Source organism: Gossypium arboreum, chromosome 11 (assembly GCF_025698485.1).
Source record: "Gossypium arboreum isolate Shixiya-1 chromosome 11, ASM2569848v2, whole genome shotgun sequence".
Classification (NCBI taxonomy): Eukaryota; Viridiplantae; Streptophyta; class Magnoliopsida; order Malvales; family Malvaceae; genus Gossypium; species Gossypium arboreum.
This window is the reverse complement of record NC_069080.1, coordinates 89,400,948-89,473,036: the sequence shown is the minus strand read 5'-3', so window position 1 is coordinate 89,473,036 and position 72,089 is coordinate 89,400,948. Positions and strand designations below refer to the sequence as shown.

Genomic DNA, 72,089 nt, shown 5'->3' with positions numbered 1-72,089 from the left:
GTGGCCATTAGGACATGGCCGTGCTAAAGGCCTGTATGGTTCACACGGCCTAAGCACGATGGTACACGCCCGTGTACAGAGCCCGTATGAATTAAATTCTAAATTCGAACTTGCAGGGGTTTTCACATGGCCTGACACACGCCCGTGTCCATGGCCCGTGTCCCTCACACGGCCATGACACGCCCGTGTCTAGAAACCTTGACATTCTATTTCTGAAATTAGCATTTAATTAGCAACACACGGCTAAGGCACACACCCGTGGCCAGAGGCCGTATCCTCCACACGACTGAGACACACGGTCGTGTCTCACCCATGTGTTTACTACCATGCATACTGACTTGAAATTTTTACATATAGGGGACACACGGCCTGACAACACACACACGGCTTAGACACACGCCCGTGTGGACAAAAGTAAGGCTATTTACCAAGCCTCTTTGCTACCCTTACTTACATTAACCTACATAAGATCAATCAAACCAATACAAGCATAACATATATATAACCAAATCGACCACAACCATTAGAAACTTGCATCAAATGCATATAATAAAAATTAACATTAGCCAACTTTAATGGCCTATACAAAATAAATATCACATCCATCATATGAGCTAACACTTGTGGCTAAACTAACAAGACACTAAACTGAAGATTCGAGTCCCTATACATGCCAAAAATCAAAACATTTGAACTAGTTCAGGTGATATTGTGATCAATGCCTCCGACGCCTCTTGATCCCCGATACTAGCTTCACGGCACTATAAGAAGATGGAAATGAAATGTGTAAGCATAAAGCTTAGTAAGCTCACATGCATATAATAAACAACATGACTCAATAGTTAAAATAAAACAAAGTTTCATAAGCTTAACCTTCTTATACATACTCTTACCACAAGTACTTAACATATTAAAATCTTTACTCAAGAGTTTTACATGCATACCTGTACTAACTCATAACACAATTGCATAATTCCCATCATTGACTTAGTCGTTGAATAACTACTGACTTACCCGTTAAACACTAGGAATATCATTGGATACTTAGAAAACATACGCATAACACACCGTATGTGGCCACATGTTACCTTATTTAACACATCACATATTGCTCGTTGTCGAGCTAATCACAGGCCTACTCGCACAAGCTGACAATCAAGACGTAACTATACGGGCTGCTCACACAAGCTGACAGGTACCCGCAACACATGCCGGGCTACCCAGCCACCGGTAGAACGTCCTTGACTAACGCCCGGATTTATATAATCACACATCACATATACTAATGAGTTCATAACCACATAGTTTCGAGTGACATGTCACATTGTATCCTAATCTATTCCTAAAGTTCAAACAGGACTTTTCTCGTAGAATAACCTTCGACAAACTCGATCACTTAGGCAATCACATATTTCATGATAAAAGAGTTAACACATAATCTCGCATAATGTCAAAATATTGTAACTTACCATCAAGGGTGGAAATTAAAATTCATGCAACATTTAAGCATTTATACATTATTCTCATTTTATTATTTACGTGTGAACTTACCTTGGTACAAAATTTGTAAAAATAAGTCTAGTCCTCTTACACTTTGTCTTTTCCCCGATCAACGTCCGTTCCTCGTTTTTCTTAATCTAAAATGATAAAAATTTCACTAGTTCAACCATCACATTAATTAAGACATTATATAGACCACATTTTGGCAAAATGACCATTTTGCCCCTAGCTTTCTCAAAATTATAATTTTACCCCTAGGTTCGTAAATCGCTTTTCATCAAATTTTTCCATTAATTAAGCCTAGCCGAATTTGTTTTATACTAGAAATAGCCCACAATTCCAATTATTTCACTCATTTACAACCTATTTTATAAACTTTACAAAATGATCTCTTTAGGTGTTTTCATGAAAACTACTTCACAAAAATTGTCTAGTTAACCACCATAACTCATTTTCTTCCATAATATTTCAGCAAAATTCTCAAAAGCTTTCATGAAAAAACCTTATCCTTTCAATATTTTTGCAAAATAGTCCCCTCAATAGCTAAATTAAGCTTTAGGGGCTCCAAAAACATAAAAATTATCAAGTAAGGTTATCTAAATCACTTACTTTCAAAGATGAAGAGTGGCTGCAATCTCAAGCTTCCAAAAACCCTCAATTTTCTGATATTTTCAGTGGGAAAGGAAATGAGAAGAAGATGATATCTTTTTCTCTTTCTTTTATTTTTATTTTAATCAATTAAGTCACCAAACACACCTAATATTGACTTTTGACCTCTCTTGTCCCCTCTATGGCCGGCCACTCTCCTAAAAAGGGTCTATTTGCCCTTTAAAGACCCCCAATTATGGTTCTCTAGCTATTTGATGTATCTATCAAGTAAAATATAACTTTTACCCTTTATGCGATTTAGTCCTTTTTCGTGATTAAGCTTACAATCATTAAAATTTGTTCATCAAACTTTCATGCACTCATAAAATCATACTATAACACATAAAATAATATTAAACCAATAAAAATAATTTCTCGATCGCGGATTTATGGTCTCGAAACCACTGTTCCGATTAGCCCCAAAATCGGGCTGTTACACTTGAGGTCAAATTTGCATAAAATTCCTGAACTAGCTCTTCATCTGCACTAGGTCTTTTCTCACAAAAACTTCCTAATTTAAAGCTTCAGCAACTTGTCGAATACTCACCATGAAATTAGTATAGTTGCTTTCTTTCAATTTAAAACCTTTCTTTGGAAGCATTTGTTGATTTTTGAAGATGCTGTCGTATCTTGCTTTGGCTTCTTCACAATAGAATTTATTTTGTGATTCTTCAATTTGGACAGAGGCACGAGTTCTTTTGCGAGGAATGATTGAACCTGAATATTACAAAAGACGGAAACAAATAGAAATTTCCCAAAATTTAATTAGAAATAAAAGATTAACAATTTAATAAATTGAAAAATTAATCAATTAAAAAAATTAAAATTTTGGGAAGATATTTCATACTACCTTTGTACAAAAAATAAGAACTTAAGAAAATAATGAGAGTGTAAAGCAAATAGTGTTGGGTTAGGGTTGGTTGGAGGGTGATTGATTGGTGACTTGATGGTTGCAGTAAGTTGCGACGATGGCGTGGTACAAAGGGAGTAAGGGATAGCGTGAGTGGTGTGTGCGATGCAAGGGCATGAGTTGGCTATTGAGCAAGGAGCTAAGCCGTGCAAGGGAGCAACTGTATGTGGTTCGTTAGCTGCTAGTTGGTACAAAGGGCACACGGTTGCTGCTAGTTGAAAAGGTGGCTGACGGTTGTATATGGTTGGAAGGTATGGTGTGCAACGGTGGAAAAAGAGAAGAAAGGTGGAGTTGAAAGTGATGTGAATAGGGAAGAAAGGTGGTGCTATTTAAAGTGAAAGAAAGGAGTTTAACTCAAATTCTAAAGAAAATAATAATAAAATAGTATTACTCCTAATGCTATATAAAGACAATAATAATTCATATATATTAAAAATATATTAAAATATTATTTGATGGTATCTTATTTATTTAAAACAAAACTCTTATGTAAAATAATAAACAATTCTAATCCTATAAAGGTTAATAATAATTAATATATAATTATATATTAATTTTATTATCCTATTTACTAAAAATAAAAATTGAAAACATTTATTTTAGCTATTTTAAAATATTTACAAAAAAAGACAACTAATTTCAATATTTACAAAAAATGACACCAATTATTGCGAATAATTCAATTAAGTACCTTGACTTTAAAGATAATTTGAAATTGTGTAGAAAACTAAAACTTGGATCAAAATCAACCCTTTTATTCAACAAATTAAAAATTTATTTTGTCACTTAGGAAATATTTTCTCGAAAGATTATGTTAAAATCAATTCCTAGGAAAGATTTGTAACACCCAAAAATTGAGTTTAGAAGTTTTGAGGGTATTTTAGGAATTTTAGTTTATATGTGCTCGAAATTTCTTAAAGTTGATAATCAATAATGTTTTCGATGATGGCTATTAGGAAATTAAGTCAATTTCTAAAAATGAGTTTTAAATACCTTTAATTTAGAAAATAGGACTGATTTGTAGAAGGGTCAAAACTTTGGGTTTTTATAAAGCAATGCAACCAAATTTTAAAATTCATCCAGCTAGTTTATTTTTACGTTAACTTCTCCCTTTTATTTGCTTTTGCCGTCCCATGCTCTCCCAATTCCTTCCATTCAAATTTTTTTGTCAAACCTAAATTCCTTTGATTCCTATCACTTGCCAATTCATTAAATCTCCATAAATCCAAGAAAAAATCCCAAAAAACACCATAGATTCCTCCATTGTCAAGCTTGTGGGTTTTTCGGATTTTCAATCAAACGCTAGGTTTTCTGTCATCTAAGGTAATGATTCATCTCTTAAATAGTTTTAAATGTTTTTTAGTCTTTAAATTGAGTTTTTAGCCGTTAAATTGCATTTTTAAATAAAAGCCGAAAATTAGATCGTTAATGGTGGATTTTGAGATTTTAAGTAAAGGCGTGGTTTCAAAGTGTTTTTCAATTAGTTTTGACATTATTAGAAGGTTTCTAAACCTTACTTAAAGTTTGTTAAAGAATTCCAATTTTTTAATGAATTTTCGTGAAAATGGTCATAACATGTTGAAAAATTTCAATGCTATGAATTTGGTAATTTTACGTAGTTTAAAGGTTGAGAATTTGTCGTAGTGAATAATTAGATGAATGGAATTTGTTTTAGGCAAAAAGATTAAGTATAGACCTAGATAATTGAAATTCAAGTTTGCTATGTCGAAAGTTTCAATTACAAGAGAATTTATCTTAGGCTTATGTTTTGATTGTTTAAAGTGAGTTTTTTGCTGATTGTCAATTGTGTATATTATGTGGATATTATGTGTAACACCCCAAACCCGAGACCATCGCCGGTGTCGGACTCGAGGGGTTAACAAGCCAAGTTCACATGTTTTTGCCCACCAATTTGACATTTCCAGTCAGGCTGGAAAACTGCGTCACTGTCGCCTTAAAAATCATATCTCGAGTTTCAAAACTCGGAAACTGGTTTCGTAAATTTTCCCTGAATTTAGACTCATATATCCATCCATGGATTTATTTCTAGGATTTTTGGTCGGGCCAATTGGTACAGTTTATTAGTTAAAGTTACCCATGTTACAGGGATCGACTGCTCTGACCTTCGCGCGGTATAACTTGAATATCTCTCTGTACAGGGATTTAATGCTGGTTTCGTTTGTTTCTAATGAAACTAGACTCAAAATGGAATCTGTACATATAAGGTATGTCTCCTAATTCTTTTTGGATAATTTATAGTGAATTTTTAAAGTTGCGACAGGGAACCCAGAAACCATTCGGGCCCTGTCTCACAATAGCTTTAATATCTCTTAACCTGTAACTCCTATGACCATTTCGTTTCTTCCATATGAAAATAGACTCATCAAGCTTCATTTACATAGCTTATTCACTATTTAATTCCATTCCTATGAATTTTGGTGATTTTTCACATTCACGCCACTGCAGCTGGCAGCGTCTGTTTTAAGGTAGGACTTACCTTTTGGTAGTCTCCATGATTCAACTAGTCTTGCCATACATAGGTTCATATATGATCATTTTAACCATGCCAATGGCTGATCATATGACCAACATTCCCATTTCCAAGCCATAGCCACATCATGACACAAAATATATATATACAACCCACAATTAGTCTAAGTTCATGCTTCCCTTTTCAAGCCATTTTCGCATGGCCGTACATACTTACATTACAACATATTTAACAAACAAGGGTAGTCCTATACATGCCATCTCAAGTTCAACCAAAATTTATACCAAAATGGAGGCTTGATAGTGTGGATGACTTCGACTTCAACGATCCCAAGTCCGATTGCTTGAGCGAAATCTAGAAAACCGAGAGCCAAAGCAACGGGTAAGCATTTTTATGCTTAGTAAGTCTCAAGGAATATAATCAACTCTAATTACAGCAATACATTCACATAGCCAAATGCATCATTTCATTAATACACATTCTTACTTCATACTTCATCATTATATAAGTTCACAAAGCATCAATCAATTCAATAACTGAAATTCATTAGTCGATTGAGCGAATGTTGCTCAAACATGTCGACTTTCCAATGCACATATAACGTACCTTATCCTTTGGGCTTTCCGAGTGTACTAATTGAATTCATTACAGCAACCAACACTCACCTCCAGCCCAAGATTCTTCGGAATATAACCGGATATAATCACACGCACAAATGCCTTGGTCTTAGCCGGATAGAATAACTTCATACGAATGCCTTGGTCTTAGCCGGATATAGCCACTAGCACATTTGCCTTGGTCTTAACCGGATATAATTTCCAGCATAATTGTCTTGGGCTTAGCCCGATATCATTCAATTTCTCATGCACACATACATCAATAATCATTGGACATACATATTTCATTTTCGTTACTAAGGCTCAAACACAATTATAATCATTAGCATATTCGCCTTGGGACTTAGCGGTGGAACTCAAATGCTCATACACACATAATCAATAATCATACACATCCATATTTCATCTCACATAATTCAAGTAAGGTCACTTCTTGAGGACTTACCTCGGATGTTGTCGAACGGCTTTTTCGGCTATTCGATCACCTTTTCCTTCCCTTGTCCAATTGTGGCCCTCTTAGCTCTTGAGCTAATTCAAACAAATTCAATTTATTAAAACCTCATTGTGCTTGCTTATGGCGAATATGACAAGGATTTTAAATGGTCATATGGCCACTCTTTAGCTTGAATACACAATGGTCATGCACATTTTATACTACATCAAGCAATTCAATACAATTTATTTGAGCATCAAGGAAATGCTAAGGCCTTCAATAGGCTACCCAAGGCGAATATTCAAGTACATGTTGAGGTCAATTTTGCACTTAATACCTCACAAAAACAGCATGCAATTTACTAATTAATGCTTTGCACATTGTGGCCCAAAACTTATAATATAGCATCAAGCACCTACATGTGTGCTAGGCCGAATTGTGCTTGCAATTTCACAAGCATTCTTCCACATCTTCTTCTTTAAACCAATATATTCATCACTTAGTTCATAACCAAAACATAATATGCAATCATATATATGCATATATGAGCATGGCAATTTCAAGGTGTCCATAGCCATCCAAAACACAAATTTTAACTAACATGCAAGAAGCATGAATCATGCTCAAGAATGCATCATGGCCGAATATGACAATCATGCTTCTTTTCAACTTCAATCATGATAAAACAAAAGAAAGCTCAAAATCTTACTCATGAGTAGACAATCCATCATTGCATGCATCATCATCAAGTTTCACACTTAGCATGCAATGGCTTTATCACCATAACAACTTTGGCCAAATGCCATTTCCATGGCATAACAAAGATTTGAGCCATGGCTAACATGCACATCAAATTAGCAACCAAACCATGCATGAAACTCCCAACACAACCTCATACATACCTTAATCTTGATGTAAACTTAGCCAAATCTCCTTCTAGGTCTCTTCCAACCCAAGCATGAAGCAAAAATCCTCCCCTTTTCCCTTAGTATTTTCGCCAAGAAGATGAGAAAGGATGAACAAATTTTCTTTTCTTTCCTTAGGACATTTGGCCAAGCCTATGGAGAAGAATGAACATTTTTTTCTCTTTTTTTCATACTCTTATTTTATCATTTCTAACATCATCCATTAGTAAAACATGTTGGGAACATGTTTTCCCTTGCCCATAATTTGTCATGGCCGGCCATCCACCTTAGGGAAAGGGGATAATTGACATGCAACTCCATTTATTTCACTTTATGCATTATTAGGCCACTTAAAAATACACCTATCACATTTTCAAGTCCTAGCACATGGGTCCTTTCTTATAAATTAGCACCTAATTAGTAAAAATCGAGACACGAAATATTTACGCATACCAATTCCTCATACAATAAGCACGGAATATAACACTTAATTATTCTTGTGACTCGGTTTCGTGGTCCCGAAACCACTCTCCGACTAGGGTCACATTAGGGGTGTCACAACTCTCCCCCACTCAAGAGATTTTCGTCCCCGAAAAGCTTACCGGTAAATAGGTTCGGATATCGCTCTCTCATAGAGTTCTCGGTCTCCCAAGTAGATTCTTCTATCCCGTGCTTGAGCCATAACACTTTCACTAGCGGAACCCGCTTGTTTCGCAACTCTTTCACTTCTCGTGATAGGATACGAATCGGTTCTTCCTCATAACTCATATTAGCTTGAATTTCAATTTCTGATGGACTAATCACGTGCGATGGATCGGATCTATAACGTCGAAGCATCGAAACGTGGAAGACATCGTGAACCTTTTTGAGTTCAGGGGGCAAAATCAAACGATATGCCACTGGACCGACTCGCTCTGATATCTCATATGGCCCAATGAACCTCGGGCTCAACTTGCCCTTACGGTAGAACTCGAGTATCTTTTTCCAAGGCGATACCTTGAGAAACACTTTATCACCCACGATACTTGATATCCTTACGCTTCATATCCGCGCATCGACTTCGACGATCGAAGGCTATCTTCAAACTTTCACGGATTACTTTCACTTTCATTCAGCATCCCTAATCAAATTCACCCGAAAATCTTGCTTTCACCAAGCTCAGTCCAAAACAATGGTGTACGGCATTTACGCCCGTACAAAGCCTCGTAGGGTGCCATCTTAATACTTGATTGAAAGCTGTTGTTGTAAGCGAATTCAATCAACGGCAAATACCGTTCCCATGAACCACTAAACTCGAGGACGCAACATCTTAACATATCCTCAAGTATCCGAATTATCCGCCGGATTGACCATCGGTTTGGGGTGAAAGGCGGTTGAAATGCAACTTGGTACCCAAAGCTTCTTGCAACTTTTTCCAAAATCGCGAGGTAAATCTCGGATCTCTATCCGACACGATGGAAATAGGCACCCCGTGTAATCTCACAATCTGAGAAACGTACAATTCCGCTAATTTGTCCATTGAAAAATCCGTGCGTACGGGGACAAAGTGGGCCGACTTAGTCAATCGATCTACCACGACCCAAACCGCATCCTTCTTACTTGCTGACAATGGCAGTCCGGATACAAAGTCCATTGTGACTCGATCCCATTTCCACTCGGTATCGTGATTGGTGAAGTAATCTCGAAGGCACTGATGTTCCGCTTTCACTTGTTGACATATTAAACATCTCGAAACAAAGTCGGAGATGTCTCGCTTCATACCATGCCACCAAAACCGACGTTTCAAATCATTGTACATCTTCGTACTCCCCGGGTGGATTGCCATTTGGCTACAATGGGCTTCATTCAGAATTATCGAAATGAGTTCCGAATTCTTTGGGACACACAGACGACTTTTGAACCTCAAACAATCGTCATCGTCGATTTGAAACTCCGAGTCCTTGTTCAGAACACACGCAGCCCGTTTTGCAACCAACTCGTCGTCGACTTTCTGAGCTTCTCGAATTTGGTGTGTCAATAATGGTTTGGCTTTCAATTCAGCCACTAACACACTGTCGGATCGGACAGACAAGTGCACATTCATCGCTCGTAAAGTGAATAACGATTTACGACTCAAGGCATCCGCAACCACATTCGCCTTTCCCGGGTGATAGTCAATGATCACTCATAATCCTTTAATGACTCAAGCCAACGTCTTTGTCACAGATTTAAGTCTCTTTGGGTCATCAAATATTTGAGACTTTTGTGATCCGAGTATACATGGCACCTTTCACCAAATAAGTAATGTCGCCAAATCTTTAAGGCGAATACGATGGCGGCCAATTCGAGATCATGAGTCGGATAATTTTTCTCATGTGGCTTTAATTGCCTCGACGATAGGCCACAACTCGACCTTCTTGCATTAATACGCAACCTAACCCAAGTAGAGAGGCGTCGCTATAGATGACAAACTCCTTGCGGACTCGGGTTGCACTAGAATTGGGGCTTCAATCAAATAAGTTTTCAGTTGATCGAAACTTTTTGGCATTTCTCCGTCCATTCGAACTTAACGTCCTTTTGGAGTAACCGTCATCGGCGTGGCTATCGTTGAGAAGCCTTTACAAATCGTCGGTAATAACAAGCAAGCCCCAAAAAGCTCGAACCTCGATAATATTTCTGAGGCTTCCAATTAAGTATGGCTGAAATTTTATTCGGGTCGACTCGAATACCCGATGTAGATACCACATGACCCAAGAAGCTAACCTCTCTTAACCAGAACTCACACTTGCTGAACTTAGCATATAATTGCTTGTCCCGTAAAATTTGCAGCACTAACCGCAGGTGTTCGGCATGTTCGGTCTCATTTCTTGAATAGACCAAGATGTCATCAATGAACACGACTATGAATCGATCCAAATATGGTCTAAAGATCCGATTCATTAAATCCATAAATACCGCGAGGGCATTAGTGAGCCCAAAGCGGCATCACTAGGAACTCATAGTGACCATATCTCGCTCAAGGCGGTCTTGGGCACGTCTCGAATCTCGGATTCGCAATTGATAGTAGCCCGATCTCAAATCTATTTTCGAGAACACCGAGGCTCCCTTCAGTTGATCGAACAAGTCATCAATACGTGGCAACGGATATTTTTCTTTATCGTCGCTTTATTAAGTTGACGATAGTCGATGCACAATCGCATGGTTCCATCCTTCTTCTTCACGAACAACACCGGCGCACCCAAGGCGAAAAACTCAAGCGAGCAAAACCTCTATCCACCAATTCTTGCAACCGAGCTTTCAACTCCTTTAATTCCGTTGGTGCCATACGATATGGAGCTATCGAAATTGGAGTGGTACCAGTACCAATTCGATGCCAAATTCTATTTCCGAGCAGTGGTAAACCCGGCAATTCTTGGGAAAACATCCGGTATTCACAAACCACGGGCACGATTCGGGTTTCTTCTCGATTCCTTGTCATCGAGTACGTGCGCAAGGTACGCCGCACCCTTTTCTTACATATTTTCGGGCCAACATCGGCGATATTACAACTGGCAACCCCTTTAAGTCCGTGGACTCAACCCGAATTATTTCATTATTCGCGCACCTCAAATCGATAGTCTTGCTCTTGCAATTTACAACCGCATCGTGCATGGTCAACCAATCCAAACCAAGAATAACATCGAACTCATCGAATGGCAAAAGCATTAAGTCCGCCGGAAAACAAGAACCTCGGAACACTAGGGACTTTTCTTGCACACTTTGTTAACAAGCACGTAATGACCCAAGGGTTTGACACCGAATTACAAACTCAGAGACTCAATGGGCAAAGTCTTCTTTGGATGCTAAGGTTTCACATATATATGAATGAGTAGAACCAGGTCAATCAAAGCAATTACATTTGTATTGAAAAGAGTGAAAGTACCGGTAATAACATCCGGAGAGGCAGCATCCTCGCGTGCGCGATGGCATAAGTCCTAGCAGAGCACGAGCCTCGGATCGATGGTAGCATCTCTAGATCCTCTCGACCGCCACGACATTGCCCATAATTCTAGGTGGCCTACCTCGGCGATGGTAGCACCGGGTTTGCACTCGACTTACATTCTGTTCATGCATCCTCGGGCAATCCTTCATAAAGTGGTCGGCCGATCCACACTTATAGCAGAGCGATCACGAAACCAACAGCTCCCCGAATGCCATTTGCCACAATGTGGACACTCCGCCTCTCTCGGCGATCATTTCGCCACCGGCGATCGAGGTGACTCGTGTGGTCACGGGGTCGATCGCGTCCTCGTCTAGGAAAGCCCAAACGCCTCTAGACCGGCTCGCATCATCTCGAAATCTCTTCGATGCTTGTTGAAGAGACTTTCCGAGGACCTCTTCGAATTCTCCAGTTCCCACATCACTTTTTGTTTCTCCTTTCTAAGCTCTTGGCTTTACAAGCTCGCTCAACAAGTACTACGAACTCTCGTATCTCGAGAATGCCAACAAACATCCTTATATCATCATTCAGCCCATCCTCGAAGCGTTTACACATAATAGCTTCGGACGAAATGCATTCTCACAGCATCTGGCTAAGCCTCACAAACTTTCGTTCGTAGTCGGTAACGGACATAGAACCTTGCTTAAGATCAAGAAATTCCTCCGCTTTTGGTCGATGAATCTCGACCGATATACTTTTTTGAACTCGGTTTGAAAGAATTCCCAAGTCACTTGCTCTCTAGGCACCACAGTCGAGTACTCCACCAATAGTAGGCGGACTCGCGTAGCAAGGAGATGGTACACTTTAAGCACTCATTGGGTGTCAGGATAGCTCATCAAGCACCCGGATAGTGTTATCTAACCAAAATTCAGCGCGTTCGGCATCATCATCATCCGTGGCCTTAAATTCAGTGGCCCCATGTTTTCGAATCCTATCGACTTGGGGCTTACATGACCTTATTTGGTCAGTCACCGGAGGTATTGTAGGTGCGGGGGTTGCATTTGTCGGGAATGGAGGTTGTGGAACAGTAGTGTTGGTTCGAATGTATTGATTAAACCATTCGTTCATCACACTATAAAAGGCTTGCTTAGCCTCGTCATTAGGATTGCTGGCCATAGGTTGAGAGTCCGCCGGCGCTGTCCCTTGCGCGGGAGCAGGCGCCACACTCTCCACATCATCAGCTATCGCTCGGTTGGGATCGAGATCCATTGCAATAAACAAACACAAAGTCAAATTGTCAGAAATCACCACACTATCGATTCATCATTTAATGGCATGTATAGCTAGACCCCAAACACATCACGGTAGTCCTAGAATCGACTAAACCGTGGCTCTGATACCAATAAAATTGTAACACCCCAAACCCGAGACCATCGCCGGTGTCGGACCCGAGGGGTTAACAAGCCAAGTTCACATGTTTTTGCCCACCAATTTGACATTTCCAGTCAGGCTGGAAAACTGCGTCACTGTCGCCTTAAAATCATATCTCGAGTTTCAAAACTCGGAAACTGGTTTCGTAAATTTTCCTGAATTTAGACTCATATATCCATCCATGGATTTATTTCTAGGATTTTGGTCGGGCCAATTGGTACAGTTTATTAGTTAAAGTTACCCATGTTACAGGGATCGACTGCTCTGACCTTCGCGCGGTATAACTTGAATATCTCTCTGTACAGGGATTTAATGCTGGTGTCGTTTGTTTCTAATGAAACTAGACTCAAAATGGAATCTGTACATATAAGGTATGTCTCCTAATTCTTTTTGATAATTTATAGTGAATTTTAAAGTTGCGACAGGGAACCCAGAAACCATTCGGGCCCTGTCTCACAATAGCTTTAATATCTCTTAACCTGTAACTCCTATGACCATTTCGTTTCTTCCATATAAAAATAGACTCATCAAGCTTCATTTACATAGCTTATTCACTATTTAATTCCATTCCTATGAATTTTGGTGATTTTTCACATTCACGCCACTGCAGCTGGCAGCGTCTGTTTTTAAGGTAGGACTTACCTTTTTGGTAGTCTCCATGATTCAACTAGTCTTGCCATACATAGGTTCATATATGATCATTTTAACCATGCCAATGGCTGATCATATGACCAACATTCCCATTTCCAAGCCATAGCCACATCATGACACAAAATATATACATACAACCCACAATTAGTCTAAGTTCATGCTTCACTTTTACGAGCCATTTTCGCATGGCCGTACATACTTACATTACAACATATTTAACAAACAAGGGGTAGTCCTATACATGCCATCTCAAGTTCAACCAAAAATTTATACCAAAATGGAGGCTTGATAGTGTGGATGACTTCGACTTCAACGATCCCAAGTCCGATTGCTTCGAGCGAAATCTAGAAAACTGAGAGCCAAAGCAAAGGGGTAAGCATTTTTATGCTTAGTAAGTCTCAAGGAATATAATCAACTCTAATTACAGCAATACATTCACATAGCCAAATGCATCATTTCATTAATACACATTCTTACTTCATACTTCATCATTATATAAGTTCACAAAGCATCAATCAATTCAATAACTGAAATTCATTAGTCGATTGAGCGAATGTTGCTCAAACATGTCGACTTTCCAATGCACATATAACGTACCTTATCCTTTGGGCTTTCCGAGTGTACTAATTGAATTCATTACAGCAACCAACACTCACCTCCAGCCTAAGATTCTTGAATATAACCGGATATAATCACGTGCACAAATGCCTTGGTCTTAGCCGGATAGAATAACTTCGCACGAATGCCTTGGTCTTAGCCGGATATAGCCACTAGCACATTTGCCTTGGTCTTAACCGGATATAATTTCAACATAATTGTCTTCGGCTTAGCCCGGATATCATTCAATTTCTCATGCACACATACATCAATAATCATTGGACATACATATTTCATTTTCGTTACTAAGGCTCAAACACAATTATAATCATTAGCATATTCGCCGGGACTTAGCCCGGTGGAATTCAAATGCTCATACACACATAATCAATAATCATACACATCCATATTTCATCTCACATAATTCAAGTAAGGTCACTTCTTGAGGACTTACCTCGGATGTTGTCGAACGGCTTTTTCGGCTATTCGATCACCTTTTCCTTCCCTTGTCCAATTGTGGCCCTCTTAGCTCTTGAGCTAATTCAAACAAATTCAATTTATTAAAACCTCATTGTGCTTGCTTATGGCGAATATGACAAGGATTTTAAATGGTCATATGGCCACTCTTTAGCTTGAATACACAATGGTCATGCACATTTTATACTACATCAAGCAATTCAATACAATTTATTTGAGCATCAAGGAAATGCTAAGGCCTTCAATAGGCTACCCAAGGCCGAATATTCAAGTACATGTTGAGGTCAATTTTGCACTTAATACCTCACAAAAACAGCATGCAATTTACTAATTAATGCTTTGCACATTGTATTAAAACTTATAATATAGCATCAAGCACCTACATGTGTGCTAGGCCGAATTGTGCTTGCAATTTCACAAGCATTCTTCCACATCTTCTTCTTTAAACCAATATATTCATCACTTAGTTCATAACCAAAACATAATATGCAATCATATATATGCATATATGAGCATGGCCAAATTTCAAGGTGTCCATAGCCATCCAAAACACAAATTTTAACTAACATGCAAGAAGCATGAATCATGCTCAAGAATGCATCATGGCCGAATATGACAATCATGCTTCTTTTCAACTTCAATCATGATAAAACAAAAAGAAAGCTCAAAATCTTACTCATGAGTAGACAATCCATCATTGCATGCATCATCATCAAGTTTCACACTTAGCATGCAATGGCTTTATCACCATAACAACTTTGGCCAAATGCCATTTCCATGGCATAACAAAGATTTGAGCCATGGCTAACATGCACATCAAATTAGCAACCAAACCATGCATGAAACTCCCAACACAACCTCATACATACCTTAATCTTGATGTAAACTTAGCCAAATCTCCTTCTAGGTCTCTTCCAACCCAAGCATGAAGCAAAAATCCTCCCCTTTTCCCTTAGTATTTTCGCCAAGAAGATGAGAAAGGATGAACAAATTTTCTTTTCTTTCCTTAGGACATTCGCCAAGCCTATGGAGAAGAATGAACATTTTTTTCTCTTTTTTTCATACTCTTATTTTATCATTTCTAACATCATCCATTAGTAAAACATGTTGGGAACATGTTTTCCCTGCCCATAATTTGTCATGGCCGGCCATCCACCGAGGGAAAGGGATAATTGACATGCAACTCCATTTATTTCACTTTATGCATTATTAGGCCACTTAAAATACACCTATCACATTTTCAAGTCCTAGCACATGGGTCCTTTCTTATAAATTAGCACCTAATTAATAAAAATCGAGACACGAAATATTTACGCATACCAATTCCTCATACAATAAGCACGGAATATAACACTTAATTATTCTTGTGACTCGGTTTCGTGGTCCCGAAACCACTCTCCGACTAGGGTCACATTAGGGGTGTCACATTATGTGTGAAGCATTAGAATTGTTGAAGACTTCTACGAGCAAAGTGAAAGGCAATTAAAAGCTAATTTAGGCTTTTGGTAATTAGGCGAAAATACGAACGGTGAGTGTTTGGAATCGCTACTTGTAGACACGATTCATAGTGTTAATTAGGAGCTTAGGTGTAACACCTCTAACCTATCTCCGTCGCCAAATTAGGGTTACAGAGTATTACTGTACAATTAGAAACATTTACACATCATATCATTCAACATGTTAATAATATCATAAACCATTCATTCACATGCATATTGTCCCTAAATCGAGCCCCTAAGGCCCTAAAAATAGCTTAGGAGCAGTTCAGGACTTATTTGAAACAATTTGGAAAATTTAGGAAAAAGTTACAAAAATTGGAAATAAGGGTCACACAACTGTGTGGCTAGGCCATGTGGAATCACCCTAGGCCTTGTAACTTTCGAACATGGGACACACGGTCATGTCCCAGCCCGTGTCCTCACCTGTGTAACTCACTGAGTAGGGTCACATGGCCATGTCACACCCCCGTGTGCTAGGCAGTGTAACTCTTTGAGTTACCCCACACGTCCGTGTGCCAGGCCGTGTAACTCATTGACTTGAACCCTAATAAAACTTCTGATGACACATGGCCATGTGCCTCACACAACTGTGTCGTCAGGCCGTGTGCCTCACACGACTGAGTCATACGCCTGCGTCTTAGGCCATGTCAGCCCAAACTTCACCTAAATCAAGCCATTTCATAACCTAACCAAGCATAAAAATTCAATCCATTTGTGCACACTTTAAAGGGACTTAAACATTATTTAAACTTGCATAAACATACCATTTCAAACATCCTAAATTACCTAACCAATATGTCATTTAAAGGCACCGCAAATATACCAAACATAACATTCCAACACAAATCGACAATCCTTATTTGAAGCATCATAACCTAGTTCAATTACTTACCAAAACATACCACAAAGTGACCATTATCAATATAACACCCCGAATTTGGGCCTAGAAGTATTGGGCCTTGAGTGTGGGTCCGTAAGGAGGTTGTATATAGGTATTTAATTGTGCAATGAAATGACACAATTAAATGTCTGCTTTAGTGGTTAATGGCCCTGAGAAGTGTTAGAGAAATCTTGGGTTCAAACTTGGGCTTTAGCAAAAATTTTGGTATTAAGAGAAAAAAAACCTGGATGTTTGGATGAGGGCTTTGAAATTATTGTGTTAAATAAATGACACAAGGAAGCTTGTAGTCTAGTGGTTGTGGCGTTATTAAGGTTGTATGGGAGCCTAGGTTCAAGCCTTGGCTCTTGCAATTTATTTTGGTTTTTTTTTTAAGGGAACCTAGACTTTGGCCTCTAGACCTTATAATTAATTGGGGATAAAATATGACATAAAAAGCCTTGTGGCTTAGTGGCAAGTAGCGTGTGGAGCAACTGAGGGGAGGCATGGGTTCGAATCCCATGGCAAGCAAGGAGCATTTATTTTGCTAACAAGGCGGCAAGAGTTGGTGTTGAATTTAAACTCGATGTTGGAGGATCCCACATCGGAAGCTAACATAAGAGTGGTTGCTGGTCGGCTTTAAATAGAGAGAACCATGAGGAGAGTAAAGGTACCTTTCTTGGCTGATCCCTTTCGCTGTATGGCGTGCTCGTTTGGGTTGGGCGTCGGCTAAGAGTGCTCAGAGCGTGGATTAACTCCAGTCTCCTATCAAGTGTGTATTTCTCACTACTCTAGCTGTAGGATGGCTACTTCGGGCCGCGATGGGCCGAAAGGGGCTATGTGGGCCCAATAGGCCTACGAGCCCAATTGGATAAGTTTGTTTGATTGTGTAGTAAATATTGGACTAGGCTAGGTGAATCTCATATTTGTGGCTAGATTTGGGCTAAAAGGGCCACACGAGCGTGTGGGCCCATTTGGGCCGAGAATAGGCTTTAGGCCCATTTGTATTGTTATCCCTGTTTAGAATACTTTAATTTACCAAATTACTAAAATGTCCTCAATTTGTAAAATTACCAAAGTACCCTCGATTTACTGAATTATCGTTTCACCATCGATTTACAAAATTACCATTTTACCCTCGATTTATAGAATTACCATTTTACCCTCAATTTACAGAATTACCGTTTTACCATCGATTTACAAAATTACCATTTTACCCTCAGTTTACAAAATTACCATTTTACCCTCGATTGTGAAATTACTGAAATACCCCTGTAGGATAGAATTACCAAAATACCCCTAGTTTGTAAAATTACCAAATACCACTAGTTTGTGAAATTACGAAATACCTCAATTTGTAAAATTACCAAAATACCCTCGATTTACAAAATTATAGAAATACCCTTGACTTTCTAAAAATTATAGAAATACCATTGGTTTACAAAATTCTTGAAATACCCTTGGTTTGTAGATTTACCAAAACACCCTTGTAGGATGAAATGACTAAAATACCCCTAATAGGTAAAATGACCGTAAAGCCCCAGAAGGTAAAGTGACCGTAATACCCTCGTATGATAAAATGACGAATATGCCCTTATGTTCCGTATGGTGATGTGCTTAGGATTTACATATATTGATATTGGATTAGTTAAGTTTGAGTGATAGGTGGTGGTTATCGAGGTGATTGATTTTGGAAACGTTTCAACTTCAACCCATAACGGTGTGTAATAACCTCATGATAGCTTAGATTAATATTCGTTAAAAGCCGAAATGCTAAAATTCAGGCATTTCGGGAACTTGTGATTTTGCCTTTTCTTAAAGATGCAATAGATACAATATGATCGGTGTTTGGATCGATGGAGCAGGTAAGAGCACAATTTTGTGCACGATGGTAAGTTGGGCCTCAATGGGCTAGAATCGGGCCCAATGGGTTTTCGGGCCCATTTGAGTAAAACTGATAGAAAATGGAATCTGGAAAAGTTGCATGTTAACACGGTTAGTACTGTTGTAAAATTTGGATTAAGTAGGCTCAGTGGGCTAAATCAGCATTCGTAGGGCCCATTAGGGGTTTTGGGCCCAAAAGCCCGAATTTGATAAAGTGGGTTAAAGATAATTGTTTAAACACTCAGAAATATTGATAATTGTTAATGAACATGGAAAACCCTGATATTTGGAAAAATTACAAAATTACCCTTATAATATGAAAATGACTATTTTGCCCTTGTGGGCAAATGACTGACTTGGACTGTATGGTTGATGGATTTGATTGTGAATATATGTTGGTGATATGAATGACTTGGCTGTGACTGTTTGATTCAAATATGGGCATGACATTCTGCATATATGACATGTTGCATGGGTTGGGTTTTATAAATGGAGGAAGTGCTAAAGGGCTATGCCCCGCCATCAAAAGGGCTTTGCCCCGATTTATCAAAAAGGGCTTTGCCCAGTTATTAAAAGAGGCTAGGCCTCCGGTTATATGATAAAACAACTATCTTGCCAAATGGAAAGTTTGGTTGGGTGGGTTGAGTTATTCCCCACATGGTGTGTTGGTCGGTACGAGTGGAGAGTAGCGGATAGTGGGTTGAGTAGTCTCCCCAAATGGGCTTGCATACATTCATTGATATTACATGTGATATTGAAATGGGCCTATGGGCCATACCGTTTACAGTAAAGGCTTCGGCCCAGTAATATGAAATATGAAAAGGCTTGACCCGAGATCTGGCCGAGATTGAAGTTGGGCTTAGGCCCAGTAGGCTGATATTGCTTTGGGCTCTGAAAGGGGCTTGTTACGCATTGAGTTTCCAAACTCACCCCCTTTCCTTAACCTTGTAGGTGAGCCTTGATTTGGGGACTTGGAGCCGGAGGGGATTCAGAGTGGTCACGGTGATCGCTTTTGGGCTTTTGAATAAGTGTTTGGTTTTCATTAAAGTTTGCTTTATTTATTAATTATTTTTGGGTTGTAATAAAGCCATTTTAACTTTATTTTCTTTCTTTTCTGGGATTATTTTATTTTTAATAACTTTAAACTGGTTGATAATAAATGGGCGAGACTTAGGACACATTTTCAAAATGACACTTGTTTTCCAAACAACACAACATTACGATTATCTGAATTCTCAAATATATCCACTTAAATAAATTTCAAATTGATATAACCAAGTGTGGCAATGGTTGTGGGCATGTCTAGGATTGGATCCATTCGAAGAGCTTGGTACTTAACCAGCCTTCATGGCTCACCTCCTCTGTTACGGATTCCTACCTGGTGCCCAGCTTCCATTCACTTTGTTAGCTTAACAAAAGGCGGTTTTTAACGCACTAAAACGAAACATAGGTTTTTAACTTCAATGTGGCACGTCAGATTCGGCCATAACGTCTGGGCCGGGTTTGGGGTGTTACAATCAAACCTTTCCAAACATACCATTAGGCCTTGTAAACATGTATAATAAGGTAACCAAAATGACATAGTTTGACAAAGTATCAAATGGTGCCAAACCAACATAACTTTCAAAACTTATACATGCCAAAACCATTAACTCATTCATCAAAGTACCATTACAAACACCCTATACACACCATTATAAACCTTGACCAAAATGCTCAAAAGCTACTGAATTGACTGCTAGATAGTGTGATAGATATCTGACGAGCTTCTAACTAAACTGTGCTTCCAATAATCTATAAAATAAAGGAAAATAACTACGTAAGCAATGAATGCTTAGTGAGCTTGTATAAACCAAAACATAACTTACCATTTCATTTGCATAATATAAAGCATAAGTATAAAATCAACCAAAACCATAAGCTTGGCATAAGCTTATAAAACATCATCAAATTCACAAGTTAGTACACTTGTTCGTATATATATGAAATCAACCATAAGATATGTGGTTTATCATGTATAAACATAACATTTTGCATCATCAATGTTACCACAATGTCATGATTCATTGCATATACATACTTACCATTTCCTTTTCGTTTTCTTTCCCGTTGAACCATCTAGAATTACATCGGATACGCGGGAAAGCTCATAGGAAGTGTGCCTTTACATATAACTGTAACCTTTCATTTACATCATTGCTCACATGAGCTATGAAATGGGCCTACTTACATGAGCTGTGAGTCGGAATGTAAGTTACATGATGCTGTTCACATGAGCTGTAGAGAATCTGCAACAAATGTAGGACCTTAGCCATCAGTAGGACATTCAAGACCAGCACCCGAAGCATGAAATCCCTAATGACATGTCATTTGTATCCTAAGAATTCCTAAGGTTCAACCGGGACTCGATAGCCGTCAATTCATCATAACATTGATACATTTATATATCAATCCATTTAAATTATAAATAACATAATAAACATTCAATTTAAACAAAAATTAAGCGATTAGAATTCACACAAACTTACCTCGATAACTATGGCGTCTGTAACATCCCAAAAATTGGGGGTTAGTAGAATTGGGTTTGTGAATTGAGAGAGACTGATCATGACTTAATTTTTAAGATTATCTATGAATTTTTAAGAAATAAATGAGGTATTGGTTTGTTGGATAAGTGTTAGTGAAACATTCCTTGAAACCCAAGTTCAAATCCCTTCTCTCTCACCTTTTTATTATTTTGCAAATTTTGTCTTTAACCCTAGTACACGACATGTCTTGTTTTTAAAATAAATATTACAAAATTATTTCAAGAACTAGGAAAAAGATTAATGGTTAAAAGAAATAAGAGAAAGCATGGAAATTAAATGATGTCCCAAGTTCAAATCCTTTCCCTTGCGAAATAATTTAAATTTTGGCAAAAATCCCTTGTTTTTAATGTGTGTGCCACCCAAGCCTTATAACCCTAAGTATAAATGTTAATTTTTCACAAATAGTTAGTCTTTAATACTCCTCCTAATTGCCCTAGCTGTTTCATCTCCTCCTCTCCCTCTCTTTGATTTATTTTATTTCCTTTCCTCCATTAATGTCGTCATCTACACCTCCCATTTTAGAATCTCTTTCTTTTTCTTTTTGCATCAAGATTGTACACCATATTATTTATTATATTGGTACAATTTATCCTCATATAAGTCAGCCCCAAATCTGAAATCTTGAAACCCAAGATGAATCCCAAACATTGCCAAGAAAGTGTCATTGCTGTTTCTCTCAACTAGCTTGGGTAAGATATCTTTTCTTTTCAATCCCTTCATTAATCTTGTCAATTAAAAACCAAAATTTCCAGATCTATAATTTTGGGGATTTTAAATTATTTCAAAGGTATTTTTCCAGATTTTAATGAGATCTCAAACAGTTTTAAAATTCAGACCCAATTTTGGCCACCATGGGTGGTGGTGCGTGCACCTATGTGCAAGAAAGGGTGCTGTTTTGTTTCCTAGTTCTTGTTTATATTTTTCCTGCCTTAATTTGAGTTCTTGAACCCTTCTAGTCATTTTTTAAACCCATTTAAATTAGGGAAAAATCTTCTTGATTGATTGGCCATTTGAAACCCACAAATCGTGAAGCGTAAGTGCAGTTAAGGGTAACTAGTTTGTTATTTCGACATAGTTGTTGGGTAAATGTTATGAATTGATTAAATGAAGGAACTTAATCATTAATTATCTACTAATTTTCCAGTATATTATTGAATTAGGTGCTGACCCAAATGCCCCAAATCATCCGTAAACGTGAAGAACGATTGTACGTATAGTTCGCTTCGATACAGTGTAAGGAATCTAACTAGTTTGGATTCATACAATAGTTATAATTTCAAAGATTGGGTTGAAATCATAAGTGGGTGCTTCGGGGCTGGTTTAATGGTAAATTTATTGAATTTATACTGAATTTTGGTTTAGATTAGTTTAAGGAATTATTAAGGAAAATTGGAAGATTTGCTATTGTGCTGCGAGGAAGCGAAAAATAAGGTGTGGGTCCTAAACTCATAAAATTGTTTGAAAATGATAAATATCATGTTATATTTGATAAATTAGCTTGCTGATTGAATTGGATTAATAGCCAAATTATTGATCTTGTGAGTGGTTGAACCAGGTATTTGACATGTTGGAAAAATTGCTAGTTTGATAGTATGATGTTTGATTAAGTTTGTAATTGCATATTTGAGTTATGAGATATGAGAATGTTTGAATAAATGATATAATGCGTTAAGATATTAAGCTTATGTATGATTTAAATGCATTAGATATTTGTTATATTGTGTACTGAAAAGGGTTTTATTTATGCATAATGGAAATCCGTAAAGTATGTGAAATTGAACTATATTAATTGATACCAACACAATGGTAATTTGAAAGATTGGAAAACTGTTTCCATTTACTGAAAGTATGTGATTATTGAGGACATGCTAAGCATGTCAAATGAATGTGAAAAGTATTGAGATATGATTATGTATGAGATTGTGCAACATATTGCATATGCATTGGGTTGGGATTTTGTGGTTGACGGAGGAGTTCCGTGGAGTATTGGCAGCATATTAAGTCTGCATTATTCATAGTCAGTGCACTACACCTGGAGTACCGAGGGGAATAGAGATTTATTGCATTTTTTACTAACAACTTGTCTGCAGTTTTACTGGCAGAATTTTTTGCATATTATTATTAGCGGTTTTAACCATAATGGGCTTAAGCCAATAAATGTTTTGGAGTTTGGATGATGGGTTCTAGGGAACTCGTGGTGTGTAGCGGATAGTATGGGTAGAAACCTTTTTGCATTGCATCATGTGTATGACATATTTGAATGTTATTGATTTATGCTACGTATTGTATTTAGTTGTATTGAATGGTATCAGAATTAATGATTGTCACTCAAGTGAATGACGACCTATGCTCATACACCGTTTGACATTAATTTGATAATGTAACGATATGAAATTCCCATGATGGTTCTGTTTTCTTCTGTTAAAGCTAACCTATTTCACTGTATTTGATATTTATGTTTGTTTAAATAATTGATCAACTCACATTGAGCTTTTCATAAACTCTCCCGTTAATAGTGTTTAACTTTTTAGGTAAACCTCGAAATTAGGACTGGACTCGGCATTTGGAGAATCACCTTGGACCTTGGACTATTCTTAATAAGTATTTTTAAGTCTTTATTGGTTTGGCTTGTAATTTTTAATTATTTCTGGTCTATGGCTTGGTAACTTTTCTTTTAGGGATTTTTGCATGCGTGGATTACTCAAGCATAATAACCAGATAATGCATGATATCGGGCTTAAGTAAAATTTGATATTGTTCCCCAGTTTCCGCTGCATTTCAAAGGAACCGTTTTTGAAAAACAAATCGATAAGCCAACTAAGTTTCCAAAATGACTTGAAAAATGGTTTTTCTGCTGCATTAGTTTAACATCAAGTTTTTTTTTCAAGAAGAGCGACAAGCAAATGGTTTTTCTAAAACAACACTATTAACAATAAAATGAATCCTAAGCATACATGACCTATTGAATGAATGCTTTTAAGCTAACTCAAAGTAGAACAATGGTTTTCTAAAAAATGAGTTAATTTAAAGTCTTCAAAAGTATCATAAGTTAGCTTAGCCATTTTGATGGCTAATGTAGCCTTCTCAATCTAGCCATAATGGCTAGGCTGGGTTTTGGAGGTTACAGTGTAGAAGTTAGATCAAAGAAATCCAAAGCTTTAGCTTTTCCTCGATCTAAGTCCGAACATGGTTTATCTTGATCTAAATAAATAATTTCAGTTAATTAAATACTTCTAGTATTCAATTAAATCCAATGTCTTTTCTTTTCCTCAAACTCAATGTCTTTTCTTTTCAAATCTGCATATGATTTCCGATGATCGGAAGCTACTTTCAAACTATTTCGGATTACTTTCACTTTCTGTTCAGTTTCTTTTATCAAATCAACCCCGTGAATCTTATTTTCGCTGAGCTCAGTCCAATACAAAGGTGTACGACGGTGTACGACATTTGCGACCATATAAAGCTTTGTAAGGTGCCATTTTAATGCTCGACTGAAAACTGTTATTATAAGCGAATTCAATCAAGGGAAAATATTGTTCCCACGTACCTTCAAACTCAAGAATGTAACATCTCAACATATCCTTGAGTATTTGAATAATCCATTTGGATTGACCGTCCATTTACAGATGAAAAGCAGTACTGAAGTGCAATTTAGTACCAAAAGCATCTTGCAACTTCTTCCAGAATCGTGATGTGAATCTCGAATCTCTGTCTAACACTATAGACAATGGCACACCGTGCAATCTCACAATAATAGAAATATATAACTCAGCAAAATTATCAAGCGAGTAATTGGATCGAACCGAAATAAAATGAGCTGATTTCGTTAAATGATCAACTACAACCCAAATTACATCTTTCTTTCTTGGAGACAGGGGCAAACTAGAAACGAAGTCCATGGTCATTCGATCCCATTTCCACTCTGGAACTATAATCGGTTATAACAATCTCGATGGCAGCTGATGTTCCGCTTTAACTTGCTGATAGATCAAACATTTAGAAACAAATTCAGAGATATCTCTTTTCATTCCAGACGACCAATAATGCTATTTCAGATTATTATACATTTTCATACTACCCGGATGCACAGATAAACGATTACTGTGAGCTTCACTCAGAATTATTTGAATTAATTCTGGATTTCTCAGAACACAAATTCGATCTCAAAATCTCAAGAAATCATCTTTGTCAACTCTGAATTCTAAATCAGACTCTACATCGCACTGAGCTCGCTTAGCTAAAATCTCATTATCAATCTTTTGAGCTTCGATAATCTGCTATAAGAACAAAGGTCTTGCTTTTAATTCAGCTAAAACTGAACCATCATCTGATAAAACCAAACACAATTCTTCTATTGTCGTAGAGGGAAGAACTAGTCGTTCAGGGCCCCGATGGGTCAATGCTTTGGGAGTATTCATCACACGCAAAACAAACAACAATTTTTGACTCAAGGCATTAGCAACAACATTTGCTTTTCCCGGATGATAATCAATCACAAGTTGATAATCTTTTAGCATTCTAACCATCTTCTCTATCACGAATTCATATCTTTCTGAGTCATCAAATACTTCAAACTCTTTTGATCAAAGTATACGTGACACTTCTCACCGAACAAGTAATGGTGCCAAATCTTTAAAGCAAACACAATCGCAACTAATTCAAGATCGTGCGTCGGATAGTTTTTTTCGTACGGCTTCAACTATCTCGAAGCATAAGCAATGACTTTGCCTTCTTGCATCAAAACACATCCCAAACCAATCAATGAAGCATCACTGTAGATCACAAATTCTTTACTCAATTCAGATTGTACCAATACCGAGCTTCAGTCAACAAGGATTTCAACTGATCAAAGCTGTTCTGACACTTTTCAGGCCACTCAAACTTGACATCTTTCTGTAGCAGTTTTGTCAACGGAGTCGCAATCATCGAAAAACCTTTCACAAATCTTCTATAATAACCAGCAAGTCCCAGAAAACTACGGACTTCAGAGACATTTCTCGGAGGTTTCTAATCTAGAATAGCTGAAATTTTGCTCGAATCAACTCGGATACCAAATGCTGATACAATATGACCCAGGAAACCAACTTCTCATAACCAGAACTCACATTTATTGAATTTCACATACAACTGCTTATCTCACAAAATCTGTAGCAATAATCTCAAATGCTCGGCATGTTCGTATTCATCACGTGAATAAATCAATATTTCATCAATAAATACAACAACAAATTGATCTAAATACGGTCTGAAAATTCTATTCATCAAATCCATAAAAATAGTAGGTGCGTTAGTCAATCTGAAAGGCATAACTAAGAATTCATAGTGGCTGTATGGCGTATACGATACACAGGCTCCGGGGGGAGATGTAAGAAAAATTACCAACTTGACTCTTAGCCCAAGTGTTATATTTGGTTATTTACTAAAATCGCCCTTTGGAGGCGAAGGTGGATTGTTAGTGTGGACGATTTGGAAGATATAATTGGAGGACATGTATGGTTAGGTTCCATTTGTATATTTGGTGGAATCGGCATATCTTAACCAAACCTTTTGCATGGGCTCGCCGTGCACTTGTATGGTCGGGAGAGGCTTACTTGTCTTATAGTTTAGGTGCTTTATCCGTTTTGGTTTCATTGCTTGTTGCTTTGTGCGGTTCAATAATACCGCTTATCCTAGTGAGTTTTACGGGCCCTTGGACGAAGCTTCTCAAGCTCAAGCATTTACTTTTCTAGTTAGAGACCAACGTCTTGGGGCTAACGTGGGATCCGCTCAAGGGCCTCTTTGGGTTAGGTAAATATCTAATCGTTCCCCGACCGGAGAAGTCATTTTGGAGGGAAACTATGCGTTTTGGGATCTGCGTGCTCCTTGGTTAGAACCTCTAAGAGGTCCCAATGGTTTGGACTTGAGTAGGTTGAAAAAGACATACAACCTTGGCAAGAACGGCGTTCTGCGGAATATATGACGCATGCTCCTTTAGGGTCTTTAAATTCGCAGGTGGGTAGCTACCGAGATCAATCTGATTAATTATGTCTCTCCAGAAGTTGGTTAGCTACCTCTCATTTTGTTCTAGGATTCTTCCTATTCGTGGGTCATTTATGGCACGCGGAAGAGCTCAGCATGCCATGATGAGATTTGAAAAAGGAATTGATCGTGATTTTGAGCTGTTCTCTCCATGACTCCTCTTAAGCGAGATAAGCGAGACGGAGATCCAATGCTTAAGGTAGGAATCAATTTGATTACACTATATATATTGAAGGAATCGGTGATATTTAAAAAGTATTACATTTTCCTTTCGTTTCAACTCATTTTCTATCTAAAATATTTTTTTCGGCTCGGCTATTCCACCCGGCCGAGCCATTACCTTTATTAATATTAAGATTCTTAATTAAGAAGCCGGGAAAAAGCAATAAAGAAAGAAATCTATTCATCGAGCAAAAAGAGAGAGAGGATTCGAACCCTCGATAGTTCTTTGTTTCGAACTATACCGGTTTTCAAGACCGGAGCTATCAACCACTCACCATCTCTCGAAAGCTAATTTCTATTTTATTTTTATTCCACCGAATCGAACATGGCCATATGAGTTGATACCATCACTATGTATAGAAAGATATCGTGTGTGAACCTATAGGTCAATCTATTTATCTGTATATATAGATAGATGAAATGCATAATCTAGCATGCCTATTTGTGAACGTGATTCAACATAGATTCTACATCTTGGAACCAAGCCAATTTTGGGGCCGCTTTGTGATAATGGAACCAACCGGCAAAAAGCATTAAGGCCGCAAAGACCAATGCACCGATTGCGGTACAATAGAGTTGTAATTCACTAGTTATTCGGATGCTCGCCAAATCTGAAAAAACCGGAGGTTATTTGTATTCCTCGAAACCCCACCCACATCGCCATTCAAGATTTCTTGGCCCACTATTGGCCAAACCACAGGCGCTAGGTCCAATGTGAGTAGGATCGCTGAGCCATGCTTCATAATTGGAAAAACGAGCACCGTGGAAATACATGCCGCTCAGCCAAAGAAAGATGATGGAGAGTTGGCCGAAATGGGCACTAAATATTTTGCGAGAGATCTCCTCCAAATCAACTGGTATGGCTATCGAAATCGTGAGCATCGGCATGTAGGTTCCAGATCCAAGTGGTAGTATCGGGTCCCTTAGCTATTGTTCTTGAGAAATGGCCCGGCCTAGCCCATTCCTCGAAAGAAGTTTTACGGGATCCCTATCTACCAAAATTTTTACTTCGGTTCGTGAGCGAATAATCATTGAGTCCTCCTCTTCCGGACAACACATACAAAGAGACCGCCAACGATCGAGAATTAGTGAACCTATGAGAGACGCTTATAATTAGTTTCTTTCTCTTCTATCTCTCATCTATCTATCTATTTTTATCTATCTATTTTTCTTTAGTTATTCACTAGAGCAATTATGATCCGGAAGTCGATCCGGGGCAAGTGTTCGGATCTATTATGACATATCCATGAGGCGCTCAACGGACCTTTTAATCTTATAAAACCTTTTTGGACTTTACTTACATTGGTGCAAAACCCATTTTTTGTGCAACCGGTGTAGTGTATTCATATCTCAATTAGAAGTTCCGAGGTGGAGTTTTTTTGTCTTACATAGATAGAACAAACAATATTACTCTATCCCAAATCACGTGCACATTCATTACTACGGGATACTCCGATGTCGATAGTTAGTCATTTGAGGGTTTTTATTAGTTTTAGTTTTAATAGAAATAGAAGCGAAAATATATATATATTATATATATATTTTATTTTGCTATATCCGTGTATTACTTATCCTTACGAAATATCAAAGCGAAATAGAACGATTTGAGAAAGGATATAATGAAATTCTTTGATTGGTTTTTCCAAAAGAGAAATGCTCCGTTTTATTTGACCCATGGGTCCAACAAAACCAAACCATTACACAATTAACAATTCCAATTAAATTAATATTTTTACTATTTAATTTAAATAGTCAAATTGACTAGAAAATCGAATTTAATAATTTAAATAGTACCGTAATTTATTTAATTAAATTAAATATTAAATAAATGGATTTAATAGAAATTAAATAGAAATAGAATTAAATAGAATTCTCTAATTTCTAATTCAATTTGAATCCTAAAACTAAAATAATAATAAATAAACAGAGAGCTCTTGTTCTTATTCAAGCGGCGTGATCTTTAACCAATTCTGCGCTTCAATATAATTACCGGGAGTAAGCGCTATAGCTTTGTTTCAATACTCGTGACTTGATCGAACCAAGCCTCCGCTATTTCGAATCCCCTGTCGAATGGCCTGTTCTCCCGGTCGAAATAGGCGGTTCAATTCCTTCCCTTAGAACCGTACTTGAGAGTTTCCTACCTCATACTGCTCGCGATCAATTCTTTTGGTATCCCATTTTTTTACCCTACCATATATCCAATTGAATGAGATTTCTCATAGATCTATTGATTTGTCTCGGGTTAACCAAAAGGGGTTAATTACATGAGTTTCAAACTCTAATTTGGATTAAATTAATAATAAGTTTTATCTTTTCTCCCACCTTCGAAAAATAAAGCATAGGCATTTAGGAGGGTCGTCGTCGTTAGATTTTTACGAAAGGTAACTATCTCGGTTTCATATCATATAGAAATTTATATAGAATCCTTGAAAAGACTTCTTCCTCATAAAAAGACTTCTTGTCTTTGGGATGCGATGCTACACATTGCTCAATAACTTAGGGGATCGGCTCTATTACATAAGTCGATTCCTAATTTTTATCTCATATCATGACATAAATAAGCAGTTCTTATTTATTGTATCGGCTCAAAACCTCGCTAATTGATCTTTACGGTGCTTCCTCTATCAATTAGATCTTTATCCATAGAATAAAGTATCTAGGCATATATATTTCTTCATATTTCGACTTCTATGAAGTTTCTTTTTTTGTTACAGCTGATAAAAATCGTTTTTTGGACGATGCAATATGTAGAAAGCCTATTTTTTTCTAGTATTTTATTTACTAGCGTGTTTATTTACTAGCGTATTTATTTACTAGCGTATTTGCTCTTTCTTTCCTTTTTTATTTCTATAGTGGAGATAGTCGCATGCGTAATGACAGATCACGACCATATTATTAAAAGCTTGTGGTAAGAACGGGTTTCGTTCTAGTGCTCGAAAATAATATTCTAAAGCTTTTGTATGCTCTCCATTACTTGTGTGGATAAGGCCTATGTTATATAGTATATAACTTCGATCATAGGGATCAATTTCTAGTCGCATAGCTTCATAATAATTCTGTAAGGCCTCCGCATAATTTCCTTCGGATTGAGCCGACATCCGTTACGGTCGTCATTCGATTCAAAGAATTCTCCGTTCCAAAACCGTACATGAGATTTTCACCTCATACGGCTCCTCCTTTATGTGCATAATGAGAATAATCCATGGAATTAAAAAAAAGGTCGAAATATTGTCATTATGAACTGAGCGGGGCTAATGTTTTTACAAGAAATCTCTAGCCAACCCTCTGGCAAAAGATCTTTTCTTACCATCAAGCGTGTTTGTATTAGATAAAAAAAAGTAAACTCCAACAATTTCTTTGTTCTCAACACTCCTTAATTTCCAGGAATTAGTCACTTCAACAATCTTCGATGGTTATATGGGTATCCAAAGTACGAACAAGATGGATGTTTGTTGTCCCAACCATTTCTCTTAGTTCCGATCCCGATAAAGAAAGGGAATCATTAATAACAAAGTTTTCGTGTTGTTGATTCCTAGGCGTAGTGCTTCTTCCTCTATGCCGCCTATTGGTACTAGTGTAGTAGGGTTGACCCACAATCTGAGACCCATAGGTGTAACCTTTCGCTCAATACTCGAATCAACAATTGAAGCATCGAGGTTGCATTAATCGGGGATACACGACGGAAGGAATTGCTTTATTTATAAACTTCACCTTCAACAAGCGTAGATTTCTTTTTTGTTTTCAATAGCCTTTTTTCTATTCTGAATAATGTGTCTTTTTCCTAAGACTGAGAGTGGTAAAGTAAATAAAAAAGTAAATAATAAATAAAGAATAAAGAGAATAAAGTAAAATATATATATAATAATAATCAAATCGCACCATCTCTGTAATAAGTAAATGCCTCTTTTCTCCGAAGTTGTCGGAATTATTAGTAATAAGATATTGGCTACAATTGAAAAGGTCTTATCAATAAAATTTCCATTTATCTGCGATCTAGGCATAGGTAGCAATCCATTCTATAACTCTTTTCATTACCCTCGTGAGAAAATAAAATGATCTCACAAACAAAGGAAGTGTCTGATCTGAAATAACATAAAAGTAGACCCATTCCATTTTTAAAAATTCTTGAGCGGAGGCTAAAGAAAAAGTGATAAAAAAAAAGTGATGAAAAGTTTTCTATTTTTATAGCAAGTTTCCTAGTTAGAATTGATATTGTTCGTACCTATCGAACAATCTAATATGAGTAACTCGCTATTCGCTCGGGGTATCGGCCATAATAATTATGTAGGAGAGATGGCCGAGTGGTTCAAGCGTAGCATTGGAACTGCTATGTAGACTCTTGTTTACCGAGGGTTCGAATCCCTCTCTTTCCGCACCTTCACCTAATTCGCCAATGTAACTGACTACAATGTATCAAATAAGAACATATACTAAAGAATTAGACCCTTCTTTAGTTCTCTATTCCCAATTCCTTTTTAATATGGAATACGTAAAATAGCATACAGGGGATGAAAATCTCCTTACGTATCTATCATACATGAATAGGAGAAAATCTCGAATCAAACCCATTCCCTGTCTTCCTTTACTTAACCTTAACTCGGTGAAAAGGGGAGAACCCTTGTTTTGTTATTTTAGTTAGGTTTAAGTCGGCGAGAATAATATTCTCGACAAGCAATTCATTTATTTTCAAACCAACCCATTTCCTATCTATTATTTGATTGACTAATCCTTTATATTGTAATGTGAAAGGTCAAATGTTTTGGTAATTCCTCATTGGTGGATGAATCAAGATAATTTTGAATCGAGTTCTAGATTTTGTTCATCCTCATTTGAAATAATATCTCGGGGTTTGCAGCGATAACTTGGTATATCTCTTGTCGCCCATTAACTAAAATATGTCTATGGTTAACTAATTGACGGGCTTGAGGAATAGTCGAAGCCATACCCAATCGAAAAAGGATGTTATCCAACCGCATTTCAAGTAATTGTAGTAAAACGACTGTTGACCCTTTGGCTTTTACGGCAATACTGAGCGTATTTAAGTAATTGTCGTTCGTAAGGCCATAATGAAAACGCAATTTTGTTTTTCTTCTAAACGAATACGGTATTGAGATTTTTACCGGTAGCGATTGGTTTCTAAGATCGCTTAGGCTCTAGGCCTTTACTAGTTAGTCCGGTAAAGCCCCAGACGGCGTATTTTTTTGAAACGAGGCCCTCGATAGCGTGACATAAGGACTCCTTATTAATTTGAATTTTATTGAAATTTCATAAACCGAAATTAAAAACCGAACTAAATGAAGCGAAATCATTGAAGGATTGTACTACAAATATTAATGAGATGAATTGGATCAATATCCATACTTTACTTTTTTGTTTTTTGTATTGTATATAATGTATACAAAAAATAGAAATAAATATATATATAATATATAAAATAATATTAATATATAAATATAAAAATATATAAAATATTTAGATATAAAATATTTAGAATATATATAATAAAATAGATATAATATATAAATAAATTGAATATAATATTAAATAGATAAATAAATTAAACCAAAAGAGTTTCCTTTTTTCTTGATTTATTACGCAAAGATCTAACTCCTCAAATTGATCCCTAATTGGAAGTTTCGACGAGATAATAAGCAGATTGTTGACCTTTGGAAAGAATTGGAAAGAAAGGGGAAAAAGCTTTTCACTGTTTGTTCTTTGATTTCAAAAAACATTCTAAATTATGTAAAAAAGGCAAAAGCAAACAAATAGGGAAAAGGCTATCGGAATCGAACCGATGACCATCGCATTACAAATGCGATGCTCTAACCTCTGAGCTAAGCGGGCTCAAATAATAGAAATTTGGTATCCATAGGGATTCAGCAAACTATTAGATCTTATCTATTAACTATCTATTAGTTATTCATAATTAATATGAATTATTAATATGAATTAGAGACTCAATTTAGAAAAACTAGAATTTTTCTAATTTTAATGCCATACTTAATATAAACTTAATATAAATATAACATATTTAATATAATAATGGTAGATTCAATCTAATATTCAAGCTAACTAGATAAATAGAATATATTTTTGACTCGTTTAGACATAGGTAAATGAAAATTCATTATTTATGAATAATTTTATAAAAAATTTAATAATTTATTAAAACAAAAAAGAAATACATAGAATTAGAATAATTAGAATAATATAAATATGATAGAATAGAATAAATGGAAAAGGAGTCAAAGCGATATAATACAAAAAAAGAACCGAGTTCTTTTTTTAGTCTATCTAAAATAAAATAGGAGATCATATGAAAATGTAACCGATTCTTTCGTTTCCTTGGGTCCTTGGCCATCCGTAGGAGTTTGAGAGTTAATACCGATATTTTAGCAACAAATCCAATAAATCTAAGTGTAGTCCTTGGTGTATTGATCTTTTTGGAAAGGAGTGTAATGCGAGTTGTTTATTTCAAGAATAATTTGGATTCACCCGGTTGTACTTTTTTCATTATAACTAGGAAAGAAAAGAGTGCATGATCCCGCTAATTACTTCGAATAAATTTTTAAAATCATATTATAGAACCATAGCATTTCGTGATTCATTGGTACATCGACTTTGATTCTCTATTAACCAATAACTGGGACCATTAACATGGTTAAGGCCAAACCCGTTTGAAGTTCGAGATGCAAGAGGTACTCTTTCTACTACTATGTTACTAAATACGAAATATTTTCAAAACAAAATGTTTTTCGATATAAAACACTCATGTCGATAAAACGATTTGAGCCCTTTTCCAATCTGAATCGATGACCTATGTATAAAGGGAGAAGAATTCTTTGAATTTGAAGAAAAAAAAGAAACAACTTTGCTGACAAATTACAATTATACATTATACAATTCTAAGTACAATTAGAAATTCCAAATTATATGTAACTTTTTTATTTATTATTTTTTATTATACTTTTTAGTTTTTGATATATTTTCTATTTTGGTCGAAGAATCCTCGAATATTACGGTCTTGGATTAGTAATCAGTTTCTATATTTTGGAATATGAATAGAGACGAGAGGGAGAGGGTAAGCTCATTACATTAGAAAAAAAAGATATTGGGAATTAATTCCCAATAAATAAGAAATAATTGAGCGTGAGAGCCAAATGAATCGAAAGGTTCATGTTTGGTTCGGGAAGGGATCATGGAATTTTTGAAATAAAAAAAAAATGAATGGAAAGATAATCTACTTTCATTAAGTGATTTATTAGATAATCGAAAAGAGAGGATCTTGAATACTATTCGAAATTCAGAAGAACTACGCGGGGGGGCTATTGAACGGTGGAAAAGGCCCGGGCCCGCTTACTGGAAAGTAGAAATGGAGGCGGATCGGTTTAAGTGAATGGATACTACGAGATAGAACGAGAAAAATTGAATTTGATTAATTCAACTTATAAGATTTTGGAACAATTAGAAAATTACAAAAATGAAACCATTTATTTTGAACAACAAAGAGCGATTAATCAAGTCCGACAACGGGTTTTCCAACAAGCTTTACAAGGAGCTCTAGGAACTCTGAATAGTTCTTTAAACAACGAGTTACATTTACGCACCATTAGCGCTAATATTGGCTTGTTTGGGGTGATGAAAGAAATAAGCGATTAGCCCTTTTTTTACCTTTTACTTTATTGTAGATTGTAGGCATTATTTTTTCTTCCAAAAATAATTAGGAAATACTCATGGTAACTATTAGAGTAAGCGAAATTAGTAATATTATCCGTGAACGTATTGAGCAATATAATAGAGAAGTAAAGATTGTAAATCTGGTACCGTCCTTCAAGTGGGCGACGGCATTGCTCGTATTCATGGTCTTGATGAAGTAATGGCGGTGAATTAGTAGAATTTGAAGAGGGTACCATAGGCATTGCCCTCAATTTGGAATCAAATAATGTTGGTGTTGTATTAATGGGTGACGGTTTGATGATACAAGAGGAAGTTCGTAAAAGCAACAGAAAAATTGCTCGAGATACCGGTGAGTGAGGCTTATTTGGGTCGTGTTATAAATGCCTGGCTAAGCCTATTGACGGTCGGGGTGAAATTTCAACTTCGAATCTCGGTTAATTGAATCTCGCCCTGGTATTATTTCGAGACGTTCGTTTATGAGCCTCTTCAAACAGGACTTATTGCTATTGATTCGATGATCCCTATAGGACGTGGTCGTGAGAATTAATTATTGGGGATAGACAGACCCGGTAAAAGCAGTAGCTACGGATACGATTCTCAATCAGCAAGGGCAAAATGTAATATGTGTTTATGTAGCTATTGGTCAAAAAGCATCTTCGTGGCTCGGTAGTGACCACTTTCCAAGAAAGGGAGCGATGGAGTACACCATTGTGGTAGCCAAACGGCGGATTCCCCAACTACATTACAATACCTCGCTCCTTATACGGAGCGCTTTGGTTGAATATTTTATGTATCGTGAGCGACACACCTTAATCATTTATGATGATCTTTCCAAGCAAGCACGGGCTTATCGCCAAATGTCTCTTCTATTACGAAGACCGCCGGGTCGTGAAGCTTATCCAGGAGATGTTTTTATTTGCATTCGCCTTTTAGAAAGAGCCGCTAAATCAAGTTCTCGTTAGGTGAAGGAAGTATGACGCTTTACCAATAGTTGAGACCCGATCGGAGACGTTTGGCGTATATTCCTACTAATGTGATTTCCATTACGGATGGACAAATATTCTTATCCGCCGATCTATTCAATGCTGGAATCGGACTGCTATTAATGTGGGGATTTCCGTCTCGAGTAGGATCGGCGGCTCAAATTAAAGCTATGAAACAAGTCATTGGTAAATCAAAATTGGAATTGGCCCAATTCGCCGAATTAAAGCCTTTGCACAATTTGCTTCGATCTCGATAAAGCTACTCGAGAATCAATTGGCACGAGGTCAGCGATTCGTGAGTTGCTTAAACAATCCCAATCAGCTCCTCTTACGGTGGCGTAACAGATAAGTACTATTTATACTAGGAACGAATGGTTATCTTGATTCATTAGAAATTGGACAAGTAAGGAAATTTCTCGTTGAGTTACGTACTTACTTAAAAGCGAATAAACCTCGGTTCAAGAAATCATATCTTCTACCAAGACATTCACGAGGAAGCGGAAGCGCTTTTGAAAGACGCTATTCAGGACCAAATGGAACGTTTTCGACTTGAGAACAATTATAAATAGAAAATTCTAACTTAATGGAATATAGAGAAATCGATTCAAAATTGCGTCCAATAGGATTTGAACCTATACCAAAGGTTTAGAAGACCTCATCCTATCCATTAGACAATGGACGCTTTTCATTACGATTTTTGACATTTTGACTTTTTTCTCTTGTTCGGTTTTTCTTTTCTCTTGGTTGGAAAACTAAAGAACATGTGAAAAATTGTATTGTTAGAATTGCGGATTTATTAATTCAATTCAATGATGCTAATGCATCGTTGAATTGAATTAATAAATATTCAAATAGATAGAATAGATAGAATTGAATATCGGCGGGTAGCGGAATCGAACCCGCATCGTTAGCTTGGAAGGCTAGGGGTTATAGTCGACGTTGATTCATTATTTTAGCGTCTCTAATTCAAAACCGAACATGAAATTTTGGTTTCATTCGGCTCCTTTATGGAAGATGGATAAATAAAAAAAGAAATAAATAAAATAGAATATAAATAAGATAAAGATAAGGCGGAACGAAATGAAATAAGAATTTGGCCCATAACATCTATGTTAGCTTTTACATCGAATGCATTCAAAACAATTCGCTTTCTAGATGATCCTTCTAGAAGAATGGGATTAGAATAGAACAATTTTTCTAGTTACTTCGTTCTCTATTTCTATTTGAGAAAATCCTTAGGAAAAGCATTTTGTTTCCGCCGAGCTAAAACAAGATGTAAATGTCTCTAGTAAACCAAAGTTATCGTTTAATAGCTATTTTGCTTCAATCTATCCCATCAAAAAAATTGAAGATTTAGTTACGATTAGAAATACACTTTTCTATCTTTATCCATGGATCTTTTCCTCATACTTATTCAATTGGAAGTATTGATCCAATTGAAAAAAATTTATGTTTCGTAATTTCATAATCCAATTTTCAATTTTAGTTAGAATATAATTTTAAAATTATATTTAATTGGCCCTTGGATCCAAATCACGAGAATGTATATTCTTCCTCAAATCTTTCGTTGAGAGGTAAAGGATTAAATCCTTTTAAGAAATAAAGTTTTGCTCGAATATGAATCAAACCGAGGGACCCCTTAACTCTTAGGGGGATTAATAGAACGAATCACACTTTTACCACTAAACTATACCCGCTACAATGCGATTATTGTATTTATTGTATATTTATTGTATATAAATATAAAGGGACCCTTTGTCAAACAGGGGAATTGGGCGTAATCAAGATAGGATTACAAGATAGGAGCCTAAAAAATCCTGAAAATTAGGGCCTTGCATACAACAGCTCCTTTCATCTGATCAAACAAATCATTAATTCAGGGCAGAGGATATTTATTCTTGATAGTCACTTTATTCAACTGACGATAATCGATACACATTCTCATCGTACCATCTTTCTTTTTCACAACTAGAACCGGAGCACCCCAAGATGAGAAACTCAGTTTGGCAAATCCTCTATTGGTCAACTCTTGCAACTGAGACTTTAATTCTTTTAACTCGGTAAGAGCCATTCTGTACAGAGCTATTGAAATCGGGGTAGTACCAGGAACCAATTCAATACCAAATTCTACCTCTCTAACTGGAGGTAATCCCGGAAGTTCTTCAGGAAATACATCAGGGAACTCACACACAACAGGCACTGATTCAACTTTCTTTTCTGACACTTTTGAATCAATCACATATGCAGAATAAGCTTCACAAACTTTCTCACAATACTTAAAGTTTTCATCAAAGATATTACAACAGGCAATCCATTCAAATCACTGGATTCAATTCTGACTATTTCATCATTCTTACATCTCAAGTCAATAGTTTTCCATTTGCAGTTCACCACAGCATCATGCAAAGTTAACCAATCCATACCCAGAATTATATCAAACGCATCAAAAGTAACAACATCAGATTAGCCAGAAAACAAGTGTCTCGAAACATTAACGGAAAATTCTTGCATACTTTATCAACAGGAACACATCTGCCTAGGGGGTTCGAAACTCTAATTACAAATTCAGTAAACTCTACAAGTAAAGTCTTACTGTTTACTAAGTTCATGCATATATACGAATGCGTCGATCTAGGATCTATCAAAGCAATCACAAAAGTATCATAGAGAGTAAATGTACCCGTAATCACATCTGGCGATGAAGCTTCCTCGTGAGATCTGATAGCATAGGCTCTAGCAAGTGCACGAGCCTCATATCTAATAGCTGTGTCTTTTGTTCCTCTTTGAATACCGCTTATATTTCCCGAATTTCTGGGAGGTTTACCACGAGAAGCATTACCAGTCTGCCTCAGATTCTGAACATTATCATTTTCAGCTAAATCTAGGAATCTTTTATAAAATGATTTCTTGAACCACAACTATAACAAGCTCGGTTATTACTTTTTCCCCAGCATTCTCTAAAATGTTGTCTTCCACATTGATCACACTCAGCCTTTTCATTCTTTCCATTATCAACACTGGTAACAGACGTAGCTGAAGACTTGAAATTCAATTGCGATCTAACACGATCTCTGTTCGAATATCCCACACTAGTCTTTGAACGACTGCTATCATCTCTAAACTTCTTTGATCTAGATTGAAATGATTTGCCCGATGATCTCTTTCATACCGCTCTAGCTTCAAAATCAGCTTTTCTTTTCTCTTTCCCAAGATCTTCATCTTTACATGCTCATTCCTCTTGTACAACAAATTTTTTGATTTCCAGAATCCCGATTAACAAACGAATATCCTCATTCAAACCATCTTCAAATCTTTAGCACATTATTGCTTCTGAAGATACACATTCTCAAGCATACTGACTCAACCTTACAAATTCTCGCTCGTATTCTGTAACAGACATACGACCTTGTTTAAGCTCAAGAAACTGTTTGCATTTCTGATCAATGAATCTCTAACTGATATATTTCTTCCGGAATTCAATTTGAAAGAAATCCCAAGTAACCCGTTCACTCGGAACCACAGATGTCAAAGTTTTCCACCAATGATATGCCGTATCTCTCAGAAGGGAAACAACACATTTTATGCATTCTTCAAGATTTAATGATAATTCGTCAAACACTCTTATTGTGTTCTCTAACCAGAATTTGGCTTTTTCAGCATCATCACTCGTTGTAGCTCGGAACTCTTCAGCCCCATATTTTCTAATCTTATCGACTGATGGTCTATTTAACTGTACTTGATTCACTAATGGCATAACAGGAGCTTGAGGAAGATTAACCGAGGGTGGAGGTTGTTGTACAGCTGGATTAGTCCTAATATATTTGGTGAACCAATCATTCGTCATCTGATAGAAGACTTGTCTAGCCTCACCATCACAACTACTTGTAGCCGGTCGAGAATCACCTTGCACCGTCCCTTGCACGAGAGCAGGCGTATTACTTTCAACATCGTCTGCTATGGCTCTTTTGGGATCCATTTGCTATATAAAAACACATTTCAATGTCAGGATTCATTACACTATCCCAGTTCATAAATATGGCATGTATAGCTAGACTCACAAACGCTATGGCAGTCCTAGAACCGACTAAACCATAGCTCTGGTACTAATTAAATGTAACACCCCTAACCCGTAACCATCGCTGGAATAGGTTAAGAGGCATTACCGGACTCATAACACAGATCAGAACCATCAAATATCAAATATCCTTCCATTTCAATAAATGTAAATCATTCGTATTCAACGTGAACTTAAAATGATTGTACAAATTTTAAAACATGCTTTCAGGATCAATTCGATAACATATGAAAGTTTCAGAACTTATAAAAATTTTTAACTTTTAAAAGGTCATACGCCCGTGTGAACAGGTCGTGTGCCTCACACGGTCTTAGACATGCCCGTGTGTCTAAGCCGTGGTAAAACAGCGCACAGTTACTGACTTGCCCACAAGGCTACAAGACACACCCATATGCCTTGGCCGAGGTCGAGTCTGACTTAGGCCACACGGCTAGCCACACGCCCGTGTGCTTTGGCCGTGTTCGGGCCTGACTTACAATTGTAAAGTACCTCATGGGACACACGACCGTACAACATAGTCGTGTGTCGTACATGGCTGAGACACACGCCCGTGTGGACAAAAATAGGCCATTTGAATAGCCAATTTGCCACCCCAAAATGGGTCAACCTACAATCAAAGAAACAAACATATTTGCTCAACCATTTCAGCCAATATCTATATCAAATCATACATAATTCATGGTAAAACATTACCAATCATTTCCATTCTCAATTCATCACTCAATTCATACCAAAACTTAAACTAACATCATACCTAACCAAATGATCGATACATCATTCAAACATATGCTATGAACTTACCAAACTTGCCATTTTTACCATCTCTTTTAACCAACCAAAACATACCAAATTGAACATTGGCATCACATTTTATATACCATTATCAAACTATAAGTTCAAACATAAACTAGCAAAATTACATGGCTAAATATATACATCACAAAACATAATCCCACAACTACTAGCTTATACATGCCATACTTCAAAATATACAATTTCAAAATACCAAAATTAGGTTCGATAGTGTGGTGACGATCCTTGATGATCCTCGAGCTTGCAGTAGCTTCGATATCTATAAAACAATGCAAACACACACAAAGTAAGCTTTTAAAAGCTTAGTAAGCTCGTACCAAAAATCATCAATACATAAGTACTTACAAATTCTTAAATCATCTATCAAATCTATACCAACATAATCCATATGTTCATACCAAATCAATGAGCTTCACATACATAGTATCATCTACCACATAGGTATCGTACATACCTGAATATTCCCGTACTTGTTCATTTTCATCCTCACCTTTCGTTTAAATATTTTAAGACTTTCTGTAAATTATTCGTGCTTTGAACATCCGCACACTTAGTGCTGTAACAGTTAGCCGAAGCTAGAACGATTTCGCACACTTAGTGCCATCTCAATTAACCAAAGCTAAATCGGTATCGCACACTTAGTGCCTCATATAGTCGAAGCTAGCTTAAATCGCAGACTTATTGCCAAGTACTATTGATTTATCATTATATTCATCCAAACCAAACGTATATACAATGTATATATAATCAAAAAATCAAAATATACTTAACATCATGTTTTAAGTACGAACTTATGTTGTAATCGAAATTGTCGACTCGGACTGTTTACTCTACAATCTTCGACTTCCCTTGGTCTAAATCTGAATTCATCTTTTCTTGATCTATACATATTCAAAATTAACCCTTTTATTCACCAAATCATTCAAAACAATCCATATACACATATTTAGGACATTCTACAAAATAGCCCTTACATTTTCACATTTCGACACTTTAGTCTCTAAATCACAAAATCACAAAATACACATAATTTGCTTATACTCATGCTTAGTTGAATTCTCCTATCTCTCATACAAGTCCATACATTTCATTTATTTCACATTTTAGTCCCTTAAAATAACATATTTACAATTTAGCCCAAATTACTCAATTTCATCAAAAATTCAAAGACAAAACATGTAAAACCAGCATCAAGCTTTCATAATTCACCAACTAACATCACAAAGCTCCTAGCTTCATCAATAACACATTTCAAAATTATCATCAAAATTAGAAATTGAGGCATGAGTTTGATAGTATTCGAAGCAACAATTAAAAAAACGTAGAAATTATCAAAAACCAAGCAAAATACATACCCGAATTAAGCTACCAATATGCCGAATGTTAAAACACAAAACCTAGCTTTTCTTTCTTCAATTTCAGCATGAACAAGATGAATATCGCTTCATTTTATGCTTTGTTTTATTTAACTAATAATTATTAAACAAATACCCATTTTACCCTTTATTTATACATATAAAAATCATTTGAAATAAGGCCATATATGTCCATTAACTAAGTAAAGAGCATAATAACCACATAAGGACCTCTCAATTATAAAGTCAATTCAAATAAGCACTTTTAATATCTAGCGCATAGCTTTTACATTTTATGCGATTAGATCCTTTTTGCAAATTAAGCACACAAACAATTAAATTTTCACACGAGACTTTCACATATGTCAATCACTTATAATAGGCACGATAAGTAATATATAAAAAATGTTTTTCTAACTCAGATTTTTGGTCCCGAAACCACTATTCCAACTATGGTCAAAATCGGACTGTTACACTATTCTTTACTGAAATCTATTACACCTGCAATTTAATCTTTGTCGATGATAAAAGAGGGTAGTAATGTGTCCTATTTATATATTAAAAAGAAAGAATAAATTATTTAAGAGTTATAGTTTAGGTTTACTAAATAAGAACCTAAATAATTTGAATCCTATCATAATTAAACTAAAAAAAAAGTCAATAGTTAAGGTTAGTTTAGAAAATAGAGTTTACGCAGTGATGTCGCGACATTGAGGGTAGGTTGCAGAATCAAAATTTATTTATTGTCGTGACATTTTGGAGTCGTTTCGAAACATGCCATTCTAGAGTCGTGTCGAAACATGCCAACCAGATGTCTCTATGTGTTGTAAAATCACTACTTTGGTCACCTTCTTTATTATCACTCTTTATGTTTGTTAATTTCCCATTAATTCATGGAAAATCCCAAAGCGGGCTACACTGTAAAGTTTGTTCATCAATTAAAGTGTTAATTGTTCCTCCAAAATAATGTTTTACTCTTTGGCATTAATGAGAAAAGGTTGTCTCTCTTTTCTGATCAACTCTATTGTTGCATGAGGAGTTACTTGATTTATTGTATATGGACCTGTCCATCTCGACTTAAGCTTCCCAGGAAATAATTTTAATCTTGAGTTGAACAACAGTACTTAAGTATCATGTCAAAGTCTACTCCTCTCCTTGTACATTTTAGTATTTTCATAGCCACAAAGTAGAATTCTTCTAATTCCTGGAGTTGAAATAGTCTTTCTTTTTTAACAAATTCTGGATCCAGATTTAACTCTTTGATTGCCTAATATGCCTTCCTCTACAATTCAGTTGGCAAGTTACAGTTCTTACCGTAAACTAGCTTATATGGAGACATGCCTAAAGGAGTTTTATATGTTGTTCTATAAGCCCATAATACGTCTTCTAACTTGACTGCCTAGTCCTTTCGACTTGGGTTCACTGTTTTCTCCAAAATCTACTTTATTTCCCGATTTGATACTTCTATTTTCCCATTAGCATGTGGATGATATGTCATTTTCATTCTGTGCCTTATGTTGTACTTAGCCAACATTGCATCAAATTGCTTGCTAAAGAAGTGAGATCCTTCGTCACTGACTAGCGCTCGCGGTGTACCAAACCTAACGAAGATGTTTTTTTTTAGGAATCTCACTACTGATTTTGTATCATTAGTAGGTAGTGCGATATCTTCAACCTATTTTGAGACATAATCTATAGCTTGGAGGATGTACTTACCAAAAGAGCTCAGAAAAGGTCATATGAAATTGATTCCCCAAACATCAAACACTTCAACCTCAAGTATCCCTGTTTGCGACATTTCATCCTTGTTGATATGTTCCCAATTCTCTGACACCTATCACATCCTTGTACAAATTCATAAGCATCTTTGTTCATAATTGGCCAATAAAATGCTGATTGCAGTACCTTCTAGGTTGTGTTTTTTCCACCGAAGTGCCCTTCACAAAGAGGTTTGTGACAACCCTATAAGATATCATGTATCTTTTCCTCTGCTACACATCACCAGACTAATTGATTCACATATTGTTGAAACACATATGGTTCCTTCGAAATGTAATTTCTTGATTCATGGGCTATGCTCTTTTTTTATTACGAAGATGCCTGCACTGAGAAAACCCCTCTTGCAATATAATTGACATAATCTGCATACCATGGTGTTATATACTAACCTATCTGGCTTGATTAATGTCTATTCTGAATAATTGCTTCTCTGCGAAAGTCTCTTTAATTTATTCAATATCCTTTGCTTTTAGTTTGTTCTCAATTTTGGATAAATGATTTATGATTTGATTCTCAGTACCCTTCTTATTCACTATCCATAAATCAAATTCCTAAAGTAATAAAAGCATCTCATTAGTCTGGCTTTTGTTTCTTTTTTCTTCATAATGTATTTTAATGCAAAGTGATCAGTATACACAAATACTCGATTCGCCATTAAGTAAGGTCAAAATTTTTCACAAGAGAACACTACTTCCAATATCTCTTTCTCAATTGTAGTGTAGTTGCATTGTGTTGGATTTAGTCTTTTGCTAGTATAATGCATAGCGCCAAATAAATTATTCTACTGTTGTCCCAAAATTGCACCTACAGTATAGTCACTAGTATCACATATAATAATAAAAGGTTCTGACCAATTCAGGGTGATGATTATAGGAGCAGATATGAGTTTTTCTTTTATTACCTCAAAAGCTTTGATACAATTTTGGTCAAATATGAAAGGTGTCTCTTTCTGAAGGAATTGATTCAGAGGTTTAGAAATATGAACGAAGTCTTTTATAAACCTTTGCATGGCCTAAAAAATTGCAAACACCTTTAACATTTGTCAGATTCGGAAGATGCTTTATTGGAACGACGGAAATGTGCAAGTGTACACAATCACAACAAGTAATAAAGTGACAAGTAAATGTCAAGTTATTGTACCTATAGGGACTGTGAAAGAAAATATTTATAAAATGCAATGTTAAGATTTGAATAAGTGTTTATAAAAAGTAAAAATTAACTAAGTAAATTAACTAAGAAAAACAAAAAGTAAAAATTCCTATGCACGATTTCAAAAAGATGAGTTTTAATTAATATGACATAAATGTTTTAGATCAATTACATTCCTTCACTTAGAATTACTAAGCTCATGCTCATGTTATTACAAATAATTTCACAAGAACTTGGTATTTTGTTAACTAATGAACATACATACTTACTAAATAACTTAATGTCCTGAACATATTCCAATGTTAATTCAAATAATTAATCAATTTTCATTAGCAATTATGAGATTAAGTGAAGTAACAACATGTTCCTATACTGAAACAATTTAATCATAATAATCTTGCAAGTTATGCAAGGCTAATGTACCGTTTAATATCATCGCTAATTTAAACTTCGGCTACATTAGAAGATTAAACTTGCACCAATTAAATCTTATCTCAATTAATTATAATTTCAATCCAATTAATAATTAATTCATTCATCACCTTACAATTTATAATGCAAGTATAACATAAGCATGGTTTTATTTAATTGCACAATTTACCAAAGCCTATAACAACACAAACATGGTTTTAATAATTTAAGCGAACAAAATGTAATCAATCTAACACAAATTAAATTTAAGTCATTTTAATTAAATTAAGAACAACAACACAACAAATATTCATGTTCATAATCAAAACATAAACGAGAAAATATAAAGAGAAAAGAACTAGGAAACAAATCTCAGTGTTTATCCGAAGTCAGACTAGTGAGCTCCTCTTCTTCTCATCTCATTCTATTGATTCAAGGCCTTCACAAACACTTGAATGTTGCTACACCAAGGGAGATGCAAGCTCTCTTTCAGGAGTGGAAATTGGCAAGGGAAGAGGACAAAGGAAATGGGAAAAAAAATGAGGGAAATGGAATAGAGAAATGAAGAATGCGTGTGAAATGAGTAAAGGAAGAGGGGTATTTATAGGCGGGAATGACTGCTAAAAATAGCAAAGAAATGTCATCCACTCCCTCTCCCTTGGTCGTCCATGCTTGGTGCAAGTTTGAGTGATTCAAACTTGTTATTTTTAGGTTGGAGCTAAAAATAGAAGGCACGAAAAGAGGAGGGGTTTGAATGAAATTAAAGGGAACTTCAAGGGCTATTTTAAAATTAATAAATTCATCTAAAATAAGCTGATTGGGTCAACTTATATGGACAGTTTGGGCCTTCAATCCCTTAGTGGATCAATCCTCTTCTTAACACAATTTGGGCCCACTTTTTTCTTCAGAATTTATATTAATTTTTAACTCAATTAATGTTGGATCAAAATTAAATATAAATTATGTTTAATAAATAATTTTTGCTCATCCATGGCTGGGAAATTAAATAACCATACTCTTTATTCACTTGATGCAAAAATTTCCTCAACGGTTCAAGCCTTTAATGTGTCTGTCGAGCCTATTTTCACCTTTTGGGCAAAACTGTTGAAAATAAATCAAATTTTCATAAATATGTTATAAAAATAATTAGAATTAAATATGTTAGGAATTTTAGTGAAAATTAATTTTTTTATAATTAAAGTATGAATTCCGACAAAAATTACTATGAAACTACATGAATTAGAGCTCAAAAGGTGCTAAAAAAGTCTATATATTTTTGTGTTTCCACACCCCCAAACTTAATTCATTGCTCATCTCGAATAATGTACAGATTGCAAAAGAAATTGTTTGAAATCGCCTTTGAAAAATATCTTTAGAACACATTTCTGCCACAACTATGAGTTTAGTGTAATTATGTTCAAGAACAATAATTTTGACATTATGCAACTCAAGTATACATATTGTTCGAATTATTCTCAATTATTATCATGATAGTAAGAATAGACTTATTCTCAATTATTATCATGATAACAAGAATAGACTGAACGCTTTCTCAATAAAGATATGCTAATTCTTACCAATTAATTTTTATTCTTTTATTAAAGACTAAACTGTAATAACTAAGTTTAACTTATGTCTTCATATGTTGAACTTAGCAATTTTTTTCCACTAATGTAGGCAACATTAAAATTTGAATCAATAGGTCTTTCAAATGGGTTGTAACATGGCTAGGCTAAGGGTAGGTAAAAGATAGATAATTTTAAGCTAAAAACCCTAGACTCAGCTTCCATCAGACCTTCAAAATAAATAAGTTCAACTTCACCAGCTTATTTTGCATTTGAGTACACATGCTCTTTTTATATCTATTTCTTTTGAGTACATATGCTCTCCCTCTCTCTCTTTTTTTATCATATTATTGTATGTACTGAAATTTTGAGTATTTGATACTTATTTTCAACTCCCCTAAACTTATTTTCAAAGAATATTCTGGATAGACTGAGTTTGTCTAAGTCATTTTAAAAATTCCATGCTTCCTTGGATTTCACCTCAAAAAATTACTAAGTCAATTCTAGAGACTTAAACTTTCATGCATACCTAACTCTCCTAAAGAATTAAAAATTTTGTGGTATGGTTTACAAACTTTATTAAGAGTAACATTTATGTCGTAGTTCCACTAACATAGCAAATATTGAGATGATAATACTTTATTTATACTAAAGTTTAGCATAATTAACAAAAATAAAAATTTTGAACAAAATATAACTTAATAATAATTATAAGAAAATGTATTTTGAAAAAGAAAAACAATTTCAATTTTTGGTCCCCTTACTTAAGATGAAAAATGTCCCTATTGTTAAAAACAATAGAGAGAATGAAAATATAGAAGTGAATAGATACTGTAAACCAAGTAGGACCTTAGGAAAAGGAGGTGAGTCAAGTTTGACTGCTTAAATACCAAGCTTTTCTAAAGCAAATCCAATCCTAGACATGGACATATCTATTGCCACACTTCTTACTTTACAATTTGTTCAATTTTATTGATAATTTCCACCACTTATTTTATTATGCAAGAAATAAATTCCTAAAAGAACCTAATCCTAAAAACTTTAAATATCCTAAGACATAAAATAAAATAAAGTAAAGATCCCCCCTTATTTATTTATTTGTAGACCCTTCTGAATCTGGCCCATTTTTTGCTTCATCGTCTTTATTTTTACACAATTCGCCTCGCCCCTTCCTCGACATTGGAGTCCATGGTTCAAATATAAAGTTTGGAATTTCAGGCACAAAGACAAACGAGTCATGAAATATTTTCTTAAAAGCATCTCTAATTGAGCCATCCCATTTTCTTTAGTATCTCCAATAAACTTATTGCTGCCACTGTATATGTTATAGCATATACATTATAGTAGACTGTTTACTTTGTGGAATGTTGCTCGTTGAAGGGACTCTTAGCGTTGGAGTTAGAAAACATAGTAAAGGTGGTTTTGATTTTAGGTAGGTGGATGAGTAGTGGATGGTAAGGTTTAGAGATAGAAGGAGTGGCAGTGGAACAAGGTAAGGGCTACAAGTTTGTGAGGAAAAAGGTTGAATATTTCCCTTCCTAGTAGTGTCTTAAGCCCAATGGTAGCTCCTTTTTGGATCCTAAGCTCTTATTCTGAAAGTAAACTAAAAAAACTCAAAAATTTAGTATTTGGGCTAAAAGTTGGTCCTTTATTCAACAAAACAAATACTTAAATTCTTCGTCCTCCTTATAAAAATATTTTTCAAAAAATTACATTAAATTAAACTCCTTAGAAAGACTGAAGGAGTCACAGATGGTCCCGCTTAAGTCCCAATCTCATAGGCAGAATTTTAATTAATGTAATAACCCAAAGAAAATTTTATCTAAGTCTACCATTTGATTCAAATGAGAAAAAAATCTAAAAATCTAAAATAATGATAGAGAAAGTGTAGAGAGCTTCTTCCATTTTATTCAGGATCATAATTGACCATTGTGGTATTAAATGGCCAATTGTCATACCAACCATACCTATTTAAGAAGTAATTTTATTTTTCCCATCAAATCTATCCAACATCTTATTAGGGAAAGAAAACCCAGAATGATCTTTCCTGGTGGCCTTGTTTAACTTCTTGTAATTCCTACAAATCCTTCAACACGTGACACGAATATATGAAATAATCCATTTTGCACCTTTCTTGTGCCTTTCCAAAACCAAAAGTGCCTCTCCTTATTGGTCTTTGGTGAATTCAACTGAAATAATGACAGGTAAAGTCAAAGATAGCCCCAAATAGTCATATTTCAAATGAGGTTACAAAATCTTTAGTTCCAATTCAGCTGGCTCTTCAATCAACTACTTTGGTTGCATATACTCCTGAGATGATAACTCTAATAATTTGAGTGGAACTTCTTAAGTGAATTCTTTCAAATTAGCTTCTAACGAATCCAAACATTCCTTGTCTTCAACATCACTTGGTGAATCCACCAGTAGAATATGTTCTAACGGATCGTCTAAAGAATTGAGCTCCAATTCTGTAGAAGCCAACGATTCCATCTTGGAACTAGCAGAGCAGTCTTCAACTACATCTGGGGATTTAGCATAATCAAAGTAATTAAAAGTTACCTCGTCATAAAAGATTTCTTTCAACTGGGTATCCTTTTCCTACTTTTGGAATCATTGAGGATATGGCAGTGCATCACAAACTTGTACGCAATGCATGCTTATCGAATTCCCATTTAATTGCACTTAAAGTGCCACAATAATGCTCATTGAGCCATCACGTATCCAACCACATATGAGTGCATTAAAATCAGTTTACCACATACACAACCTATTACATTAGCATCACATTCCATAATTCAACACATACGTACTTACCGGGTTTTGCACACTTTCACTACACATTTATATTGCTAACACAACATCATCACTATTTTTTGGCATATTTTATATGCCAACAACATAAAACAATTCACAATAGTCATCACACATGTATCATTATCACAATATCTCATCATAATAATCAATCATAAATATTCTCATAATCACATAATTTACCAAAACTAAAGCAAGAGAAATAGAATGCTTACACTCGGAACTTAGGATAGGGGTTTAGGCTAATCCTAAGCTCTTAATTAACACTATGAATCGTGCCTACTAGCAGCGATTCCAAACACTCAATGATTACACTTTCGTCGAAAAGCGAAAGCTTAAACTAGTTTTTCTTGGCCTTTCACGTTGCTAGAAGGAGGTCCTAACGATTTCGAAGATTCACCAAATTAAATCACACAATAACCACAATTAGCATTTAGCCAAAGACTCACCAAAATCATCTAAAAATACAAGCCTGAGTTAAGTTCTCATGAAACTGAAACCTTTAACATAACAAAACTTTAAATTCGAATATCTCATTCTAACTCAATGTTTTTTCCTAAAACCAATTTTTTTCATCTTATAATTCACCTACGACTAATTCCCAACCTTTAAACTACAATAAAATACTCAATTCATGTTATCAACTTTTTTGACATAATTTATGGCTATTTTCTGAAAATTTATTAAAACTAAAGAAATCTTTAACAAAAATTCAAAGTAAGTTCAAAAACCTCCTAACCATGTTAAAAATAATTAGAAAACACTTTGAAACATTGTTTTTATGCAAAATCCTAAATTTCACCACGAATGACCTAATGTTTGGCTTTTATTTAAAACATGCGATTTAATGGCTAAAAACATAGTTTTAAAGACTAAATAATATTTAAAACTATTTAGGATTTGAATCATTACCTTAGACAATGAAAACCTAAGCGTTTGATCAAAAACTTGAAAAACTCACAGGCTTGACAATGGAGAAATCAATGGTCATTTTGGGTGTTTTTCTTGGTATTTAATGGAGGTTTAAGGCTTGGATGTTGATAGGAATCAAAAGAATTTAGGTTTAACAAAGGAAATTGAATAGGAGGAGTTGGGAGAACATGGGACGACAAAAGCAAATAAAAGGGAGAAGTTAAGTGAAAATAAAACAGGGTGGGGGAAGATATAGTGTGAATTTTAAATTTTGGTCTAATTGCCTCTTAAAAACTCTAAGTTTTGAATCATTTACAAATAAGTCCTATTTTCAAAATTAAAGGTATTTAAAACTTATTTTCAAAAATTGATTTGATTTCCTAAAAGCCATAGTAAAAAACATTACTGATAAACCATGTCACAGAATTTCGTTTACCCTAATGCTAAAATTACTAAAATACCCCTAAAACTCCTAGGCCCTAGTTTGGGGTGTTACATACCTCATCAAGGATTATCGAATCTGACTTCTTTGAAACTGGAGTTTCAACACTCGGTTGAACTTCCTTTTTATCTTGAGCTACAACAAGCTCATCTTGAACCTCAACCACCTTGGGCTTCAATGTCTTTTCACTTGGCAAAGTGACTACGTTGCAATGCTCTTTGCCCAAAATTCTTAGATTTTTTGTAACACCCCAAACCCGGTCTAGAAGTTAGGCCCGAATCTGGTGTGTCACATTGAAATGTTTTTCGAAAACCATGTTCTCATTAAAAACCCTTCTTACTATTTAAAACCTCAGGCCATTTTAAAACTTGTGAAATGTTAATTCCCTTAAAATCTGACTTGCTACAGAAGCTTAATTTTAAATAGTTGCAGAAACGTGATATTTTGAAAACCAATTATTGTTTTGGAAAACCGCGTCCTACTTCTAATAGATATTAGGCATACTAAATAAATTTCCTAAATAAAAAATTAAGAAAATAAAGAGGCCCTAATACAAGCCAAATCAAAAACCAAAGTGCTTAACTAAATAAAAGAAATAGAAAAACATGTGCAGTTGTGTGGTCATCTCTGAGTCCCTCTGCGACATCGATCCACCTAACGCTGGGGATTACCTGCACAGTTAATACACTGGGTGAGTTTATGAAAACTCAGTGTGTAATCCCCTTACTAGAGTAACATCAAGAAATGCATGAATTGAGAATCAATCTAGGCGGAGCCTATTACGATAAGAATGTATCTGAGAACGGTGCAGGCACGAGCCCTATTCAATAATAGTATAGTCTGGGCCTAAGCCTTATGCAGTGACAGTGTGGGCCTATGCCCAAAACAGAATAATCACAATACAAGTATGCAACCCAACCCGTACCAACCAACACCATGTGGGGATTAAATCGACCCACCCAGCCAGCTCACCAATATCGCAGTGTAGCTACTAATAGTAACGCAACAAAGCTGCTAATTGTAACGCAGAAAAGCTGCTAGTATATATACGGCTTTAAGCCTTTAGTAGCGGTATTATAATTGGCACAAAGCCATTGGTAGCTGTGATAAGTTTGGCACATAGCCATCAGCGATGGTAATATAATCGGCACACAACCTTCGGTAAATATGATCGACACAGAGTCATCAATAAGTATGTTAAGCACATAGCCATAGGTAAATACGTTTAACACAAAACCATGGTCAAGATGGCACAGAGCCATTTTTAGGCTGGCACAGAGCCATAATCAAATTAAACGGCACTAAGCCGTCCATCGTTCCACAGTCGTCTCGTGCGACCCGTGCGACTTTAACAGATCAATACTTGATCTACAGTCGTCTCATGCAACCCGTGCGTTCTTATTAGAATAGTACTTCCTCCATATCAATATCCCAACCCCATGCAATATGTTGTGTATGTCATGCTCAATCATCACACGTGTATGCAGAATGACCATGCTCAGTAACAATCATTTAAACATATATTAAACTCATATCAGTTTTACAACCATAGTCAAGTCAATTAAAACACAGTCATACAATCACATTCAAATCAGTCAAATTCGTAGTCCAATTTAGTCATTTACCCACAAAGGCAAAACAGTCATTTTACCTTAAAGGGGTAATTCGTTAATTTTACAAATTTGGGGTATTTTGGTACTTTTACAAACCAGGGTCTTAATGACCCAACAGAAGGTCCACTGTAGCCTCGAGTGACTTAAGTAACCTAAACAGATATAACGGTACAGATGGGCCCAAGGCCCATTACTCGGCCTAACTAGGCCCACACCCTCGTGTGGCCCATTTAGCCAAAATTTAGATATGGCTATGTGACCTACATAGCCCAGTCCACTAATTATCACAAGTTACAGATTCAATCCGTGTAGGGCCCACGAGCTGCCCATCTAGGCCCAACGTGGCCCAGAACTACCTAAGTCGTGTGCGCGACATGATAAGTCTATCTACATCCCACTTAACAGTGAAGTTTACACAAGTGGGCCCACAGGCCCATCGGGCCCAGAACAGCCCCAACTCACGAGAACGATCGTGGCGGCCTCTATAGCCTATCGACCATGATTTGTGGGCTCGGTTTGCCTCTCGTGTATTCGCACGCTCGTGAGGCCCCGAACGTCGAGGTTTTGACTTTTTGGCTTTTGCTGACTTCCAACAAAAAAGGGCGCGAATAAACACCTATTTATGAGAACACGTCGAAGTCCATAATCGCCAACCTTGGCACACCTTGCATTCAGTCTTAATCCATTTTTTCCCCTCCAACTCATCTGGTTCGCTCTATTTAAAGCCAGCTTCTTGCCAATTCTCATGTTAGCTTCCCGATGTGGGATTACTTTCAACCATTAGAAAACTTCCTTATTTTTTTTATAGCCACTTCAACCACAGAGTTCCAGTCCAACTCCACCTCCTACACAGCTCAAATAGCAAAATAAATACCCTATTGCGCATCCTAAGACGTGAACCTTAGACCTCACAGTTACACAACACGCCACCTTGCCACTACACCACAAGGCTCTTTGTGTTACATATTTTATCCTCAATTAATTATAAGGCATATGTGCTAACATCCAGATTCCTTTAAAAGAAAAACCAAAATAAATTGCAAGAGCCAAGACTTGAACCCAGGCTCCCTTGTAACCTTAATGACGCCACAACCACTAGACCACATGCTTTCTTGTGTCATTTATTTACCATAATAATTTAAAAGGCCTTCAACCAAGCATCCAGGGTTTTATTCACTTAAAACCAAAATTTTTGCTAAAGCCCAGGTTTGAACCCAAAATTTCTCCAACATTTCTCAGGGCCATAAACCACCAAAGCAGACATTTAATTGTGTCATTTCCTTGCACAATTAAATGTTTATATACAACCTCCTTACAGACCCACACTCAAGGCCCAATACTTCTAGACCCAAATTTGGGGCGTTACAATTTTTGTGTCGCTTGACCAAATATCTTGGGGTCTACTTCTGAGCTCATTAGCTAGCTATGCGACTTGGTTTCCTAAATTATTCAATGTTGCTTCGTGATTTTGAATTAGTTCATCCTTCTTCGCTATGTTCACCTTTAGCAAATTCTCAAGATTACTTGAAGATTTAGTTGGTGGGGGTTGTTGCACTTGTTGAGAATATTTTGGTGGATAATTTGGTCAATATGGCATAGAAGAGTCACTATGGTCCACCTATTGATTACTCCATGTAGAAATTGGATTATTCTACCATGAAAAGTTGTAAGAATTTGACTGTGGACCATTCCAATTCTAATTTCCCATGTAATATTTTGAACCTTGAGTCGATGAGCAATTTTCAAAGAAATAGCCATCTCTATAGTATTCACAAGAAATATTCTCAAACTGGTTCGACTGCTGGCCTATCAAATTACCATTGAAACCATTAACAATTATGTTATTAAGCATAGAAGACATAGAGGATACCTAGGCTACCAAAGAAGCACTATGTCTGTTTCTTGCATCCTGCTACTATCTTTCTGAGGCTACTCAGTTGGTTGGCCACTGATAGTTATTACTGGCAATTCTTTTAATAATCTTGTAAGCATCATTATAAGACTTAGAAAGAAGGGCCCCATTTGCCAAATCATCCACTATCATTCTACAATGAATATTGAGACCAATATAGAAAGTCTCCATTTGAACGCAATACGGAATTTTGTGATAAGGGCACTTTTGTAATAACTCTTGGAACCGCTCTCATGCCTCATATAAAGATTCTTCGTCAAGTTGTTGAAATGATGTGATTTCATTTCAGATCTTGGCAGTCGGAGACAGAGGAAAGTATTTCATCAAGAAATGGTCAACCAACTCTTACCATGTAGTTATGGAAGTAGACGGTAGGAGTTCAACCATGCTTGTGCTCTATCTCTTGTGGAGTATGGAAATAATCTCAGTTTCAAGGCATCCTCAGTCACCCCGATTAGTTTGAATGAGTCACTCACTTCCATATATAGTTGAAGATGAAGATATGGATCTTCAGTAGGCATCCCACTAAATTGACCCATATTTTGCAACATTTGGAACATGACTGGCTTTAGTTCGAATTGTGGTGCCTCAATTTCAGGTCTCACAATACTCGAATTGAGCTCGTTGAATAGAGGAATGACTTATTATCGAATGGCACAGTTTCTATCATCAGCAACAATAATCAGATTGTGAGTATTATAACTGAATGCTCCTCCTTGATTTTGGTTTTGATTTTCGAAATTCGTCTCTTCGATCCTTCTTTGGTTCACTTGTTTTCTCATTTATCTGAAAGTCCTTTTAATTTCAGGGTCTATAGGGAGTAAGTCAATAATTTTATCAATTCTCATAAACTTTTGAAAAAAATACCAAATATATATTGGAATTAAAATTTAATAAAAAACCAAAATGCAAAATTAACAATTTCAAAAATAATGTCTTTTAAAGCAGTCCCCGGTAATGACACCAAAAACTTAGAATGACAGAAATATGCAAGTGTACACAATTACAACAAGTAATAAAGTGATAAGTAAATATCAAGTTATCGTATCCACAGGGACTATGAAAGAAAATATTTATTAAATGCAACTTCACACAATTTGGTGAAGGGAAATATGTTGATTCGAAGAAGTGTTTATAAAAACTAAAAATAACTAAGTAAATTAACTAAGAAAAATAAAAAGTAAAAATTCCAATACACGCAAAAGGATGAGTTTTAATCTATATGACATAAATGTGTTAGATTAATTACATTCTTTAACATAGAATTACTAAACTCATGCTCATGCTATTACGAATAATTTCACGGCAACTTGGTATTTTGTTAACTAATGCACATACATACTTACTAAATCAATTAATCTCTTGAACATATTCCAATCTCAATTCAAGAAATTAATCAATTTTCATAAGCAAGTATAAGATTAAGTGAAGTAACAACATATACCTATACTGAAACAATTTAATTACAATAATCTTGCAAGTTATACAAGGCTAATGTACCATTTAATACCATCGTTAATTTAACATTCGACTACCTTAGAAGATTAAACATGCAACAATTAAATCTGTGTCAATTAATTATAATTTTAATCCGATTAATAATTAATTTATATTTTTACCTTACAATTTATAATGCAAGTATAACATAAACATGGTTTTATTTAATTGAATAATTTACCAAGGCCTATAACAACACAAACATGGTTTTAATAATTTAAGCGAACATAATGCAATGAGTCAAACATTAATTAAATTTAAGTTATTTTAATTGAATCAAGAACAACAACACAACAAATATTCATGTTCATAATCACAACATAAACAAGAAAATATAAAGAGGAAGGAACTAGGAAAGAAATCCTAGTGTTTCTCTGAAGCTAATCTAGTGCACTCCTCTTCTTCTCTTCCTGTTCAGTTGATTTAAGGCCCTTACGAACACTTGAATGTTGCTAGTCCAAGGAGGATGCAAGCTCCCTTTCAAGAGTGGAAATCGACAAGAGAAGAGGACAAAGGAAATGAGAAAAAAATGTTGATATAATTGTGTAGTATGTTTTAATGGAGTCATGCTTAATCACCTTTTTAATTGTTGATATTATAATTTAGTGAAATCTCATGTTTAATTTTAAGAGCTATGAGTGTTTTGCATATCATGTTGAAATTGCATGTTAGAAGAAGCTTTCTTAAAATCCCAACTTCAAACTAATAACTTTTCATCAAGCATGCTCAACGGACGCCTTTATTGCATGTTGAATGTTTTGTTTGTTTGAGGACAAGAAAAGACTTAAGTGTGGCAGAATTTGATCTGCCATAATTTATTATTGCAAATTAAGCTATTTTCACTACTTAAGGAGCTTGTATTCAAGTCATTTTATGTCTTTTATGGTTATTTCTAGAATTATTTAGGTTTTAAGTTTAGATTGAATAAATAGAGCTTTTGTATTTTTTATGACCTTTTAGGTTGATTTGGGCCTAAGGAAGAACTAACGAGTTGATCGAGTGTGCAAGACAACAACCTAAGTCGAGGAGTCAGTGGACTATCATGTCTAACAGCCCGATTTTGGGCTTAGTCAGAACATTGGTTTCGGGACCACGAATCTGACCTATTGAAACTTGTTTTTATTACATTTCCATGCTCTAAAATTTTATGGAATGATTTTGTGAAAATTTCGTTCAAAAGTTTTGACGTTTGAGCACTCAATTCAGCAAAAAAAAAAACTAAATTGTAAAAAGTACAAAAGTTGAGTTCTACATGCTAGAGGTGTTTAATTGTTATGAAATTTTAAATTGAAGGTCCTTAGATGGTAATTAGACCATTTTACTTTAATTTGGACAAAAATATTATAAAGGTAAGAGAATTTTAGTGTTTTGAGAAAAGGGCATTTTGATCATTTGGTAATTAAATGAATTAAAAACCAAAAATCAAGCCAAAATTTAGTCCAACTTCTTCATGCTTGGCCAAAAATTTGAAGGAGACATAGCTAGGGTTTTTCCACTTTTCAAGCTCGATTGTAAGTCCATTCTTGTCCCGTTTTTAATGCTCTTTACATTTTTGAAGTCATTATCACTCGATCTATCTATTTCTACGATTAATTTGAGAGATGATTGAGGTCTAGGGTTTGACCCATGTTAGATATTTTTGTATTTTGATGTCTAATGGTAGATTATGCAAGTTTAATGTTAGATAAACAACTTTTGTTAGGTGATTTTTGATGAAAATATCAAAAGGACCTATTTGTAAAAAGATTTCAAAATGTTTATAAAAGTGTGATTAAATGGAAAATGTGAGCTATTATAAGCATGAAAGAGGTTTGGCTAGGCTTGGGTCTTGATGAAATTGAATAGATTTCATTTTACGAGCCTAAGGACTAAAATGTAAATATGTTAAAGTTTAGGGGCAAAAATGTAATTTTTCCATAATGTAAGTTTTGGACTGAATTGTGTAATGTGATTAATGAATGAGTTAAATTTGCTATTATAGATCAAGAGAAACGAGGTTCGAACCTAGATTGGGGGAAAAACAAAGTATTTGACGATTAGGTCAATTTCCTACTATTTTTGTATCGATATAAGTTCTTATGTAAATAATGCATTGCTTTAATTATATTTTAAATGCTTTACTATGGTATGAATTATAATCAACCATTGAGCATGTTCGACAAAGTTACGATAAGCGTGAAATCCTAATTGAACCTTAGGAATAGATAGGATACAAATGTCATGACATTAGGGTTATTTGAGATTACGTGTAAGACCATCTCTGGGATATGGCATCGATATGAGGATTCATGTAAGACCATAGCTGGGCTATTGGCATCGATATGAGATCCCATGTAAGACCATATCTGGGATATGGCATTGGTATAGTACTATGTGTGTGAGATTCTTGAGTATCTTTTAGTATTCCAAGTGGTTCAACGGGAAATGCAACAAGAATGTTAAAGTTGTGAAAGACTATGGTATGTTGTAAATTGGTACAGGTATGTACATAAAACTCATGCTTAATAAGCTCGATATGTGATGAATTCCTTGGTAAGGTTGTGATTGAGTAAGTTTGACTATGAGATTTATAATGAAATTTATATTAATTTACTTCATGTTAATTGTATGTTAAATGCGAGTTTATAATGCTTATTATTTGCATGGGAAATTACTAGTATTTAAAGTTTACTCCTTTACCTTTCCCTTGTCTTATAGTGTCACCAAGCTAGCTCAGAGATTGGAGATTGTCGGAGATTCAGTCACACTATCAACTTATTATTTTAGGTACCAAAGAATTTAACATTTTGAGTTATAGCATGTATAGGGACTTGGTTATTTTGTTATGTGTCATAATTTATTTCGCCTAATGTGTTGGCCTATATTGGTTGATAATTCATTTTGTAAATGGCCATATGGTATTGGCTAATATTGGTTTAAGTATATATGCATATGATGATGTTTTCATGGATGTGGACGTATGCATGATTGAAGTTGATAAGCATGTGATGTTGTATGTGTGAAATGGTAACATGTGAATGATGTGTGGATATTTTGATTATGGATGAATTGGCTAGACATAATTGCTTTGATTGGTGCTATGTTTTATTGTGTAGGTGTGTGCATGGAAGAGTGACAAAATGGCTTGGTAAATAGCCTAGTTTTTGTCCACACGGGTGTGTGTCTAGGCCATGTGTGACACACGGCTCACCCAATGGGCGTGTGTTCTGACCGTGTGTTCCCTGCACCTTAATTGTTGCAAAATAGAATGCTTAGTATTGAGCACACAGGTAGAGACACGGGTGTATGTCTTAGCCGTATGGATGACACGGCCTCAGGCACGGGCGTGTGCCCTGGGCGTGTGAAGTCTGCACCTATTTTATGAAAAACTATGAAAATTAAATCGCCCACACGGCCTAAGAACACAGGCGTGTGCCTTGGCCATGTGACTTCAATTTGTTCTTGGATGACAAATAGAGAGTTACACGAGTTAGGGACACGGGCGTGTGTGACCACACGGCCTGCCCACACGAGTATGTCCCAAGCCACACGGGCGCGTGGCTCTTAAAACATGAAAAATTTCCTAAGTGTTGTAAAATTTTCTATAGTTCTCGGTTTAGTCGCAAACCATTCCCAATGTATGTTTTGGGCCTCGTAGGCTCGTTTTAGGGACGATGTGAATGTAAATGAAAAGTTTTAAATTTGGATGGAAATTTACGTCTCAAATTTGTATGTTTGCTTATGTTTAAGTCTGGTAATGCCTCGTACCCTGTTCAGGTGTCGAATACGGGTAAGGGGTAATACACATGGATATCACAACATTCAAGGAGCAAGTCATGACATTGAAGCAAGCCTCAACACTTAGCCAATTTTCCAACCCAAATCCATGAGGCAAGCTATTGGAGACAAAGTCACGACATTCATCCTAACGGTCCATGTAGACTACCAACGAAGTCATGACATCAGTTTGATGAGACCAATATTTTTGCAAAGGTGTCTTCGTCCACACAACCTCATTTATCCATTTAAGCATCTTTAATTGACCTAAATAGATCATAATGCATTAACACTATATATATTAGGGCAAGACAATAGATTAGGAGGCAACTTTTTTTTTCGTTTATTCTTAGTTCTTTATAAGATTATTTAAGAATTTAGAACTGATTTCTAAATTTCTTTCATTTGTTCAATTGAAGTTTCTTTTCAAATTTACTCATTTACTTTATTTTTCTTTTACACTTCTAGCCAAATAAAAAATCAAAACATTGTTTGTGGGTTTAAGCAATCGGTCATCCAATCTCAACTTACAGATTTCTAGACAACTCTTTCCTTTCTCTTTTATTTTGCATTTATTTGAATATTTTATAACTAGGTTGGAATGTTTGCATCTAGAATGGGTAGTAACTGGAAGCACAAAAATATATAGACTTTTTCATACCCTTTTTAACTCAAATTCATGCAGTTTCGTAGTAATTCTTGTCGAAAAATATAATATGATTATAAAATAATTAAGTTGCACTCAAATTATTAACATATTTAATTTTAATTAATTTTATAATAAATTTTCATAAATTTTGATTTATTTTTGACAGATTTGCACAAAGAGTAAAAATTGGCTAAATGGTCCAAATGATGAATATTAATACATAATATAATTAATTTTAATTATATCCAATTTATTTTGGGTAAAAATATTATTAATTATATTATGAAAAGAGGCCTAGTTGTGCTAAACCGAAAGACTGATCCAACCGAGCAAATGGGTTGCCCAAGACCATCCAACTTGTTGACTCAATCAGCTCAATTTAGCTTGTTATTTTCCTTGCAAATAAGCCCTTTATTTTCCTTTATATTACATTCAAACCCCTCCACTCTCTATGCTTTTATAGATTCACTTGAAGCTAAATTTAGCAAGTTTGAAACATTCAAACTTCCCACATGTGTGGCTGGCCAATGGGGTATCTGCTGATTTCTTGCTATTTTTAGTAGCCAATCACACCTACAAATACCCTCCTTCACCTTTTCATTGAACACATCTTTCATTCCTCACATCTCTCTCATTTTCACTCACTTTCTCTCCTTTGTTTTTCCCTTTTTCTTGTCCATTTTCCTTGCCAATTTCCCTTTTGGAAAAAGCCCTTCAACCACCTTGGGTAGCAGTATTCAAGTGCTTGTAGAAGCCTCAGTTCAACAAGAACGAGTGAAGAAGAAGGAGCAGAGCAAACTAGTCAAGCTTCGAAGAAACACCTGATTTGATTCTAGTTCCCTATCCTTTAACTTGTATTGTTGTTGTTATGAACATGTCTATGAATATTTTTTATGTTTTTATTATTAATTTAATAGACATGGCTTAAATTTAATTCCTGTTAGGTTGATTGCATTTTGTCCACTTAAGTTATTAAAATTATGTTTGTGTTGTTATAAGTCTTTGTAAATTATTTAGTTAAGTACAACCATGATTATGTTATTCTTGCATTACAATTGTAAGGTAACTAATGAATTAATTATTAATTGTATTGAAATTGTAATTAATTGACACTATACTTAATTAGTGCATTTTTAATCTTCTAAGGTTGCTTATTGTTAAATTAGCGACGGTATTAAACGGTACATTAGCCTTGCATAACTTGCAAGATTATTGTAATTAAACTATTCCAATGTAGGTATATATTGTTTCCTCACTTGATCTTTTACATGCTTATTAAAATTGATTAATTGTTTGAATTGGCATAGTAATATGTTTAAGAGATTAGTTATTTTAGTAAGACAATATGTGCCATAGTTAACAAATTACCAAGTTGCCCTGAATTTATTCGTAACGGCATGAACATTGTTTTGGTAATATTAAGTTAAGAAATGTAATTAATCTAATACAATTATGTCATCTTGATTAAAATCATCTTTTGAAATCATGCATTGGAACTTTTATTTTATTTAATTTTATTTTACTCGGTTAAATTTTAGTTTTAATTACTTCCTCAAAATCAAAATATTTTTAATTACCAAAGTGTTTGGATTTCATTTCATAAATAATTTTCTTAAACAGTCCCAATGGGTATGATAACTCAACATTTACTTGTCACTTTATTACTTGTTGCGATTGTGTACACTCACACATTTCCATCGTTCCAAGTTTTTGGCGTCATTGCCGGGGACTATTCTAAGAAGTCATTATTTGTGAATTTTTTAATTTTGCATTTTGGTTTTTTTTAAGTTCAATTTTAACTTAATTTTTCTATTTTTGTTTCAAGTGTTTATGAGTATTGATCGAATTATCGATTTACTCCCTATAGACCCTGAGATAGAAAGAATTTTTTGACAATGAAGAAGACAAGCAGTTCAAAGAAGGACCAAAGAGATGAACTACGAAAATTCGAATCAAGGAAACAGAGCAAACCTTGCTCAAAATTCTATCCTTATTGATCATGATAAGGATAGCGCTCTAAGACAGTATGTCGTTCCAGTGTTTCATAATCTTAATTCCGGTATTAGAAGACTCGAAATCGAAGCACAACAGTTCGAGCTAAAGCTGATTATGTTCTAAATGCTTCATATAATGGGCCAATTCAGTGGAATGCCTACTGAAGATCCTCACCTTCACTTAAGACTATTTATGGAGGTGAACGATTCTTTTAAGCTAGCCAGAGTTCCCAAAGATGCACTACGATTAAAGTTATTCCTATATTCACTAAGGGACAGAGCTCGAGCCTGGTTGAACTCATTGCCACCAAATTCCATTACCACATGGCAAGAGTTAGCAGAAAGATTTCTTGTGAAATACTTCCTACCTAGCAAAAATGCTAAGTTGAGGAACGAGATTACTACCTTCCAACAGTTGGATGATGAGTCCTTGTATGAGACGTGGAAAGGTTTAACCATCATCATGAAATCCCTCATTGCATCAAATTAGAGACATTCTATAATGGTCTGAATGCTTACACGAGAATGGTAGTATACGCTTCTACTAATAGAGCTCTCCTTTCTAAGTCTTATAACGAGGCTTATGAAATCATCGAAAGGATTGCCAACAACAATTTTCAATGGTCAACCAATTGAGAAGTGTGAGGAAGATGAGTCACTGGTGTACATAAAGTGGACGCTCTCACTTCACTCGCATCTCAAGTATCCTCAATATCCTCAATGCTTAAAATTTTTACCACTAATGGGTTTAATAGTTTTGTAACTTAGCACCTAATCAATTTGAAAATGTAGCATGTGCTTATTGTGGGGAAGGACATTGTTCAAAGAATGTCCATCAAACCCAGAATCCATGTATTACATGGGTAACTAGAACCAAAACAGAGGAAGGCAATGAGTGCAATCCAATTTTTATAACCCATCTTGGCGAAACCACCTTAATTTCTCTTGGAGTAACCAAAGGGCTGGACCCATTAACACTTACGCCCAACCTAGATCGACCCAGCCACCTGTATTTACTGAACAAGTTCAAAAACAACCTCAAGCTGAAACTTCCAATGGCTTAGAAAAACTGTTGAAGGCACACATAGCAAAAAATGATGCCTTAATCTAAAGCCAAGCATCCACACTGAAAAACTTGGAAAACCAAATGGGCAAGCTTGAAACTGAACTCAGGAACTGACCAAAAGGTGCTCTGCCTAGTGAAATAGAGAAATCAAGAAACCCAGGGAATTGTAAAGCATTGACATTGAGGAGTGGAAAGACATTAAAGCCCAACACTATCGAAGTTGAAGAGAAGCCAGTCATTGCTCAAGATGCAGTGGAAGTTTAACCAAGTGTTGAAACTCCAATCTCACTAGAGCCAAAATCTATGAACTCTAAAAAGGTGATTTTGAAACCAGAAAACTTTGATAAGCTAACAACTTTGTTAGATGTAGAATTTCCACAGAAGACGAATCAACCAGTTCCGGTAAAGAATCCTCCACCATCTTACCCTCAAAGACTTAAAAAGCAGAAGCAGAAATTCTAGTCCAAGAAGTTCCTGGACGTACTCAAGCAACTTCATACCAATATTCTATTAGTAGAAGCACTTGAAAAAATATCGAATTACGTCAAATTTATAAAGGATATCATGTCTAAGAAACAAAGACTTGGAGAATTTGATATGGTAGCCCTGATGAAAGAATGCAGTGCATATCTTCAAGACAAACTACCCCCAAAGTGAAGGATCTTGGATGTTTTACCATACCTTGCAACATTTGAGCAACATATTGTGGTAAGGCACTATGTTCATGTTTAGGAAGTTGGGGATAGGTGAAGTTAGATCTACTACGGTTAAACTTTAATTAGCAGATTGATTTTTAGCACATCCAGAAGAAAAAATCAAGGATGTATTAGTACGTGTAGACAAATTTATTTTTCCTACTGACTTTGTTATTCTAGACTTTGAAGTAGATAAGGAGGTGACAGTTGTCCTAGAATGGCCTTTCCTAGCAACTGAAATGACCTTTATTGATGTGTAAATGGGTGAGCTTACTATGTATGTTCATAACAATCAAGCAACATTTAATGTTTTTAAGTCTATGCAATTTCCTGACATAGTTGATTATTGTTTTGCAGTATCCGAGTTAGAGGAATTAAATCATGGAAAAGGAACTCAACTATGTTGAGGATCCATTCGAGCAAATTTTGACATCAGACTTTCCAAGTGATGAAGAGGGGAGGGACACTTAGCTTTTCTAGAAGCTAATCAAAGGGGATTTAATTCGCAATCCCGTTTTGAATCTTTGGATTTAGACAACAGAGATTATGTCCAATCAAAAGTGTCAATTGAGGAGCCACCTAAATTAGAACTGATGGTACTTCTCTCAAATTTAAAATACGTTTATTTAGGTAATGCTTCTACTTTGTCTGTGATTGTTTTAGCAAAGTTGGTTGAAGAGCAAGAAGAGAAACTCATCTTAATCTTGAAACAATTCAAGAAGGCTATTGAATAGACCATAGCCGATATTCGTGGCATTAGTCTTTCTGTATGCATGCACGAGATTATCCTAGAACATGGCAAGAAGGAGAAGATTGATGGACAACGAAGGCTGAACCCTATCATGAAGGACGTGGTAAAAAAGAAAATCATTAAGTGGTTACATGCAGGTATAATTTACCCCATCTCAGACAGTTTGTAGGTAAGTCTAGTCCAGTGCATGCCAAAGAAAGGAGGTATTATGATAATTGAGAACGAGAATAATGAGTTAATACAAACTAGCACGGTTACAGGATGGAGAATTTGCATAGATTACCATAAGTTGAACAAGGTGACAGGAAATATCATTTTCCTTTGTTGTTCTTGGACCAGATGCTAGATAAACTCGCGAGGCGAGATTATTACTTTTTTCTCGATGGATACTTGGCGTATAATTAGATTACAGTAGCACTAGAAGATCAACACAACACAATATTGACATGCCCATACGATACATTTTTATTGAGACGCATGTCGTTTGGTTTATGTAATGCACCTACTACATTTCAAAGATTTATGATGTTTATTTTCACTAACATGGTTGAAAAGTATTTGGAAGTTTTTATGGATGATTTTTCAGTATTTTGAGATACACATGATGATTGACTATCCAATCTAGCCAAGGTATTAAGGCGATATGAAGAAACAAACCTCGTACTTAACTGGGAGAAGTGTCATTTCATGGTATGAGAAGGTATTATTCTAGGGCATCAAATAATAAGACATGGGATCGAGGTAGATAAACAAAAAGTAAATTTTATTGAGAAACTTCTACCTCTAACATCTATAAAGGGTATTAGGAGCTTTTTGGGCCATGTCGATTTCTATCAGAAATTTATCAAGGACTTCTCCAAAATTGCTAAACCCTTATGTAAATTATTGGAGAAGGACACGATGTTCAAATTTGATGAGGAGTGTTTAGGAGCTTTCAATGATTTGAAGAGTCGATTAATTTCAGCACCCATCATCGTCACACCGGATTGGGAATTGCCATTTGGATTGATGTGTGACGTAAGTGACTTCGCAATAGGAGTTGTAATGGGCTAGCGAATGAACAAAGTTTTTCATCCCATCTACTATGCAAGTCGAACTCTAACGAGAGCTCAATTGAATTATATAGTAACAGAGAAAGGGTTACTTGCTATTGTGTTTGCTTTTGACAAGTTTCGATCTTATCTTGTAGGTACCAAAGTGAAGGTCTATTAGATCATTCAGCAATTAAGTATTTGCTTGCCAAGAAAGATGCTAAGCTGAGATTGATCTGATAGGTACTTCTTCTCCAAGAATTTGATCTAGAAATTTAAGATTGAAAGGGAGTAGAAAACCAAGTAGCAGACCACTTGTGTAGATAAGAGCTGCAAGAAGGGACTTCTCCACTTATACCCATTCAGGAGACATTCCCAGATGAACACATACTTAAGGTAAATCATATCCATAATACCCCTTGGTTTGCTGATTTTGCTAACTTTCTAGCTTGTGGTTTGATGCCTTTTTATAAGTCATATTAACAAAAGAAAAAGTTTCTTCACAATGTGAAGTACTATTTTTGGGAAGAACCATACTTTTTAGAAAGTGTGAAGATCAAAGCATCAGGAGACGCATGGAAAAAGATGAAGTACCTAAGATTTTATATCATTGCCACACAACTTTGAGTTGGGGACACTTCAGAGGTACATGTACTGCAGCCAAAGTATTGCAAGCCGGATTCTTTTGGCCAATGCTATTTAAAGACGTGTAAGCCTACGTAAAGAGTTGTGATCGATGCCAGAGGGTTGGAAACATCACCAATAGAAATAAGATGTCCCGGATAAACATCATTGAGGTAGAATTATTTGATGTTTAAAGATTAAGTTTCTCGGTCCTTTCCCTTCATCTTTTGGTCACAATTATATATTGGTAACAGTAGACTACGTGTCTAAGTGGGTTGAGGCTGAGGCATATCCGACGAACGATTCCAAAGTTGTGATGAAGTTTTTTGCAGAAACAAATGTACACAAGGTTTGGAACTCTTAGGGCCATCATTAGTGATGAGGGGTCTATTTTGTGAACAAATGGTTGAAATGGTTACTTGACAAACATGGAGGAAAGCACAAGGTTGCCATAGCTTACCACTCGTAGATGAATGGGCAAGCTGAACTGGTGAACAAAGAGATAAAAGACATACTCGAGAAGGTAGTTTGTCTGAACCGACGAGACTGGTCTAAAGGACTAGATGATGCTTTATGGGCCTACAGGACAGAATACAAGACAACATTAGGAATGTCACCCTATAGGTTGGTTTTTGGGAAATACTATCATCTGCCCTTGGAGTTAGAACATAAACTTACTGGTCTCTCCAACAACTCAACTTAGACCTTAAGCTTGCTAAAGAAAAATAGATGCTTCAACTCAATGAGTTAGAAGAGTTCCTAATGTTCTCATATGAGAATGCCAAACTATTCAAGGTATGGGCACTATGAATTTCTTATTATGCCTTTCGGACTAACTAATGCACTTGCTGTTTTTATGGACTTGATGAATAAAATCTTCCTACCATATTTAGACAAGTTTGTGGTTATGTTTATCGATGATATCCTGATTTATTCTCGAGACGAGTCTGAACATGCTGAGCACTTAAGAACTCTATTGTAGACGTTGAGAGATAAGAAATTGTTTGCTAAATTCAGTAAAAGTGAGTTTTGGCTCCGAGAAGTCAGATTTGTGGGACATACTGTTTCAGGTGATGGTATTTGGGTTGATCCAAGTAAGATTTCGGCAATTATTGATTAGAAACTACTAAGGAATGTAGCTGAAGTTAAAAGCTTTTTGGGCTTAGCTAGATATTACTGACATTTTGTCAAAGGATTTTCAATGATTGCTACTCCTATGACCAAGCTGTTGTAAAAAGATGTTAAGTTTGAATGGTCTGAAAAATGTCAGCAAAGTTTCGAGAAGTTGAAAGCATTATTGACTGAGGCACCGATTTTAGTACAACCTGAATCGAGAAAAGAGTTTGTGATTTATAGTGATGCATCACTGAATGGATTAGGATGTGTGTTGATGCAAGAGGGCAAAGTGATAGCTTGTGCTCGAGACAGTTGAAACCACACGAGAAGAATTATCCGACGCATGATTTGGAATTAGCCGCCATTGTGTTTGCTTTAAAAATTTGGAGACATCATTGGTACAGTGAGAAATGCCATACCTTTACTGATCATAAGAGTTTAAAATCCTTGATGACTTAGAAAGATTTAAACTTGTGGCAATAGAGATGGCTCAAGTTACTAAGGATTACGAACTAGTAATTGATTACGACCCGGGTAAGGCAAATGTAGTCGCAGATGCATTGAGTAGAAAGATTTTGTTTACTTTGAGAGTGATGAATACACGATTGACTTTGTTCGATAATGGTTCGATCCTAGCTGAGTTGAGAGCTAGACTGTTATTTCTTCAACAAATTTATGAAGCTCAGAAATGTGACAGTGATTTGCAAGCCAAAAGAGTTCATTATGAATTGAGTAGTGATTCAGATTTTCATATCAGATCCGATGATTGTTTGATGTTCCGAGGCAGAATTTGTGTACCGAAAAATGATGAACTTACTTAGAAAATTCTTCATGAGGCACATAATGGTTGGTTATCTGTGCATTTGGGTAGTACAAAAATGTATAATGATTTGAAGAAATTGTATTGGTGGTCAGGCATGAAACGAGATATTTCAGAATTTCTTTCGAGATATTTGATTTGTCATCTAGTGAAAGCTGAACACCAAGTACCTTCGAGTTTACTTCAGCCAGTAATGGTGCCCGAGTGGAAATAGGATAGGATTACAATGGATTCTGTGACAGGTTTGACTGTAACTCTAAAAAGAAAGATGTCGTCTGGGTTATTGTTGATAGATTTACGAAATTGACTCATTTTATACCAGTACATACTAACTATTCACTTGATAAGCTAGCTAAACTGTACATTGTTAAGATTGTGAGATTGCACGGGTGCCTATTTCTATCATTTCTGATAGAGATCTGAGGTTTACTTTACAGTTTTGGAAGAAGTTGCGAGAAGCTTTGGGTACGAAGCTACAAGAAGCTTTGGGTGTGAAGCTGAACTTTAGTACCGCTTTTCATCCACAAATTGATGGCCAGTCTGAGAGAGTGATTCAGATTCTTGAAGATATGCTTCGATGTTGTGTTCTAGAATTCGAAGGTAGTTGGGAAAAATATCTACCGTTGGTCGAATTTGCTTATAACAATAGTTTTTAGTTAAGTATAAAAATAGCACCTTATGAGGCACTGTATGGCCGCAAGTGTCGAACACCTTTGTTTTGGACTAAGTTAGTGAGAAACAGATTCATGGGGTTGATTTGGTCAGAGAAACTGAAGAAAAAGTAAAGGTAATCCATGATTGCTTGAAAGTAGATTCAGATCGACAAAAGTCATGCGCGGATTCAAAAAGAAAAGAGATTGAGTTTTAGGTTGGTGATAAGGTATTTTTGAAGGTATCTCCGTGGAAGAAAATTCTCAAATTTGGTCGTAAATACAAGTTGAGTCCACGTTTCATTGGACCGTATGAGGTTATTAAAAGAATAGGGCCAGTGGCATATCGGTTAGCTTTATCGACAGAATTGGAAAGGATCCATAATGTGTTTCATGCGTCAATGTTGGGACAATATCATTCTGATCCTGTACATGTGATTTCTCTAACAGAGATTGAGATTCAACCGGATATGACGTATGATGAAGAACCGATCAAGATTTTAGCTCAGGAAGTTAAACAGTTGAGAAATAAGAGTATAGCCCTAGTGAAATTTTTATGGCAATGACATGGGGTCGAAGAGGCTACGTGGGAACCCGAGGAGGCTATGAGAAAACAGTACCCAAACCTATTTTCTGGTAAGATTTTTGGAGACAAAAATACCTAAAGGGGGGAGAGTTGTAATAGCCCGATTTTGGGTCTAGTCAGAACAGTGGTTTTGAGACCACGAATCTGACATAGTAAAACTTTTTTTTCTTACATTTTGATGGTCTACAGTTTTATGGAATGATTTCATGAAAATTGTGTTTGAAAATTTTGATGTTTGAGCACTCAATTTAGCAAAAAGGACTAAATTATAAAGAGTGAAAAAGTTGAGTTCTACATGTTAGAGGTGTCTAATTGCGATGAAATTTTAAATTAAAGGTCCTTATATGGTAATTAGACCATTTTACTTTAAGTTGGACAAAAATAGACATGAGGTAAGAGAATTTTAGTGTTTTAAGAAAAGGGCATTTTGGTCATTTAGTAATTAAATGAACTAAAAAGCAAAATCAAGCCAAAATCTTGTCCATCTTTCTCGCCATAGTTTAATTTTTCAAGGGGAAGCCATAGCTAGGGTTTTGCCACTTTCAAGCTCGATTGTAAGCTATTCTAGCCCCGTTTTTAATGATTTTCATGTTTTTGAGATTCTTGTAACTTGATCTATCTATTTCTACCACTAATTTAAGAAATAAATCAAGGTGTAAATTTTGACCCATGTTGCACATGTGTGTATTTTGATGTCTGATGTAGAAAATGCATGTTTGGAATATGATAAACAACTTTTGCTAGGTGATTTTTGATGAAAATGTCAAAAGGACATATTTGTAAAAAGTTTATGAAATGTGTGTAAAAGTGTGATTAAATTAAAAACGTGGGTTGTTATAAGTATGAAAAAGGTTCGGCTAGGCTTGGGAATCGAAGAAATTGAATCCATTTCAATTTACGAGCCTAGGGACCAAAGTGTAAAAATGTCAAAGTTTAGGGGCAAAAACATAATTTTGTCATAATGTGATTTTTGAACTGAATTGAGTAATGTGAATAATAAATGAGTTAAATTTTTTATTATAGATCAAGAGAAACAAGGTTCGGACCTAGATCGGAGGAAAAAAACAAAGTGTTTGACGATTAAGTCACATTTCTACTATTTTTGTACCGAGGTAAGTTCGTATGTAAATAATGCATTTTTTAATTATGTTTTAAATGCTTTATTATTGTATGAATTGCGATTGACCCTTGGACGTATTCAACAAAGTTTCGAAAAGCATGAAATTTTGGTTGAACCTTAGGAATAGATTGGATACAAATGTCATGATATTAGGGTTAATGAGACTATGTGTAAGACCATATCTAGGATATGGCATCAATATGAGACTACGCGTAAGACCATATCTGGGATATGGCATCGATATGAGACTTCGTGTAAGACCATAGCTGGGCTATTTGCATCGATACGAAATTACATATAAGACCATATCTGGGATATGGCATTGGTATGGTACCTTGTGTACGGGACTCCCGAGGATCCTTTAGTATTCCAAGTGGTTCAACGGGAAATTTAACGAGTATGTCAAAGATGAATTGTGTGAAAATCCAAGTTCGAGATGACTCAGGTATGTACGTAAAACTCATAAGTAACAAGCTCATTATGTGATGAACCCTCGGTAAGGTTATGATTGAGTAAGTTTGACTATGAGATTTATAATAACATTTATGTTAATTTACCTCATGTTAATTGTATGTTAAATGTGTGTTTATG

General features: G+C 35.7%; 1 non-coding gene and 2 pseudogenes across 1 annotated transcript; 2 read left to right on the top strand and 1 right to left on the bottom strand.

Annotated features, from left to right (window-relative positions):
* Positions 1–29,586: 29,586 nt before the first annotated feature.
* Positions 29,587–31,647, bottom strand: LOC128283904 (photosystem I assembly protein Ycf3-like; annotated as a pseudogene).
* Positions 31,648–35,379: 3,732 nt separating this feature from the next.
* LOC128283903 (ATP synthase subunit alpha, chloroplastic-like) lies at positions 35,380–36,875 on the top strand (annotated as a pseudogene).
* Positions 36,876–55,330: 18,455 nt separating this feature from the next.
* LOC128284801 (small nucleolar RNA R71) lies at positions 55,331–55,436 on the top strand. The gene has a single exon (XR_008275224.1). It is a non-coding gene; the product is annotated as a small nucleolar RNA R71 (small nucleolar RNA).
* Positions 55,437–72,089: the final 16,653 nt, after the last annotated feature.